A 72089-nucleotide genomic window follows, 5' to 3' on the forward strand; every position below is an offset into this window, starting at 1 on the left:
GCGCCATAGTATATAATTCTAGCAATATATGGCTCTCTAAAACTGTGTTTGAATTCCCTTTTAGAATTGAAATTGAGATGTCGTGCCAAATGAAACCTCAAATGCATGATCCTCGCTTAGTTAGTATTTAAGTCCTTAAAATTCGAGGCGTGCCATTTAGTTTAATTTCCAGGGCCCTCGCAAAGTTGCAACGCGTAGTTGCTTTAAGTGCGACATTTTAATAAAGTTATTTTCCTAAATTCGGGTGCACATTTATGTGACCCAAATCCAAATCTCAACAATGTTAAAATATGTCAAAAATCACGGGTGCATTTATGTGACGTGGTTCGAGACGTGTTTTAATAACGTTGCAATTTTCTTTAAAAAATAAATAAAAGCAGTTAAAAAGTTAAAATTGCACATAGGTTAAAACCTGTATTAAAATCATATAATTAAGCCAATTATAACAGTTGAGCGACCGTGCTAGAACCACGGAACTCGGGAAGGCCTAACACCTTCTCCCGGGTTAACAGAATTCCTTACTCGGATTTCTGGTTCGCGGACTGTTAAACAGAGTCAAACTTTTTCCTCGATTCGGGATTAAACCGGTGACTTGGGACACCATAAATCTCCCAAGTGACGACTCTGAATTTTATTTAAAAAAAATAATAAATTCAGTTTCGATTGTCCTTTAATTGGAAAAACTCCCTTATATTTATACCCTTTACGGGATGTAGATGAAAAAATGAGGTGTGACAAGTACCCAAAAGTCATATAAAAGCATAATAAAAATAACAAGACAGTAAGGTGATCAATGATGAAAGAAAACAACGGTTAGTCATAAAAATCTACTACCAACAGAAAACGAGACTATGTGTCAATACTATTGTTATGAACACTCTAGATTACATACTCCACTACCCTAATCATTGACCTTCATACCTTCATATCAAGGGTCATGTCCTCGGTCAGCTGAAGCTATAGATATAGTTTCTTCTATAGATATAATGTATATTTGTTCCAACTGCATATTTTTTCTTTTTCGAGCCAAATTTATAAAAAGTTTGGTTGGAATTTCATCACTTTATCCAAATAAAAACGTTTAGCTAAAATAATTGAGTACCATTTGCGTATTTCCTATTTTTTTAAAGATATAATGACTACTTATTTTAACTGTGTTTTTTTATTTTCAAGCCAAATCATTAAAAAAACATTGGCTACAGCCCCATTATTTTTTTATCAAAAAAAGTATAGTCAAAATAATGAACTTGCAATTGTATACTCTTTTTCTTTTTTCTTTTGATGCAATGGTTATTTATTTCAACTGTATATTTATACTTTTTGGGGTAAATCTATAAAGAATAAATATTTTCTTAGAGATCCATATTTTATATCTAAATAAAAAATTATAGCCATAACAATGAAGTTCAAACAATGTACTTTTTATATTTTTTTAGGTGCCTTGACTATTTGTTTTAGTTGTATATTTCTTCTTCTTTTTTCTAGGTCAAAATAGAAAAGAATAACTAAAACTTTATTATTTTTAGAAAACAAAAAATAGCCTAAACAATATAGTTCTAGCCAAATTTATTATAAATATTATACCAATAAAATTATCTAAAAAAGACACTTAAAAAGATTTTTAAAAAAATTAATTTTCAAAAAATGGCGGCATGGACAGAAAAATCTACATGGCACGAGAGTGTCCCTTTCTTGGGATGAGGTCGTCCAGGGGATAACAACTATACGAGAGTAATTGAAACCACAAATAGTACAAGAGTATAACAAATAATTCATACCAAATTTAGGGGGTTTCTATCGATTCTCACGAATTCAATAGGTAATTAGCTTATATTTTCGATTCCTCCCTCGATTAAATCTAAATTTTTCAAATAAGCTAACGTGAAGTGCGGTGAAACATGCAAAAATTTATTGGTAGGAATGATCTAAGAGAAACTTCTCGCGAATATTTTTCAATCATGATTTCAATGGTAACTCAAAAGGCTCTCTCTATTACTTAAAATAATCACCAAAATAAACAAAGGAATACGTTGCAATAATATTCAATAAGATATTCTTCTTTTGATTAAACACTATAAAAAATAAAATCACAACTAATATTAAAGCCCCTATAATAAATTCAAGCAATTAAATAATAGTCAAATCCATAAACAACAACCACTTCACTAAATCATGTCAAACCCTAAGACAAACTACTCTATAAACATGAAGAAAGTCACCATAATTAAAGTTAAAGAATAAGAGAAAAATAATCTAACATTACAATCCAAACTCGCGTATTAAATTGGTAGAAGGAAAATAAATTCTTGTGTCTTGAAGCCTCCAACATTCTCCAAAAGCTTCCTAGGTCAAAGGTCCCCTCAAATTCATATATTTGGTGTATTTATACCACGAGGAACACGTACGGACGAAACTACCATTTTCAAGCCGAAGCAGGAAACTACTCTAAGGAAATGCACAGACGCGGCGCGCCGTGCCAGTGGGGATTTTCAAAGAGGTATTTCTGTCATTCTGCAGGAATTTTAGTGCCTCGCACCCCGCGGCGTGGTATTGCATTTTTCTCAGAGTAAAGTTTTCTTCTCACTTTTTGATATCTAGACTTGGGCCTCGACCCCCAAACGCGATTCTGATTTAATTCTCTGCGCTTTTACTCAAACTTCAAAGCTTCATATTGTTCCATTTAGCTCCAAATTATCTTTTTAACTCAGAATCATTTCCTACAAGGCATAAAATATATAATAAGTACAAACCACTATGATTTAAGCTCAATCACAAGTAAAGTGCAATAATTAGAGTGCAAAATACAGCTAAAATACGAGTTTTATAACGATTTGACCGGTCATTTTGAGTTTTAGCACGTCGTTCGGCGGGTTGAGGCTATGAGTAGCTTTATTTTGTGTATCATGACTTGTACACATAGTCGGAATTAAATTTTGAGAAGTTCGGAATTGATTCGAAAGGAAAATTCTTATTTCGGAAGCTTCAAATTGGAAGAGTTTACCAAGTTTTGACTTTTGAGTAAACAACTTCGGAATTGGGATTTGAAGGTTCCAGTAGGTTGTATGATGATTTTGGACTTGGGCGCATGTTCGGGTTGAGTATCGGGTGGTCCAGGAGCATTTCAGCGCTTATTGTGGAAAGTTGGCATTTTGAAGGTTTTTAGAATTTCCTAAGTTTGGTTTGAAGAGGACTTTGGTATTATCAATGTCCGTCGAGGATCCATGGAATAGTCTAGTATCGTGATTTATGACTTGTGCGTAAAGTTTGGCATCATTCCGGGATATTTTGATATGATTCAGATGCATTCGTCGAAGTTTGAATGGTTGAAAATTTTAAAAAGGATCTTGATCGTCGATTCATCATTTGGATGTTGTTGGGTGTGATTTGAGGCCTCGAGCAGGTTCGTATTATAGTTTGGGACTACTTGGTGTGATTGGACGGGGTCCCGGGGGACCTCGATATGATTCGGAGTAGTTTCAGACCATTTTTCTTTGTTTTGCAACTGCTGGTGTCTGGTTTTATTCTTCGCCAACATGAAGGTTCTCACGAACAAGGATTTTTGGGCTGCTGGGATTTGGTCATCGCGAACGCGACAGTCACGACCCAAGTTTGCCCTCCGTGATCTGTCTTGACGGCACCTAGTCTCTACGACTAGGTAAGCCTAACAATTGCAGAAAAAGAAACAAAATACGGAAAACTAATAAAAACTGAAGATAAGTAAATATAGAAATGTTTAAGATGTCGCTCGGCATATACTAGTACAAGATCTCACAAACTGAACAACTTCCCAAAATCCGGAATCACATGAAATCACAAGATGTAGAATAACTACAAGGTGTTCTAACTCCAAAGTGTCTAAACAAAAGAAAAAGTACAAAAGGGCTATAACTAAAAGAGAGAATGGAAGGGGCTCCTCGGTCTGCGGATGCGGTAGATATACCTCGAAGTCTCTAGAGAATCGCCTTGCCTCAAGGGTAGTAGGACTGAGTTGAAGTACCTGGATCTGCACATGAAAATATGCGCAGAAAGGGCATGAGTACACCACATCGGTACTCAATAGGTGTCAAGCCTAACCTCGGTCGAGTAGTGACGAGGAAGGTCAGGGCCCTACTGATTATAGCTGAAAAACGAGGTAAAACAGTATGGAATACGACAATATGATTAAATGCTAACAGTATGAAGTAACACGGGATAATAAGAATAACAACGACTATAATAGAGACAAAATAATCACAGAAGGAATACAGCTCAACACAGAGACAACAACCGAGGATCTCTCAGTATCCCGTAGATCTCTTAGTATCCTCAATATATGTGCTGGGGATCTCTCAGTATCCCGAGGATCTCTTAGTATCCTCAATATGTGTGCTAGGGATCTCTCGATATCCCAAGGATCTCTTAGTATCCTCAATATATGTGCTGGGGATCTCTTGGTATCCCAAAGATCTCTTAGTATCCTCAATATGTATGCTAGGGATCTCTCGTTATCCCGATGATCTCTTAGTATCCTCAATATATGTGCTTGGGATCTCTCGGTATCCCGAGGATCTCTTAGTATCCTCAATATACGTGCTAGGGATCTCTCGGTATCTCGAGGATCTCTTAGTATCCTCAATACACGTGCTGGGGATCTCTCGGTATCCCGAGGATCTCTTATTATCCTCAATACACGTGCTGAGGATCTCTCGGTATCCCGCACTACAGTCCAAATAGATATATGTGCATGAGATCTCCCATAATACAAATCCGTAGTCCCAAAGTAAACAGGCAGGGGGATCTCCCGAGATGCCGTCCCGTAGTCCCAAAGTAAACACACAACAACAACACGGAGAATACTCAAACACGGAGAATACTCAATTCAATTCAAATTTCATACCAAGGTAAAATCGGTATTTCTAACCTAGCATGCTGCACATAATCCAAATAAGGCATTTTGAGCAAGTAAAGCAATTAAGTCAATTAGACATGCTTCCCTAAGCTAACAACAAGTTTAAATTGCAAGTAGTATAAACAGGAAAGGAAACACAATTATAGTTACTTAATGAAAACAAGATTTTCAACAATTAGCACAAGTACGCACTCGTCACCTCACATACAAGGCATTTCAAATATCAACAATACCAAATCCTAAGGGGAGTTCCCCCACACAAGGTTAGGCAAGCCACTTACCTCGAACCGACTCAAAAATCAACCTAAACCACGTTCTTTCCACGAGTACTCGACTCCAAATGGCCTAAATCTATTCAAATCAATTGCATAATGTAAATATAACTTCAAGTAACTAATTCCACTAATTAATTCTAAGCAAATACACGAAATTAGGAAAAATGACCAAAACGCCCCCTGGCCCACATCTCGGAGTCGGATAAAATTTACAAATTCAGAATCCTCATACTCTCATGAGTTCATTTATAACAAAATTATTCCAATCCGACATCAAATTCTAGATCAAAACCCCAAAATTTGACCTAAGAACTTTTCCCAAATTTTCTCCAAACTTTCATCCAAAAATCGAATTCAAAGGATGAATTTAAGCATAGATTCATGGAAAGTAATCAAAACCGAGTAAGAATTACTTACCCAAAATACCCAGGTGAAAATCTCTCTCAAAATCGCCAATCCCGAGCTCCCAAATTAATTTTTCCAAGTTTTGAGACTAAACCCTCGTTTTTGCCCTTTTCTAACCAGTGAAATCGCATCTGCGAAGACCAAGTCGCACCTGCGACTTTTCATTAAACCCAAATTTCTGCTTCTGCGACTGCCTTTCCGCACCTGCGGTCTCGCAGGTGCGTTCCACTTCTCGCACATGTGGCTTCTAGAGCCTGGACCAAATTTCGCTTCTGCGGTCACCTACCCGCTTCTACAGTCCCACACACGCAGGTGCAGTTATGATAGGTTCAACAATCAGATTTTTGCCTAAGTCCAAAATCTATTTCCGTTAAGCACCCGAAATTCACCCGAGGCCCCCGGGACCTCAACCAACCCTACCAACCAATCCTAAAACATCATTCAAACTTGTTTCAACCTTCGGAACGCTCAAAACAACATCAAAACACCAATTAAACATCAAATTTAAGCCTAAGAACTCCAAACTCTCAAATTACGCTTTAGATTAAAAAGTCTACCAAACCTCGTCCGAATGACCTGAACTTTTGCACACACGTCACATTCAACACTACGGAGCTACTCCAACTTCCAAAATTCCATTCTGACCCTTAGATCAAAATCTCACTATCGAACCGGAAACTTCAAAAATTCAACTTTCGGCATTACAAGCCTAAATAAGCTACGGACCTCCAAAACATAATCCGAACATGCCTCTAAGCCCGAAATCACCCAATGGAGCTAACAAAACCAACATAATTCTATTCCGAGACCGTCTTCGCACCGCTCTGACTACGGTCCAAATTCTAAAGCTTAAACTCTTATTTAGGGACTAAGTGTCCCAAAACTCTCGGAGACTCCAAATAAATCCTCCCGACAACTCGCAATAGTAGAAACAAACACAAAAAAAATAGTTAATAGGGGATCAGGGTATTAATTCTTAAAATAAATGGTCGGGTCGTTACAGCGACACAGGAGCCGCAAACTCAGAGAAAGAGGCTAAGGTATCCTACGCGAACACGACTTGGAGGTCGCGAACGCGAAGAAAGAGGGGGAGCTGGGGCCTGGAGTCATTAAGCCTTCGCAAATGCGATGCTTACACCGCGAATGCGAAGCAGTAGTATCTGAAGGCTTCGCGATCATGGCCCAGTGGTTGCGAATGTGTAGAGGAAATTTTGGAGGCAGTGATTTTGGCCTTTGCGATCAAGATGGTTCTTCCACGATCGCGAAAAGGAAAGACCTAGGCAGACTTGATTTTTATATGAGATTTGACCCATTTTCTTTCATATCACTTGGTTGGAGCGATTTTTGGAGCTCTTCAAGAGGATATTTTCATCATCTACGGCAAGGTAAGTAATTCCCACATAATGTTAGTTAATTACATGTATTCTACAAGGAATTTAACATGGAAATTGATAGGAATTATGATATTTTGAAAGAAACCTATAATTTGATTTTTTTTTGGATTTTGACCACGAAATTTGACATGAAATTGAGAATAAATTATATGTTTGAGTTCGTGATGTTATGGATAATGTTTATCTTCAAAAATATTTGGAATTCTGGCATGTGGGCCTGAGGGTTGACTTTCCGAGCAGAGATGGAGATTTTTACAAATTGTTAAATTATAAGCATTGAAATATATTTTGATTGATTTGCATGTTATTTGACTAGTTTCAGGTCGATGGGCATCTGTATGAGGTGTTAGAGAGGTATTGAAGCCGGTCATGGAACTCCGGAGCGAAGTAAGTCTCTTGTCTAACCTTGTAAAGGGAAAAGTACCCGTAGGTGTTACATTTATTACATGGTACATGTTGTGGGAGCTACGCACATACGAGGTGATGAGTGTCCGTGCATATGTTAGAATTCCTGATTATGTCCGGATAGACTAGGATTCACGCCATGCTCTAATTATACTATTCGAGTTATTCTTGCATTTTTAATTACTTCATTTCACATTATGACCTGAGACTAGACTCGCACAGAGTAATGGACTCGCTGTTTTAGATATTCGACGAGCTACTTGATTAGCCGCGGAAAAATTTATGTTTCCCTTATGAATTTCTCCCGTGTTATGCGTATTCATCGAAAAGTTTCCTTAAATTTCATAACTCACACGTATGTTCATAAGTGGGATCGAGGACCCGTTAAAATTTCTTATTCTAATAGGATCGGGTTGTTCGCCTCAACAAGATTATGTATCACACTCTTACGGGATCGAGTCGTTTGCCTCGTTTCTATAATACACTCTTATGAGATCGGGCCGCTCGCCTCGGCAGGATGTTGTAACACACTCTTATGGGATTGGGCCGTTCGCCTCGGCAGGATATTGTAACACACTTTTATGGGATCGGGCCGTTCACACTGGTGAACCTGCAGAAAACTCTTATGGGATCGGGTTGTTCGCCTCGGCAGTATCATGTATCACACTCTTATGGGATCGGGCCGTTCACCTTGACAATATCATGTATCATACTCTTATGTGATCGGGTCATTCGCCACGGCAGGATATTATAACACACTCTTATAGGATCGGGTCATCCGCCTCGACAATATTATATATCATATTCTTACGGGATCAGGCCGTTCGCCTCGATAATTTTATAAAACACTCCTATGGGATCGGGCCGTTCACCTCGGCAGAATCGTGCGAAATACTTGATAAGGAGTTCGCGTACTCATGAATTTCCTGACTCGAGATGTGACCATTGATTTGGTATTGACCGTTACGTAATCCATTTGAGGAAGTATCCGATGATTGATGTCTTTGTGTTTATTGTTTCGATGTAAACCATATTATTTGCCTATATCTGTACTCATTGTTTACTTACCATATTTTATACTTGTCTACTTTATTATATTTGATTTACTGGACCACCAGTAAATGACAATGTCGACCCCACGTCACTACCTCTTCGGGGTTAAGCTTGATACTTACTGAGTACGCGTTGATTTATGTACTCATGCTGCACTAAATTTGTGGGATCTGATAGGTTCATTTGGTGTTTATTTGGGCGCGTAGGCACAACTACTGAGGAGACTTTATGGTGAGCTGCATTTCCATGCTACGATTCACAGCAGACATAATCTCCATTCGTAATTATCTACTTTATCCTGTCTATCTTGTATTCCAGACAGATATTGTATTGTGATTGTACTTTCTGTGGATGCTCATGCACTTGTGACACCGGTTTTGGGGGGTTCCTAGTGGATGTTCACTATTGTAGTTCACGTTATTATTATTATTATTATTATTATTGCACATTATGATTTATTTATATTCGAAATTTGGTAAAGAGAAGCACATGTTTCTATGAGTGCCAGATTTTACTCTATTATTTAACGGGATTCATGATTTCAAAATTTAATGAAATGAATAATTAAATTGGTAATTCACCGATGGCTTGCCTCACGGCGACGTTGGGCGTTATCACGCCCTATAGTAAATTTTGGGTCGTGACAGATTTCTAGCAACCATCACTTAATATGACTTATTTTTATTACATGAAAAATTACGACATGATTTATACACCAACACAATAATTATGTTCAGTCCCAAATAAATCGGGGTGCCACACGAATCCTCAATATCTATATTTATCTATATTGTGAGGTGTTGCACTTGTTGTCAATTTTGTTGTGACCCACTTCTTTTATCTAGTATTATACTAAACTAAACAATTTAATCTTAGAAAAATTACTACATTTTAAAGAAAGAACACATATCACTTATTTATAATTAAATAATAAAAACTATTATTCATTAGCTAGATGTAAATATGTAGTTTCGATGAGCGTTCTGCCGTTTATGTTGTCAATTCATTTTTTTTTTTTGCTAAAAGCATCTATGTAATAGTATTTCAATTTCTTTTTGTACGATAATATTTTTCTTTACCTCAATTCTTTTACCTATAGAAACCAAACAAATGAAAATTTCAAAAAAAAAAGTGAAAACAAATTCAAGTAAAAATGATATTTGAAAATTGTGTTTGGACATAAATATAAAATTTGATTGTCTTTGAAGTTTTGTGAGTGATATGAGTGAAAATTTTGAAAACCTTTTTGTAGTTTTTCAAATTTTCAAAAAAAATTCAAAATGCATCTTCAAGTGAAAATTGAAAATTTTATGACCAAACACTGATTTCGAAAAAAAATGATTTTTTTTTAAAAAAAATGAAAATATTCTTATGTCCAAACAGGCTCTTAGCCTAAATGATGATCTTAAATCGGGTCCCACTTTTTTTTCTTCTTCCAGTTGTTGTAGATAAAGTTTTAAATTTTAATTGTCATGAATAAAATAACATATACTATGGGTTTGATTTTGCGAATCAAATTAGTAATACTAACAATTTATATTTTAAACTTGATGTTTGTTTCTTTAAAGTTATTAATTAATATACAAGTGGTTACTATTTATTTAATCTTTTTACTCCAGAAATAAAACTTGATTAATTAGTTAAATAAGCAAGTTCAGTAATTCTGAAAAGAAAAGTATCATGAAATTAAAAAATTAAAAAGAGGAGATCGATAATTTAGAGGGTGTAAGAGACATTTAAATGCTTAAATGTATGATTAGATAGAAGGAGGAAATGTCTATAATTTAAATTTGAAAAGGTGAAATACATAAACGATCCTTTTAAGTTGTCCCCAACGATCACTCGACCATCTTAACTGAGTTCATTTTCAGTTAGACACTTTAAGTGATTATAAAGTGTGTCTGGTAAACACCGACCTAGTCAATCCATCTCGCGTGTGATTTACTTATTGTTGACATGTCAAATGAAACAATCAAATAATGACACATGTAATTTGAAACAAAAAATTATAACATATAATTAGAAAACCAGGAAAAAACTAAAAATCAATTTCCCTTTTTTATAAAATGTTGATTGTCTTTCATGGAAAAGAATAATTTATCCTCTTCCCCACCCCCATTTTAATTTTTGATTTTTCTCCATTTCTTCTCTCAATATTTTTCTTCTGCATGTTCCCAACAAGAGCTATGCTTTATCTTTAACATAAAGCCTAGAAATTTACAGTAGGCTTCTGTCATAATTCTTACATGTTTTTCTCCAACAAGTAAAATAAATTTTTGACACTGAACATTTAAGATGCTAAAGATATGTTAGACAGTGAACATTTACATGTTTTCATGGTGCAAATCACTTGCAGGTGGCGGCGGTGAAAATTGTTGAGACGACGTGACGGCAACGGCCGGAGGACTGACTGAATGGAAAGAATAGAAAACAAAAAGAGAAACCCAATATATCTTTAATACCTATTTTGTTTCTTTTGAACCCACGTCATCTGAGTTCTTCACCAATTAAGCAATATATTCTCTAATTTCGGTATAAATTGGAGCTTTAATAAATGGGCGGCATGATGAACTCGGACAAAATCACTTGCTTTTTCACTGATTATTGCTAGTCAACCTTGGGCTTTGCTAAGGAAGGTTTGTTGGTTGTATTGAAATTTTTGGGGAGAAGGTGGAAACAATTTCGAAGAAAAAAGGCCGGGCCGACAAAAGAGAAGGTGAGTTTGGTGTCTGCTTTAGAAAAGAGAGTGACACAGTGAGGGTGAAGAAAAATTAAATGTGATGTGGGCCCCACTTAAAAATAATTTAAATTGAAAATTTAAAACAAAACTGTAATAGAAGTCCTCACGCACTCGATTTTAATTGAGACACAACTGAATTGCCATGTCAGCGCGAGATATTTACAAGACACATTTTATAATCACTTAAAGTGTCTAACTGAAAATAAGCTCAGCTAAGGTGGCCGTCTGATTATTGGGGACAACTTAAAGGGGCCGTTTGTGTATTTCGCCACTTGAAAATGCATTCAGATGAAGTTGAAAAAAATAATTTCACCCTATTTGATTGAACTCAAAATTTATAATATTAAGGGTGTGTTTGGTATGAAGTAAAATATTTTTCATGGAAAATATTTTCATGAAAAATGAGTGGTTTTATCACTTATTTTCCCTTGTCTGGTTGCTGAGTGAAAAACTTTTTCTGGAAAATATTTTCTATTGTTTGGTTCTTCCCCAAGTCCCCATGTTTCCTTTCTCCCCTCCCCCCTCCCTTTCCAAATACCCAAAATTTTCAGGATTTTATTTTGTTCAGCAATTTAATTATTCTTCTAAAAATTCACACAACCCAAAAAGAACTAATGTGCTGCTTTACTTTTTTTACCCAAAACAACGTTGAAACTTATGCTCCATAACTATAAAGAAAATGCTCTTTTTTCGGTTGAACAAGAAAGTACTCTTTCTACAACATGAAAATAAAGTAATCATTTTATTGAAATAAAAGAAAATTCTTTTTCTACATCATGAAAAGAAAATACTCATTTTGTTGAAATGAAAGAAAATACTTTTTCTACATCATGAAAAGAAAAAGCTATTTTGTTGAGATGAAAGAAAATATTTTTCTACATCATGAAAAGAAAATACTCATTTGTTGAAATTAAGAAAAAATAATCTATCTATAACATAAAAAGAAAGTGCTATTAATAATATTTTTATTTAGAGTGGGGGCAGGGGCGTGGTAGGTTAGGATGGAATAGGGTGGGGTAGGGGTGTGAAAGTGGGTTGGTGGGATGGGGAATAGGGTGGGAAAAGTTGAAAAAAGTTTTGGAAAATGTTTTTACTTCTCTTAATAGGGAAAATATTTTCTTCCAATTGGAGAAAAATGAGTTGATGAGGAAAATATTTAAGCCAACCAAACATGGAAATTTTTTCCTTCGTACCAAATACACCCTAATTTTACTAATAAATTAGTGGTAGTGAAATAAGAATTTAAAGTAATGGTATAAAATTTAGTTTGGTATAAATAAATCACATAAAAGTTGAAAATTTGGATTCTTGGAATTAATAATTTTTTTTGTAATAACAATATAAAGTGGGATGGTACAAAATATTTCAAGATGTCCCAAAATAGTAAGAGATTAGGGTGTCAATTTTTCGGTTTGGCCGGTTATTTTGTAAAAAAATTACCATACTAATTTTTCGGTTATACTATTATATACAATCAAAATTAGAATTTTCAAAACTGTCCTAATCATATCGGCTTCTCTTCGGTATCGATATGGTTCAGTTATTTTTGATATTTTTATAAAAGTCACTAGTAGAAGTAGAACACAATAATATACGAATATTTATAGGACTTAACAAAACTCTCTAGACATTTTTACATTTTAAAGGGTGATGAATTATGAAAATATGAAAGATGACTAGAGTATAGATCCATCAATTATTCTACAACAACGTAAAAGAAAATAAGCAAATTAATATAAAAAATATATAAATTACACGAGTGGAAAGATATTAACCAAGCTGGGACTGAGACTCAAGAATAAAATTTATAGAAAATTAAATATTCAAAAGGATAAATCTAAATCATATGAAAGAAAACATATTTAATACATTGTAGTTTGCTACCCATAATCGCTACAATACCTTGTGTCTTGCTAGTGAATATGTTGAAAATAATTTAGTTTTAATAGGAGTAACATAATAGGTTTGGGAACTAGGATTTTGAGTTTAATTACTTGTTGGCTTGTAACCGTTTTCATAATTCCAAGACTCAAGGAAAAATTTAATGCTTTATTATTTTTAAACTTAATATATAAATATTTTTTCACATATAAATTTATTCGGTACGGTTCATTATTTTTTCGGTTTATTTTCATAAAATAAAAAATCTATCTTAATTATTGGTACGGTGATAAATTTATATAAAAACCTACGATTTTATTTTAAAAAAGCTAAAAATTGGTTCAGTACGATACAATTCGATCGGTTTAGTCAATTTTTAAATATCCGTTGACACCCCATAAGAGATTCATCTCAATCACACTATTCTAAAAGTATTTGGAGAGTGATTCCTTTTATTTTTATTAAACTATATAACGACATTTTCATTTTCAAAGGATAGAGAATAACCAACTATATTTTCAGATCTTTTGTTTGAATTTTGAATTTGAAAATTCGACGTAATCTTTGCTCTCGTTTATATTTTTACTCACAACTAATCCTTTTTTACCTTTTATTTAGATTTATTTATTGTTGCAAATATTATAAAAGGATGGTTTTAAAATTAATCATAAATAATAATGATATATTTTTGTCTTCCAACATAAATCATAAGGATATATAATTGTTAACAAAATCAATTCTTGATGCAGTAGTGCAACTAACTCAAGAACCAAAATGTAGCAAGATTATTTTTCAGTTACCTTCATAATCTCATTTTTATAGTCTGATTCTCTAATAGTTTCCTACTATGTTGTCTGTAAAGGTGTATTTCTTCTGGAAGGTACAAACTATTGAGAGTTTATGAGTTGGAGATTTTATCCTTTTGAGTTATTGAATTCTAACTTAATAATTTGTATATCTTAAAAAATTTATTAAGATCTTCTCGATTTGTCCATATTATCCTTGGGCCATGCATCTTCTCTATACCGTTCCAATTTAATCAAATGTTTCCAAAGGAACATTTATTAAGAAAAATATAAAGTTTGAACTAAAACTATGAGATTCTGCCGAATCCGTTTCGTACACTCTAGCCTACCACTGCAAATAAACCCATGAATAAGGATTTCGACATGATCAAGTAATGGAATTTTAATATGTTAGGATTTCGCAATGTTGCATCGAATAGTTAGAATTCACGGTATGCTTGAAAAGATTTTATTTTGATAAATTTTCTTAGTTGTACTTGTACATGTACGTAGTTGAGTAAATATACATGGAGAGGTTATAATAAATTTAATTTTGGGGTCACTTTTTATTAGGGATAGTAATTGGGCGGTGTGGGTTTAAGGCTACGCGGGGCGGGGGACGGGTGCGGAGTGGGTTGAAATAATTATTTTAAAAATTGATGCGGGGCGGTGCAGGTTGCGGATTTAAGCCAAACTTTATGCAGTTAAAATTGACAAAAATCAACTGCCTGCTATATTCTGTTCTTTGATGATTATATATCTTAGGATCCTTGTCATGACCCAATCTCTCTCTGTTGGGTGTCGTGATGACACCTAGTCTTAGGGATTAAGTAAGCCTAACATTAACTGAAATAACAATAATATTTAACTAACATCTGACAATTTCGAAATAGAAATCTCTATACAAATTTACAATCCCAAAACTGGCAGTACAAGTCATAAGCTCTACTGGGTTTGCTAAAAAGCCTAGAAATACAATTGTTTTCGAAATAGAGGTAAACAGTGCGAATACAAAATTAGACAGTGACTTTGATGCCTGCGAATGCAGCAACAGGTTTACCTTGAGTCTCTACAACAAAATCCGTACAGCTAGCTAACGATCAACTGACTCTGAAATGCTTGGATCTACACAAAAATTGTGCTTAAGCATAGTATGAGCATACCACAACGGTACCCAGTAAGTATCAAGACTAATCTTGGTAGAGTAGTAACGAGGGACAGTCAAGATACCCACTGGACTAGATAACCTAGACAAGTATAAGTGTAGAACTAACAGAATGCGATATCTCTACATAAATACGCATAATGACAACGACAATATGGTACTTGCAATAAGAAATAGAAAACAACAATTAGCAGCGGAACTCAACGAGTAATAACACAGTAGAGTAAACTGAACACAGTCTAAATCTGATGAGAGCAATTAAAGGAATGACACGTGGCAACTAGATGAGAATAACCACTTTCACACAAGGTTTTATCCAATAATCTCCACGAGGTACCAAACCCCAAAATATTCACAAGTCACGGGTCCCAATTAGTAAACCCTAAATAATTTGCATCTTGTGCCCTCATTACAACAGGTAACTGCACGTCGACTCATGTGCCAATAGATCCATTCTCACATAGAAGGCAAGTAGACAAGGATGTGTATGAATGATCAATAACAGCAAGATTCATTTTCTTAAATCGTTAAGGGTGATTAACTACGTGTAAACTTGTGTCAGTGTTCTATCACAGTTCAGACCAACTAGTAAGAGTAAAAACAATAAAAGGCATATAAGACACGATCATCATGAAATGTACACGGTATAACTCACACCGGATAGGCACGCCACTACACAAATATCAACAACAGTGCCCCGGGCCATCACAAGTCATCACAATTCAATCCCCGACATAGCTGATAGTTTATACGAGTCCACCAAACTATAGAATACCAGGTCCTCTATGAGTTTCCACTGAGAATACTAATAAAACAGTAAGTAAATAAGACAGAGAGTTTTACGTGGAAAAATCCCTGCTCAAGGGGATAAAAAATCACAATCTACGCTGGTAGGATTTTAACTTCACTATGAGCAACTTTTAGATTACAACCTATGCAATCTAGGAATTAAACTCTTAATCCCTCACTAACTCGTAATACACCTATTACAAGCCACTTTGCAATACACCTATTACAAAGACTTCAACTCATGACTAACTCTAGTTACAACACAAACACAAAGGGTTTATGATTTTATAAAGGGGTTCCTAAGCAACGCTTCTAGCTAAGAAATTTAGGAATTACAATGAAGAACAATTACAAAGTTACAACTCAACTAGGACAACAAAATACTGGATTTAGAAATTGGTCCGTAGTAGCGTTTAACTTTGTTCTTGAGGCTCTTGAGAATTAAATTCGCTGTATCTGAAGGCTTGAATGCTTGAAGTGAATTCTCAAGTGTTCAAGTGATGTTTTGTTGTAATACTCTTGTTAATACACCTTTGATGACATCACTTGAATGATGTAAGCACTTGGTTGGTCAAATGACAAGTAACTGTAGAACCGTGCTGCACTGTTTCTAAGGCAGTCACTTTCCAGCTGTACACAGTTGACCTTCGTACTGCTGTCAGGGACACACAATGGATCAGGTCCCTGAGTTGGTTCTCTGTATTCTGCATTTACAGTAGTTCACATTAGCTGGAGTCTTAGCTGGAGTCCGTTGATTTGCAATGTATACCAAGTGTGTCAGGTTCCCTATCTGGTTCTTCATAATAAGTTTGTTAGATCATCAAAACATAAGTCTAAGTCATTGAAAATCCATCAATTTTTCCCTTTTTGATGATGACAAACTTAGACATTGATAACATAATTTTAGAGCAGAAATAACCATATGAAGCAATAGGAACTTCACAAGTTCCCTTGACTTTATGCTTCCCCTTTAATCAAATCCCTATTTCAATTATTTCAATTATACTTCCCCCTTTTGGCATTATTAAAAATACACAAGCAGGCAATCAGCATAAAGAAGTCTAGCCTACCTAACTCATGCCACATATGTGCACACAAATGATAGAAAAGAGAAATAGAGAACACAAGCATTTAGATAGCAAAAGAGGATAGTTTTTATATAAAAAACATATGCCTTTGCTTATAAAGCAAAGGAAAAGATTGGACTGTTGACATCGGGAGCAGTACAAATACATCCCATCCATATCAAAACAAAAAGAAACAAACATAAATACCAAGTCATTAAAATAAAAATAGAAAATCCAGAAACTGGTCACTGAAAGGGTTGCTTAAGGGGCATTAGGAGTAGAGGGATTGGAAGCTGCAACAAGGGTTTGGAGAACTAGGAGGCCGTTGAGCAGTTATGCTTTCAGGGTCTCCATTTGTGCCCTAAGATTATCATTTTCTTTTGTCAAACGAACTACCTCCTCATTTGACTCTGGGGTCCCTTGGGCCTACTGATCTACAGGATACCGTTCCTTGCCTTCAACCTTCGAATCTCCTCAGTTGCACTATTTTGAGCATTGATGAGATGAGAGATTGTCGATATACTGCCTAACCCCCCATTCTTCTCGATGCACCCCCATTCTTCCAAAGTTGTTTGAGAGAAGGGCTGCTTCTTGGTCCCTACTTTACCTTGTCCTAGTGGCACTTTGAAGAACTTAAACACATGCATAAGAAGAAACCTATAAGGAAGGCCATGATTGCCATCCTTGAAAGCTGCTACCTTCTGCATATGTTCAATCATGATGGCATGCAAGCTGACAAGTGTATATCCATCCAGTTGCTCCATTAGATACAAGTCAAACCTAGAAGTCATGGACCCCCTCTCAGCACGGGGTAAAAGAACCTTGTTCACCAGCTCGAAGATCAACTGATAAACGGGGAGCAAGGCCTTCTTGTGAACCTGGTCCCCCTTCTGGTTTGCATTATCCTTCATAACAACATTTCAGAAGTTTGACCCACACGCATCTTTCACTGTAGACACACTAACCATAGGGACTTTCATAATATCCCCAAGCATACTCACATCAAACACGATATCCACCCCATTAACCAAGGTACAAATTTGGTCGGTATCAATAGGAAAGAGGCCGACATAGAAGCTTTGAACCTCATTCTCATACACCTTGGGTGCATCAATTTGGAATAGATGCCCCCACCGTTGAAACTCAACCATTACAATGACTTGTCTCATACCAGCCATATCAGAAATTGCCGGGTCAAAAGTGCGACCAAACAAGACTTTTTGGTGCCTCAATCGTTCTAAAGCAGAACTAGTTTCACTTTTCACCCTTTTCGCAAAAACAGGTTCCTTTGCAGGTTCCAACTTTCTCTTGCCAGAAATTTTAACACTTTATTTTTCCTTTCCACTAGACTTGATCGAAACATCCTCATGAGAACCTGATGATTCACTCACAAGATCCTTTAGTTTTCCACTCTTCACAACAACTTTCAATTTTGAACTGGGGGTTGTAACATTCTCAACTAAAGTAGATTGCTTCTTCTTATGGTACCTCTTCACTAAGGAACTAGGTTCCTCTATTGTTTTCTCCTCAACTTCCACCACGGGGACATCCTTATCACACACTACTTCTTTGTTTTTCACCAGTCTCTTCCTTTTCTTCTTACTGCTATTTTTGCTCTTTTAAAGGGCAGAGTCATAAGCTACCCTTACTTTCAACCTAGTAGTAGGTCATTTAATAGAAGACTCAGTGGTTTCAGCGGTTAGGACAGGGATGGTGACAGAGGATTCATCAGGGACGGAGGACTCAAGGGTTTTCTCTGGGTTAGTGTCGACTGAAGAAGGGATTTTGGAGAGATTGTCAGTGATTGAAGAGATAGAGTTGAGAATATTTGGAGAGGGTCTAATGAGGGAGTATGATTAGTGAGGAGAAGAGAGGGTTTTAAAAAAGAGAAGATAATTATGAGGAGAGAGATATGAACCGGTTCTGAAATGGCGGTAGTGCTTGGGAAGACGCAACGTTTCAGAGGGAGATGGAAAGGATTTGAAACGAAAAGACGTGACATCAGAGTCTGAAAGGGTGGATGACATGACAGTTGATATTTGTACCTTTTCAAAATGTGTATTAAAGAATGCACAAGACTACTAAGCTTTGGTACAAGAACCAGGTTCTTGACCTGTCTTTGAAAATTTCAATCCTCTTTCATTACCCATGTAATGCATCTACAACTTCTATAATCATCATGCGTGTTTACCTGCAATGGTATTGAAATGAGTTAGACTTGGCCAGAAAACACTTTACTTAATTTTACTTGAAGGTGATTTTCATAGCCAACTGATGGGAATCAGGTTCTCAATTAGGCTTCAATAGCCCCAGCTTCACCCTATTTCTTTCAAAATGTTCCCTACTCAATGCTTTGGTGAAGATATCTGCAATTTGGTCTTCTGTACTACAGAACTTCATACAGATAAGCCCTTTCTCCACATTGTCCCTCAGAAAATGATGCCTCACATCAATATGCTTGGTTTTTTTGTGTTGAACTGGATTCTAGGCCATGTTGAGTGCACTTGCGTTATCATATAGAAGAGGCACACAATTAGTAAATACCCCAAAATCCTCCAATTGTTGTTTGATCCATAGAAGCTGAGCACAACAAGAGGCTGCAGCTATATATTCTGCTTTAGCTGTTGAAAGAGTCACTGAGTTTTGCTTCCTTGTGCCCTAAGAGATGAGACATGATCCTAGAAAGTGATCCATTCCAGAAGTACTTTTTCCGTCCACAAGATAACCTACATAGTCAGTATCAGCATAACCTATAAGTTTAAAACTGTCACTGAGAGGTAATACAGGACTAGGTCCTGTGTTCCCTTAAGATATCTCAAAATTCTTTTGGCAGCCTTCATATGAGATTCCTTGGGATTTGACTGAAACCTTGCATATAGCCCCACACTGAAGACAATATTAGGTCTGCTGGCAGTGAGATAGAGAAGATACCCAATAATACCTCTATGCATAGTTTGATTCACAAGAGATCCAGTCTCATCCATGTCCAATCGAGTAGCCGTTGCAATGGGAGTGTCTATCACTTTTGATGCTTCCATATCAAACCTCTTCAAGAGCTCCTTGATGTATTTCTGCTGACAAATAAATGTACCCTTTGTGGACTACTTCACTTGAAGACTCAAGAAGAAATTCATCTCCCCCATCATGCTCATTTCAAACTCACTTCCCATGAGTTTTGCAAATTCTTCACACAATGAAACATTTGTTGCCCTAATAATGATATCATCAACGTATACCTGAACAATGAGCAGGTTCCTTCCCCGTTTCTTCAGGAACAAGGTGTTGTCAATTTTCCCTCTTGTAAAATCGTTTTCTAAGAGGAACTTTGACAGCCTTTCCTACTAAGCTCGAGGAGCCTGCTTCAACTCATACAATGCTTTATCCAGTTTAAACACATATTCAGGGTGTTCATGACATTCAAACCCTGGAGGTTGCGTTACATAGACTTCTTCCTTAAGAAGTCCATTTAGAAATGCACTTTTGACATCCATTTGGAATAGAATGAATTCCATATGAGATGCAAAAGCGATTAGGATTCTAATAGCTTCCATGCGAGCAACCGTAGCAAACGTATCATCATAATCAATTCCTTCCTCCTGATTGTAACCTTGAACCACTAGCCTAGCCTTGTTCCTTGTAGTGTTTCTATGTTCATTAAGCTTATTCCTAAATACCCACCTGGTTCCTATAATGGTTCGATCTGAGGGTCTTGGTACCAGGTGCCATACATTGTTCCTTTCGAACTGATGTAACTCAGCATGGTTGTAATCTAGTCTGCATCCTTTAAGGCTTCCTTGATATTTTTGGGTTCTATTTGGGAAAGAAAGGCTAAGAAGGCAAGTGAATTCTGGCTTTTGATCTGGTTTGCACTCCAGAATCTATAGGGGTAATTGTGTTGTCAAGAGGATAAGAGCTTTTATGTTTCCAGTTGGGTATATGAGGCTCATTTGTGGAGGAGCTGGGTATATCTAACTGGTTCCCTTGTGTTCTTCTCTCAGGTACTTGTGGAGTACCTTGCATTGCATCAACCACTCTTTCTTCAGCTTCAGTGGTTGTAATTGAGGTACATGGTTCCCTTGAGAAAGAGGCAACATTGTCTCTAATTGGCTACTTCACTTGGCCCATCATGTCTGCCTTTCTATTTGTCATGTCGATGACTTCACTGGAACTAGTAAGAGCTCCCCATCTTGATCATCCTAGTTTCTTTTCTCACAGGAGGGATAGGACTCGTCAAAGATTACATGAACACTTTTCTCAACACATTGAGTCCACTTGTTATATATCTTGTAAGCTTTGCTTTGAGAAGAATATCCCAAAAAGATTCCTTTATCACTCTTGGCATCAAATTTACCAAGCTGATCTTTTCCATTGTTGAGAACATAGCATTTGCACCCAAATGTTCTTAGGTGAATCAACTTGGGTTTCCTTTTGTTCAACAACTCATAGGGGCTTTTGTTTAGGAGAGATCTGATCATGCACCTGTTCACCAAGTAGCAAGCAGTGTTGACTGCTTCAGCCCAGAAGTTCTTTGTAATCCCATTGTCGATCAGCATTGTTCTTGCCATTTTCTCAAGAGTTCTATTCTTCCTTTCCACAACTTCATTTTGCTGGGGAGTTCTTGGGGCTGAGAAGTTGTGGGTAATGCCATTTTCATTACAGAACTCATCAAATTTGGCATTGTTAAATTCTGTTCCATGATCTGATCTAATACATGTAACTCTAGACTCCATTTTCACCTGGATTTTCTTCACAAAGGCCACAAATACCTCAATGTTTTCATCTTTTATTCTAAAAAATAGAGTCCATGTGAATCTGGAGTAGTCATCCACTATCACAAAGATGTATCTTTTTCCTCCCCTGCTTTGCACTCTCATAGGGCCACACAAATCCATGTGAAGAAGATCGGGTGGCTTAGAGGTGTTGACATCCTTTTTAGACTTAAATAAGGACTTCACATGCTTCCCTTTAGCACATGCATCACAGACTTTCTATACTTTGAACTTTGACATGAGCAGACCACGGACCAGGTCCTTCTAAATTAGTTTATTCAGAAGAGAGAAGCTTGTGTGCACAAGTCTTCTGTGCAGAGTTCAGCATCATCATCAACAACTTTCAGACAACTCAGATCACCACTTTGTATAGACTCAAAATCAGCAATATAGATGTTCTTGTATCTCTTGGCCACAAGTACCACTTTACCAGTTACCAGATTAGTAACTGTACATATCTTGTACAAGAACTCCACCTTGTTTCCTTTATCACAGATCTGAGAAACACTCAAGAGACTGTACTTAAGACCATTGACATAGTACACATTCTCAATAGAGTGACTGGGTGATTTTCCGACTTTTTCAACTCCGAGAATGTACCCCTTTTTCCCATTGCCAAAGGATACACTCCCTCATTGCAGGACTTTTAGTGAAAGAAAGTCCATGGTGTTCCCAGTCATGTGCTTTGAACATCCACTATCCATGAACCATTATTGACTGCTTCCTTTCACTATTCCATGCACAAGGAAATCACGAGTTAGTTTTAGGAACCCAAACAAGTTTGGGTCCCTTGTAGTAAGCAAGAGGATGAATAAGAGCTCTCTTAGTCCATGCAGGTAACATGCATTTTTTATGGGTGGCACCTGGTCCCTTTTTAGTAATTACATTTTCAGCAAACACTTTGTTTTTCTTAATAGACTGGACCCTGGCTTGGCAATTTTCCTTAAAATGCCCATTGTTCCCATAGTGGGTGCACAACTAGTTATCTGGTACAGTAACATACTTGTTATGGGGGTTATAAGAGGTTTTCTCCCTTTGAAACCCTATTCCCTGCCTGTTTCCACCATTGTTAACATATATGGCAGTGATAGCTTCTGAGGACCAGGTCCACTTGAGGGACTTTTCAAGATCATTTTTTACTCTTTCCAGTTCAGTTTGGAGATGCTTGTTTTTCTCAGTCTCAACACACAAGCTAGTTTTCACAGTCTTGAACTCATTTTCAAACCTAATGTGTGCCTTACTGGCTACCTCTTTTCCTTTTCCAGAATTTCCAGGTCTAGACTCAGTTTCTAGTCCCTCTATAGTTTCCCTCAGGCCTGCATCACTATCAAGAGATCATCTCTCTCCTCCTCAATTTTAGTCACTTTCTTCACTAAAGCCTCTTTTTCTTTGCTGAAATTCTCAATGGTTTCCTTATAGTCAACAACTACAACCACTAAGTCATCTCTTTTATGTTCTATGCTAGCAATTTTTTCAGTTAAAACAATTTTTTCTTTCTCGAGATCACTTATGGTTTCCTTCAGATCAACTACACAAACTACCAGATCATCTCTAGTTTGTTCAGCTTCTCCTAGCTCTAAGGTCAAAACATCTTTATCCTCCACAAGACTATGATAGGCATCAACAATACACTAGTTAAAGACATGAGTTTCTTAGGAGAGTAGGATTTCAGATTTCTCTGCACATCCCTGAAGTTTACCTCACTGTTGTCATCATTTGATTGGACCATCAAAGCAAATATTGAATCATATTTTTTTCTTCACTTTCAACTGCCATCATGGAACTGTCACCTGCATCAGTTTCTTCTTCAGACTCACTAGAGGAGTCTCCCCATGATACAAGAGCCTGTTTCACCACATTGTCAGCCGATCTCTTCCTTTTGAAGTGCTTATCAGGAATCGGGTTCCTCTTTGCTGCTTTATCAGGATTGTATTTGGAGTGTTCTTGCTTCATGAGAGGATAATCTTTGATGAAGTGCCCTGGCTTTCCATACTTGTGGCAGAGGTCATAGTTCTTTGGTTTGCTGGAGTTGCCCCCTTTCAGTATTCCTCCATTTCTTCTAACCATCTTCTGAAACCTTTTGGTTAAGTAGGCCATGTCACTATCCTCCTCACTTGAGTCATTGCTTTCAGCTTTGAGTACCACGTTCTTTTCCTTCTTTGGTTCTCTTCTTTCACTGTCGATCTTCCTCTTCATCTTATAAGTTTTCAGATTTCTAACCAGCTCATCTACGGTCAGCTCCTACAGGTCCTTTGCTTCAGTAATGGCATTCACCTTACTCTACTATGAACTCGGCAAAATACTAAGGATCTTCCTTACGAGCTTGTTCCTGGGAATGATTTCACCAAATGAGTATAGCTCATTTATGATGGAAGTGAATCTTGTGTGCATATCTTGAATATATTCATCGTCTTTCATCCTAAAGAGTTCATACTCGATGGTGAGCATATCAATCTTATATTTCTTTACTTGAGTGGTTCCCTCATGTGCTGTCTGCAAAGCTTCCCATATCTCCTTGGCAGTTTCACAAACTGAGATCCTAGTGTATTCATCATGTCCTATTTCACACACCAAAGTTTTCTTGGCACAAAAATGTTTCTCCACATCTTTCCTATCTGCGTCAGTGTATTCTTTTCTGGTCTTTAGCACCGTCAATGGAAGATCTCCAACGTTTTTCGTTGGGATATAAGGACCATCACATATGACATCACACAACTCAGAATCTTCAGTCATGATAAAATCATGCATTCTTGTCTTCCACCACCCATAGTATTGCCCATTGAACCTGGGTGGTCTATACGTAGATTGACTTTCTTCAAAATTTGGTGGAGCAGCCATAAGGATCCTTCCTAGGTGTTAGCCTGATAGGAGGAACCCACTCTAATACCAATTGATAGTTTATATGAGTCCACGAAACTATAAAGTACCAATTAATCAATGAGATTCCACTGAGAATACTAATAAAACAGTAAGACAGGGAGTTTTACGTGGAAAAATCCCTGCTCAAGGGGATAAAAAACCACGACCTACACTGGTAGGACTTCAACTTCACTATGAGCAACTTTTAGATTACAAACTATGCAATCAAGGAATTAAACTCTTAGTTTCTCACTAACTCGTAATACACCTATTACAAGCCACTTTGCAATACACCTATTACAAAGACTTCAACTCATGACTAACTCTAGTCACGACACAAACACAAAGGGTTTATGGTTTTACAAAGGGGTTCCTAAGCAACGCTTCTAGCTGAGCATTTTAGGAATTACAATGAAGAACACTTACAAAGCTACAACTAAACTAGGACAACAAAATACTGGATTTAGGAACTGTCCGTAGTAGCGTTTAACTTTGTTCTTGAGGCTCTTAAGAATTAAATTCGGTGTATCTGAAGGCTTGAATGCTTGAAGTGAATTCTCAAGTGTTCAAGTGATGTTTTTTGTAATACTCTTGTTAATACACCTTTGATGACATCACTTGAATGATGTAAACACTTGGTAGGTCAAAGGACAAGTGACTGCAGAACTGTGCTGCACTGTTTCTGAGGCAGTCACTTTCCAGCTGTACACAGTTGACCTTCGTACTGCTGTCAGGGACACACAATGGATCAGGTCCCTGAGTTGGTTCACTGCCTTCTACATTTGTAGCAGTTCATATTAGTTAGAGTCCTAGCTGGAGTCCATTGATTAGCAATGTATACTAAGTGTGTCAGGTTCCCTATCTGGTTCTTGACAGTAAGTTTGTTAGATCATCAAAACATAAGGCTAAGACATTGAAAACCCATCAATAGCCCACCTTGTCTCACCACGTGCTCAATAATAAAGTAATTGCCCGCCTTATCTCGCCACACGTGCATAATAATATTCCCAGCTTGTCTCGCCATACGCGCAACCCACATATATAGACCGCCTTGTCACGCCGCATACGCACATATCAATAGTAACAATAGCATGGTAGAAATGTCATGCAACACAATAACACCCGCAAGGCAAAGACTTAGTGCTTTACAATAACAACCGCACAACAGAAACCTTGTGCAATACAATAAAACCCGCACGATAGAGACCTCGTGCATCACAATAATAATCGCACGGTAGAAACCTCGCGCAACACAATAACACCCGCACGGCAAAGACCTTGTGCATCACAATAACAACCACACGACAGAGACCTCGTACAATACAATACTAAGTATAACAACAATAATGACAATAACACAAGAGTATGGCAAGTAAATCAACTCAAGAGCTCTCGATCAGAAAAAAATGGTAGAACGGGTTCACAGAGAGTAAACACAATAAAGAATACTAGTCACAGTAAGAATAGCTCAACAAGGGGGAATAATATATAACAATGATCCCACAAAGTACGATTCAACAACAAGGGAGATAACACGAGTCAATAATTCCAAATAAGGATAGGTCAACCATGATAAAGGATAACTAACTTCATTTAGGATTTAGCAATCACGAAAGAGGTACAACAATTACAATTAAGGATAAGCAACAGAAAGGATAATCATAACCTCAATTAAGGATAGCCAATTACAGAAGAGATAATAAAAGTTTCAAATAAAGATAAACAGTTAGGAAAGGATAGCATGGTAATCGATAAGGCAACAACTTCAGTTAAGGCACACAAGAGTCAAATAGGCAATAAGAGTGGCACGCGAAGCAATTAATTCCAAATAAAACACGTAGAGGTGAGACTAGTAAATGGGGAACTTAACATAACAAAACAAATTCATATCTAATGAACATAAGAACCTACGAGCCCTAGAAGGTCTATTTTCCACAAATAAGCCCGAGCACATTCTCGTCACCTTGCATACACAGACTTTACATGATACAATTATCATAAAAGACTCAAATTCTACGGGTTGTTCCCCTACACGAAGTTAGGCTAGATACTTGCCTCAAAGAAGATAGAACGTTACGCTAAAATGGAAATCTCAAGTGAAATAACCTCCGGACGGTTCAACTAGCCAAAATAACTCCAAAGCACAAATAAAACTCATAAGAAACTATTTTGGATAATAAAGCTTCAATCTTTATCAAAAACTAAAAATCAACCCAAAAGTCGATCCCGAGCCCGCACCTCGGAACCCAAAAAATTTCACAAAATCCGAACACTCATCCCGATACGAGTTCAACCATACCAAAATTATCAAATTCCGATACCAGTTCGTCCCTAAAATCATCATTTTACATTTTGATAGTTTTATTCAAAATCCCCATTTTTTCTCAACTCAAAACACTAATTAAATGATAAAATAAAGAAATAATCATGGAATATAATAAATTCTAGGTGAAGAATACTTACCCAATTGATTTTATTGAATATCCCACAAAGAATCACTCAAAACCGAGCTCTAGAACTCCAAAAATGTTAAAAATGGCTAACCCTCGGAATAGAGTACTTTTATATTTTGCCCAGGTATCTGTACATCGCAATCGCGGAAGAAATAATGCGATCGCGAAGAAGAAAAATGACTACTGCCCAAAATGTACTACGCGATCGTGTACAGACCAGTGCGATCGCGAAGAGGGAAAAATGCTGAGGCCAAGTACTGCACTATGCAACCGCGTCAGATTGCATGCGATTGCAAAAAGGGAAGGGGAAATCACCAGCTGTACAACTGAGTTATGCGAACGCGGAGAAAGCAGAAGCACACGTACGCGATCGCGTACAGGCCTATGCGAATGCAAAGAAGGAAAATGGTCAGCCCACCAAACAAGCCTTCGTGATCGTGGCTTCACCTACGCGATCGCATAGAAGGGGACACTAGATATCAGCACAACTATACCAAACAATGAGAAAATAGCCCGTAGCCCATCCGAAACACACCCGAGACCCCCGGGAAATAAACCAAATATACCAACACATCTTAAAACACGATACAAGCTTAGTCGAGGCCTCAAATCGCATCAAGAAACGTCGAACTATGAATCGAACTTATGAACTTTCAAATCTTCCAACTTCTAAAACTCGTGCCGAAACATATTAAATCAATCCGGAATGACGTCAAATTTTGCAAGCAAGTCCGATATGACATAATGGAGCTGTTCCAACTCTCGAAATCATATTCTGACCCCGATATTACCAAAGTCAACTCTTGGTCAAACCTCTCAACCTTCCAAATTTTAACTTTTCCAACTTTTACCGAAATGCTTCAAATTACCCTACTAACCTCGAAATCCAAATACGGACGCCCACATAAGTCTTAAATAACCATACAAAGCTGTTGAAATCATCAAAACCGCATTCCGGAGACGTTTATACAAAAGTCAAATTCCGGTCAACTCTTATCGCTTAAGCTTCTAAAACAGAAATACTTCTTCCAAATTGACTCTGTATCATCCGATAACTGAACTCAGCCACTCACGCAAGTCATAACACGATATATGAAGTTGTTCGAGACCTATACGGCCTAATAGGACTTAAATTCTCAAAATGACCGGCCGGGTCGTTACATCCTCCCTCTCTTAAACAAACGTCTATCGTCGAACGTGCCAAGAATCGTCCAGAATTCATCAAATCACTTAATACATTCATCCCACGTACACTTGCAGGTGACCCCACGTCATCCCAATCCACATAAGCCCGATGACACCGTATCAATTGTAATCTATCCCTTCCACCAATACCAATAAGCCTTAGAGCCGAAATTTTCACCATCCGCTCATTTCCAAAAGACCCGATTCCTACATTCACACCCAGTATCATACTCAACCAGATGCAACAACTTATGCCTACACCTAAAAGGTACAACCACACGTCGTGACACATCACACATATGCCTATAATAATATCTCTAATCATAATAACTACCCATAATCAAAACCAACATCGACAACTAGCCTTATATCCATTAGAACCCTGTTTCAACCCTCCACAACACTGACAATGATGCAAGAAACATGAAGACCTCATAACTATTCACCTAAATAAACAAGTCACCTCTAATGCCACCGGGCACATACCACGCAACTAAATCACAAATAAGCATAGCACGAAAATGACTGAATACGTAAGGAGAAATACATAAGAGAAATATCAAACAAGACCGACAGGCACAACTACCTATCAGTACCATCCTACGAATCAATAAGGAAAAATAAAAGTATATGAACAAATCACAAGGATCTCAACTTGATATAACTTCTACTCAGCACGCAGCCCAGTTCAAACACATCAAATCACATGAAATCGCGAGGGTCTTGCCCTCAACTCTGAATCACATGTAGAATACACATCAAACCAACCAAAACCTTCCACTAGTTTAATTTCACCAACAAAATTACAACACGTACTGGCTCCCACACTAGTAGAGCATCTAAATCACAAATCATAACCAAATTACTCAGGAATCATATCAAAACCTACTGTAATTTTCAACAGGAATTCACTTCTGGCCTCGTAACTCTCAATAATGAATAAAAACAAAGCGATAGACATGGGCTACCACTTATAGAATCTCCCAACATGGGCAAACACATAAGCAGAGTGCTAAATCATGAACTCACCCATAGGTGGAGCAACAAATAGGGGAACTCACCCCGATGAGCAGAACCGAAACAAAAATATGAATGATGCTCCTCTATATCAAATCAAAAGCATACCTATATGACATCATTTGGCATAGCGGCCTCAGGCCTACTATATGAAACACATCAACAGGCTGGGCCTCCCCCTCTTGGGCACCCTTTAATCTCTTGAATACCATGCTGTGACAATCTCTCACCTTGTGGCTAGCATCCCCACACTCGAAGAAACCTCTTTGCTAACGTGGCTGTGGAAATTATATGGTACGAGTACTTTGAGACCCATGAGCACCAGAAAACTGAACTGGCGACCCACAAAACCTCTACCATGCAGTACCCTGCCTCCAAAATAAGGACCAGTAGATCTCTCCGGCCTACGAGGCCTGCTAGTCTCCCTGTCCTCTCTCTCCTGACCTCGCCTGCCATCTCTCTCCTGGTCCTGCCTGTCCTCTCTCTCTCATGGTCCCACATGCCCTCTCATCGGCGAGCGATCTCTGCCACCTGCTGAAATGAAATATTTGACTCTAACTCCCGAGCCATGCTGAACCAAATATCATGCCTAGCCCCTCAATGAACCTATGGACTCACTCCCTAACTGTAGTGACCAAAGCAGGTGCATTTCTGGCCAAATCAATGAATCTAATGGCATACTCTGACACTGACATAGTGCCCTAGCGTAGCTGCTTAAGCTTCACTCGCCATGCATCCCGAAGGGACTGAGGAACAAACCCCCTCAGGAACATCTCTTAAAACTGAGCCCATGAAAGTGAAGTTGTATCGGCTGGACTACCCAACTCATACACTCGCCACCACTGATAAGCCGCTTCCTTAAGCTGGAACATAGTAAAAGAAACCCCACTCATCTCCACAATACCCATAGTGCGGAGAACGCGGTGGCACTCCTCTAGAAAGCCCTGAGCATCCTTTGCAGCAAAACCACTGAAAGTAGGAGGTTCATACTTCTTGAACCTTGCAAGGCTAAGTTGTTCTTCCTCATATGCTATGTTATAGCCCTAACCATGGGTTGAATTGGGACCACAGGCTATGTCGCCATAACACCTGGAACCTGACCAACGTGAACTTGCTGCTTTGGAGTACGGGTGGTGAGATTCTAAAATCCTCCTCCAGTCTGTAAAGTAGCTGGTGCAACTAGAATCAACCCCGTCTGAGCCAATGTACCAAACATGCTCAGGAACTAAGCTAAAGTCTCCTAAAGTCCGGGGGTAACAGTAGGCACCTCCGGTACCTATCCCCTAACTGGAGCTGCTGGAGTTTCCTCAACTGCTGCTCTGGTAGGTTCTCTAGCTATGGCACATGCTCCTCGTCGGCCTTTGCCTCTACCTCTAGCGGCACCTGCTCCGAAAGTAGCGTCATCAATAACTGCAGCTCGTGTCCTCACCATATATAAGAGAATAGAATGACAAAAACTCAAACTCTGAGATCAATAAACTCACACGATAGGAATGAAAGAAGGGAAACTATCCTAATAGTTCAGTAGCCTTTCGAAGAAAAGTACAGATATCTTCGCACCGAGATCTGCAAGACTCTACTAAACTCACTTATGACTCATAGCACCTATGAACCTAGAGCTCTGTTACCAACTCGTCACGACCCAATTTCCCCTCTGTTGGGTGTCGTGATGGCACCTAGTCTTAGGGACTAGGTAAGCCTAACATTTACTGAATAACAACTATAATAAATAACATCTAACAACTTGAAATGGAATTCTTTATAAAAGTTTATAATTCCCAAAACTGGTAGTACTAGTCATAAGCTCTACAGAGATTTGCTACAAATTTCTAAACACAACTGTTTGGAAATAGGTAAAGCAGTGTGAATACAAAATGGGAAGGTGACTCTGAAGGCTGCGAACGCAGCAACAGGTTTAACTTGAGTCTCCATAGCAACAGTCCGCACAACTAGCTAACGATCGACTGCCTCTAAAATTCCTGGATCTGCACAAAAATTATGCAGAAGCGTAGTATGAGTATACCACAGCGGTACTCAGTAAGTATCAAGACTAACCTCGGTGGAGTAGTGTGATAGTCAAGACACCCACTAGGCTAGATAACTTGGACAAGTATAAGTGTCGAACTAACAAAATGAGATATCTCTACAAAACCACACATAATGACAATGATAATATGGTACTGGCAATAAGAAATAGAAAACAACAATTAACAGTGGAACTCAACGAGTAATAACACAGTCGAGTAAGTTGAACACAGTCTAAATCCGGTGAGAGCAATTAAAGGAATGACAGGTAGCAACTAGATGAGAATAACCACTTTCATACCAGGATTTATCCAATAATCTCCACGAGGTACCAAACCCCAAAATATTCACAAGTCTTGGGGTCCCAATTAGTCAACCCTAAATAATTGGCATCTTGTGCCTTCATTACAACAGGTAACTACACGACAACTCACGTTCCAATAGAGCCATTCTCACATAGAAGGCAAGTAGACAAGGATGTGTATGAATGATTAATAACAACAAGATCCATCTTCCTAAACTATTAAGGGTGATTAACTACATGTAGGCTTGTGCCAGTGTTCTATCATAGTTCAGACCAGCTAGTAAGAGTAGAAACAATGAAAGGCACATAAGAATCGATCACCACGAAATGTACACGGTATAACTCACACCGTATAGGCACACCACTACACAAATATCAACAACAATAGTGCCCCCAAGCCATCACAAGTCATCACAATTCAATCCCCAACATAGCCCACCTTGTCTCGCCACATGCGCAATAATAAAGTAATTGCCTGCCTTATCTCGCCACACGTGCATAATAATATTCCCACCTTATCTCGCCACATGCACAACCCACATATATAGCCGCCTTGTCGTGCCACATGTGCACATGTCAATAGTAATAATTGAACGGCAGAAATGTCTTGCAACATAATAACACCCGCACGATAGAGACCTCGTGCATCACAATAACATCAGCATGGCAAAAACCTCATGCAACACAATAACACCCGCACGACAAAGACCTCTTGCATCATAATAACAACTGCACGGCATAAACCTCATGTAACACAATAACACCTTCACGACAGAGACCTCATGCATCACAATAACAACCACAACGGCAGAGACCTCGTACAATACAATACAAAGTATAACAATAACAATGACAATAACACAAGAGTATGGCAAGTAAATCAACTCAAGAGCTCCCGATCATAAAAAATGGTAGAACGAGTTCACAGGGAGTAAACACAATAGAGAATACTAGTCACAATAAGAATAGCTCAACAAGGGAGAATAATATATAACAACGATCCACAAAGTACAATTCAGCAACAAGGGAGATAACATGATTCAATAATTCCAAATAAGTATAAGTCAACCATGATAAAGGACAACAAACTTCATTTAGGATTCAGCAATCACGAAAGAGATACAAACAATTACAATTGAGGATAAACCACGGAAAGGATAATCATGACCTCAATTAAGGATAGACAATTATAGAAGAGATAATAAAAATTTCAAATAAAGATAAGCAATTAGGAGAAGATAGCCTGGTAATCGATGAGGCAACAACCTAAGTTAAGGCACACAAGAGTCAAATAGGCAATAAGAATGGAACATGAATCAATTAATTCCAAATAAAACACGTAGAGGTGAGACTAGTAAATGGGGAACTTAACATAACAAAACAAATTCATATCTAATGAACATAAGAATCTACGAGCCCTCGAAGTTCAATTTTCCACAAATAAGTCGAGCACGTACTCATCACCTCGCGTACACAGACTTTACATGATACAATTAGCATAAAAGACTCAAATCCTAAGGGGTAATTCCCCCACATGAAGTTAGGCAAGATACTTACCTCAAAGAAGATACACCATTACTCTAAAATGGACATCTCGAGTGAAATAACCTCTGGACGGTTAAACTAGCCAGAATAACTTCAAAGCACAATTAAAACTCATAAGAAACTATTTCTGATAATAAAGCTTCAATCTTTACCAAAAACTAAAAATCAACTCAAAAGTCAACCCCGTGCCCGCACCTCGGAACCCGACCAATTTTACAAAATTCAAACATCCATCTCGATACGAGTTTAACCATACCAAAATAATCATATTCTGATACCAATTCGTCCCTCAAATAATCATTTTACATTTTGAAAGTTTTCTTCAAAATCCCCATTTTTCCTCAACTCAAAACACTAATTTAATGATAAAAATAAAGATAGAATCATGGAATATAATAAATTCTAGGTGAAGAATACTTACCCAATTGATTTGCTTGAAAAACCCACAAAGAATCTCTCAAAACCGAGCTTTAGAACTCCAAAAGTGTTAAAAATGGCTAACCCTCAGAATAGAGTACTTTTATATTCTGCCCAGGTATTTGTATATCGTGATCGCAAGAGAAATAATGTGATCGTGAAGAAGAAAAATGGCTACCACCCAAAATGTACTACGCGATCGTGCACAGACCAGTGCAATCGCTAAGAGGGAAAAATGCTGAAGCCAAGTACTGCACTACACGACCGAGTGATATTGCATGCGATCGCAAAAAGGTAAGGGAAAATCACCAGCTTTACAACTGAGCTATGCGAATGCGGGCAATGAGGTGCGAACGCAGAGAAAGCAGAAGCACATGTACTCGATCACGTACAGTCCTATGTGAACACAAAGAAGGAAAATAGTCAGCCCACCAAACAAACCTTCGCGATCGAGGCTTCACCTACGCGATCGCATAGAAGGGGACACCAGATATCAGCACAACTATCCCAACAATGAGGAAATGGCCCATTGTCGCGCCCCCCTTTTCCCTCTTCGCATTGGAAGATCCGGTTTATGACATTTTGGGTATAAGACAACTCATTCCTTTTGGGAACTGGGTTTTGCATTTGAAGAGTCACCACCTAATGATTTAAGGTGCATTAGGACACTATAGGGTTCATTTCTAAGTTTGTTTGATAACCAGAGATAAGGTAAGGACTTGAAATTATCCCAAGGGGAAGGTGTTAGGCACCCCTCAGGATCCACTAGTGTGGTTCCCGGCCAAACAAATTTTTGTGAATTTTGTACAATTAGCAGATAGGCAAATATAGGCTCAAATAGTGGGGATTTAAGTTTGAACACACAAAAGTTTGAAAACAATTAAAAGGCGAATTTTGAAAATGAGTTATAGTTCTACAAATATTTGAGAATCTAAAAGGAGGGGGTCCTAGGATTATTCATAATATGGATCACATCAATGCAATACCCGAAATGACACTCCTCAGAAGAGGGGATACACGTGGTATTAGCGCACCAGTCATCATATCCATATCTACCCTTCCCACCCCATTAAGGTATTAAAGCGCGGATTGGTCTCGACCTCTATTGCATGCTATTACCCGTCCCATTCCTATCAGTCCCGGAGGAATTTAGGACCACCGTTCCTATAAGAGGGAGGAATTTAGGCTGACTCTTGGTTTTTTAAAGGTAAAAAGACTAAGGCGACATGCAAAATACGTAGGACTGCATATTAGGGGAAAACATATAAACAAATAAGAGGCTCATGTATACCTCCGCAGACAATGCACATAAATAGCATGACTTAAACATAGTTAGGGTCAGAATTTAAAGTACTAAGGTAGGGGTGCTTTAATTGTTGAAGCAGACCAATTTATTACATAACTCAGATAAGAAGTTCGATTCAGGCCTTCCTGCTTGTTGTAGCAGTGCTAATTAAACAAAGGCAAGTTCAGTTTTATCAAGCAATTACCTAAGGCTTGCCTAAGTGTGTATTGATGATGTACTATAAGCATGATATCTGTTACTGATTAAGAATGCAACAGAGCAGTGGTTAATTTCAAAACAGGCGATTTGGATCCTATAGGCATGCTTTCTAAACCGTATTAATAAAAGGAGTAGATTGCTTAAACTAATTCGGAACAATACGAGTCAACATGATTTTTTAACTAGACTAGTTTTAGATCCTATAGACATGATTTCTATTATTGCTGATTTTAATTCCAATAGACATGGTATCTAAGTATTAAAGGTTGATTTTGATCCTATAAGCATGATATCTAATTGAATAGGCAGTGAAGTAGACAGGATTTATTTGATTAAAACAAAATTCCTATAGGCATGATTTCTATTAAAATAAATTTTAATCCTATAGGCATGATGTCTATTTGTGTGAAAGTAAAACATGCAGAACTTGAATTAAAATAGAGCAAATCCTATAGGCATGTTCTCTACCCTTCTAATATCTAAAACATGCATAATTACCCCATCCATTTTCACTAGCCAACCCCAATATTTGTTACAAACAGACCAAATACAAAATTACATCAGAAAAGAGTAAAAATAAGAAGTTACAACCATAGGAAGCCTAATTCTGACTTCCTCTCTGAGTTATGGAATAAAACTCAAATGCCAATTATTTCAAAGCCTTTCTCAGACCTGGGTGTGTCAAAGTTCCCTAAGGGTCTCAAGGGACCCCGGGCAGTGCTTACACCCAGGTTTGCATAACCAAACAGAGATGAGTGCAGTGTGGAAGGGCCAGCCCTTATGTGTCCAAGTTCAGAGGGAGCTCAAGAGTCCCAAGGCAAATCTCACACAAGAGGGGCAGAACCTAGGTTCTAAGAATATAGTGGAAGTGCAGAATACAGAGATTTATTTAAAACTGGGTTGAAAATAGTAAGTGGTAGGGGTGATTTGAAAATAGTAGTAATAAAACTCAAAAACACACAGAATCAGTAGTTACACAAGGGGTCAATGGGTTTTGGGAATACATTGTATGAAGCATATGACCCTAGAAAGGGTCAGGTCTGGGTTATGCACAGCAATATCTGATGCTGACATGCCCACAAACCAGCCAGAAAATACAAGCACATAGAGGGGATATGGGGTTTGGGATTCATAAGTCAGCAAATACATAACAAGTGACTGACAAGGTACATACACAAGAAAAACATTAATTTTAAAGGGAATGGAGTACATTACAACGTGCCAGTAATATAACTTGCTTGCATAAACATAAGCAGAAGTAAGAAAGAATGAAAGGAACTAGAATAGCTAAAGAAACATGTTGTTGTTGATGCTTGAAAATTAACTAGGACATACCAAGAAGCAAGTGCAGAAAGGAAAAGTAAGCAAATTTCCACAGCCTAGCCTTGACTTTCAGCCGGCTAGACAAAGCAGTAGCACAAGTAGTAATAGAGAAAAGAGAAAGTTTTAAGTGAAGTGTGTGTTCTGAACTCATATGGTTCGTGTCTTTGAAAGAAAAGAGGGTGGGTATTTATAGTTTTGAAAATAGGTGAAGAATAAGGTAATAAGTAAAGTCTTAACACAAACATGGAAACAATCACAAGTCAGAATCAATTACCACAAGTGATTCCCTTTAATTAAGGAATCACTGTTTAACGGGTAGCAGCAGGTCTAATTAAGAAAAGAAAATCAGTTTGGAGACAGATTGATTATTGCCATAAAAGGGGCAGTAAAAGCATGAAGTAAATAATCAAGTCTAAGTAAAAAGATATGCTTATTTTGGAAAAGATTCAGCAAGGTAAACATTACTATAAAAGGAAAAGAGTCAATTAATTTTAAACAGGCGAGTAAAATTAGGGGTCATAACAGAAAAGCTTTTACAATCAGTCACTAGATCAAGATCAATCAAGGAAGAAACACGATTCTGCACTTCAGTATATAAATAGAGTGAACAGAAGCATCAGACATGCGAGGCCAAACATATTGGCAAAAGAGATAACACAATCATACAGTAGTGACAGAAACAAGCTAGGATTCAGTAGTAAGGAAAATATTCGAAACACAGTAGTCAAGTATGTCAAGTAGTCACATAGAATCAACAGTGAAGAAAACATAGCAACAGGTAAAGAGAATCAAAAACAAGTAAAGGTCTCACAGTATCAAGTGAGGAAAACCTTTTAAGAAATTAGGGCTTCGACAATAGTCGAGTTGTAGAGATGATAAGAACTCAAAATCAAACAAGTTAAACAAAGAAAAGAGAGTCAGAAACAAAGAAAAAGTATACATTTAGGCAAACAATTTCAGAACTCGGATAGGACCGAAAGGGGACTAGGGTTTTAATATGCTGAAATAGATAGAAGAACGACATGAGCAAAACATAGCAAAATCACAAACACATTAAAATCAGAGAGAATATCTTTTGAAATAACTTAAAGGAAAACCCTAATCGTCGAAAAAATGAAGAGTCATTTTAAAAGAAAAGTTAAAGAACCTTCGAGAAAACACTTAAGAAATTCATAGTAAGCACATATCTAGGGCAGATCTAAAAGAAAACCAAAAGATCTTAAATATTAGGGTTTCAAAAGACCCAGAAAAGGTGAGAAAGGCCTTGAAAGTTACCGATCTAACCAGGAGAGTCAAGGATTTGACTCGAACGACCATGGATGACCGGAGAAAGGTCATGGATGACCGGAGAAAGGCCATGAACAGAAGTCGAGCAAGGAATGAACCGGATTCCCTCGAGGTCTGGCCATGAAACCACAGAAACAAACACTCAGGAGCCATTGGAGGCCACTACACATCTCCAATGGCCATGGGAGGCCATGGATTAGGCAGGGTTTAGGGTGGATTAAGGTGGGATTAGATGGCGGCTAGGGTTCATGAGTGTTTCAGAGAGAATTGAGAGGGAAATGGAATTCAAGGGCGGTGTTTGATGAAGAATGAGGTAGGGTAAGGGGTCGTTTAAGGTTAAAAAAGGTAGGGGAAACGGTGCCCGTTGATCTAAATGATCAACGACCTAGATTTAAAAGGGTAGGTGGGGAATCCGGGTTTGGGTCGGTTTAATTTGGTTTGGGTCGGGTTTAATTGAAATTGGGCCGGGAAATTGGGTTTAAATTCGGGTCAGATTTAGGCTATAATTGAAATACAATTGGGCTATTATTTAAATGGCCAATTTTCCCCTTTTAAAATTATAAAAATAGTAAATTAATTTTTGGAAACAAATTAAAAGCACTAAAATAATTTATAACATATAATTATCAATTTAAAAATACAGGACTTAATTTTATGAATATAAACGCAATTAAATCTTAAAAGAGGCTAATATTGCAATTATATGCAATTTAGCCTTAAAACACTAAATAAATTTATACAAATGTGCAAAAATTATATTAGCTATATTTTAGCTTAAATATAAAACTCCAACAAATGAATTACCAAAATAATAATTTTGGAAATAATTATTGGGGTTTTTATGGATAAAAGGGGAAAATAAATTGATTTAAAAACCTTTAAAAATTATAAAAAAATAATAAAACATTTGAACATGCTTATATTTGTATATATATGATTGAAGGTATTTTGCATATTGAAAAATATATAGGGAAAAATTGGGTATTAATAGCTGCCCCTCTTTACCCGGGAAGGATGAAAGAGTTGTCGGGTAAAGATATGATGGCCAATTTTGACCGAGCAAAATGGTTTAAAGAAGATAGGCCGCACCCTGGCTTCTGAGATGCCTACATATCCCTAGTTTTACAGGAATCAGGCCATATGTAGTTCAAGATCCGTCGGCGGAGTAGGCCGACAGAGACTTTTCAAGAACGAACGCAATATCTTGGGTCGGGTGAGTGAAAGGTTACGGGAATGATCAGGTATGATGTGGCTGCGGGAACTAGAGTGGGATTGCTCCTGCCGGGATGGCCGTTGCTCGCCGGTGTACCTATAATTAGAAATAATACAAGCGTATATCGAGCGTAAATTTAAACATGATGCAAATTCCAGTCGGACCATGAATGTTGCCTTCAGACGGCTAGGATGACGTCCTTTAGACCATGATGTCCTGGTCCATGAAGCGTACAATAAAGGATTCGCAGGCCATGAAATGATATCCTCGGGCTATGAGGATGGTGCCTCCGAACCATGATGCCTTTGAATAATGATATGCAAAAGGTTAAAAAGGGATCCTCAGGCCATGACATGGTGTTCTCGGGCTATAAAGATGATGCCTCCGAACGATGACGCCTTTGGATAATTTGGCGATCTTTCAGCCCATGAGACGCAGTATGAAGCGATCTTTCAACCAATGCAGATGCAGTGTGAGGCGATCTTTCAGCCCATGTAGATGTAGTATGTGGCAATCTTTCAACCATGAGATGCAGTATGAGGCGATCTTTCAGCCATGCAGTATGTGGCGATCTTTCAGCCATGAGATACAGTATGAGGCGATCTTTCAACCATGAGATGCAGTATGGGGCGATCTTTCAGCCATATGAGATGCAGTATGAGGCGATCTTTCAGCCATGCAGATGTAGTATGGGGCGATTTTCATCCCATGAGATGCAGTAGCATGAAGCGGACAAGACAGAGTTTAGTCTTGTGAATTGAAGGGCAGAGCTTAGCCCATAAGAGAAACGAAATAAACGATGCTTGAGATAGTGCTTAGTTTCGAAGGAAATTTGAGGCAGAGCTTAGCCTCAGAAGGCAGAATGATAGCCTTATGCAAAGAAGCAGATGGAGGAAGAGCTTAACCTCGGCAGGCAGAATGGTAGCCTTATGCAAATGGAAGGCAGAAAGGTAGCCTTATGCAAGAATGCAGATGGAGGTAGAGCTTAACCTCGGAAGGCAGAATGGTAGCCTTATACAAGAAATAAAATGGCAAATGGTAGTAGAGTTTCTTAGCTGATAGCGGATTGTGGTGTTGTGATTACTAGGATCATTATGACATACAGTGCATTACCGGTGTATGCTGATAGCAAATGTTTGTAAATGTAACGGTCTGGAGGTCATAATCCTGAATAATGTTTGTCCCATGGGTGTATAGTGTGTTTGGTGATTTCACAATCCAAGTGTCTGCATCCAAAGAAAAATTGTGAGTTTTGTAAAGGGGAGTGGTTAGTTTGTATCCCCGTTGGCTTTGCTTGACCTGCTCGGCTTTGATATGGTGATACTGTCTGTATCATTGGGGTAGCGTTGCTAAACAAAGCAGTTTCGATAATAAACATGCATGATTTTGTAAAAGTGTAAAATAGCTTTTGGATGAATCAATGACTGCAACATAGTTCGGGACATTGCAACCTCTCTTGCAACCTCTCTTGATACGGAATTTTGAGGGTCCTCCTCAAAATTCTACCCCAGTTTAATGGGTTGACACTTCTTCCTATTGCTTGCGATGATCGATTGAAGTTTCTTCGGAATTTTGAGGGTCCTCCTCAAAATTCTGCCCCAATTTCCAACTGCGGGGGGAAACGAAAATTTTATTGCATTGTGATCGAATCCACAGGGCTGCCTACGTATCCCCTCTTGAACGGGAATCAGGTCAATCGTAGTTCAAATTACATCATACAAAGAAAGCATAAAGATTACACATAGTAATGCTTGACTGCATCTAAATTGATCGGCTTCGGCCAGACTTCTCCATCCATTTCTGCAAGTATGAGGACTCCTCTTATCAGTACCTGGTGAACCATGTATGGACCCATGCCAGTTGGGAGAGAACTTCCCCTTGGCTTCATCTTGACGCGGGAAAATTTTCTTTAACACCAGTTGCCGGTGTGAATTGTCTGGGCTTGACTCTTTTGTTGAAGGCTTTGGACATTCTGTTCTGATAGAGTTGACCATGGACAACTGCATTCATTCTCTTTCCGTCTATACGGGCTAGTTGTTCGTAATGACTTTTTACCCACTCCTCGTCATCGAGCTCAGCTTCTTGTATGATCCTTAAGGAAGGAATTTCTACCTCGGCGGGAATGACTGCCTTTGTACTGTAAACCAGCATATAGGGGGTTTCCCCGATTGATGTACAGACTGTGGTGCGATACCCCAATAGAGCAAATGATAACTTCTCGTGCCACTATTTGTGCTTCTCTATCATTTTCCTCAATATCTTCTTGATATTTTTATTGGCGGCCTCTACAACTCCATTTATCTGAGACCTATAGGCTGTGGAATTCTTGTGTTTGATCTTGAAGGTTTCACACATAGCTTTCATCAAGTCACTATTGAGGTTGGAGCCATTATTAGTAATGATTGACTCTGGTATCCCGAATCGACAAATAATGCGGTCGCGAACAAAGTCTGCCACGACTTTCTTAGTCACTGCTTTGTAAGATGCTGCTTCGACCCATTTGGTGAAATAGTCGATGGCTACCAGGATAAAGCGGTGTCCATTGGAAGCGGCAGGCTCGATTGGTCCAATAACATCCATTCCCCAGGCGGCGAACGACCACGGTGAACTTGTTGCATTAAGCTCATTTGGAGGTTCCTTTATCATGTCTGCATGTACCTGACAACGGTGGCATTTTCGGACATACTGGATGCAGTCCGTTTCCATGGTCATCCAAAAGTAACCTGCCCGGAGGATCTTCTTTGCTAAGACAAAACCATTCATATGTGGCCCGCAGGTCCTAGCATAAATTTCCTGTAGTAGCCTGGATGCTTCTTTTGCGTCGACACACCTTAGTAGTCCCAAATCAGGAGTCCTCCTATACAGGATTCCTCTGATGTGAAAGAAGTTGTTGGCCAATCTCCGAAGTGTGCATTTCTGATTAGGATTTGCAAGCTCTGGGTATTCTCCTTTTGCCAAATTTTCCTTGATATCATGAAACCAAGGCTTTTTGTCTGCTTCTTCTTCAATACGGGCACAATAGGCTAGCTGATCATGGATCTTTACTGGAATGGGATCAATAAAATTCTTGTCTGGATGTTGTTTCATAGATGACAGGGTAGCCAATGCATCAACGAACTCATTCTGGACTCTGGGAACATGTTGGAACTCCATCTTCGTGAACCTCTTTCTCAGTTCCTGTACATGATGCAGATACGGGAGTATCTTGGAGTTCTTGGTTCCCATTCTTCTCGCACCTGATGTATAAGTAGGTCAGAATCTCCAATCACTAGCAACTCTTGAATGTTCATGTCAATGGCCATTTTGAGCCCTAAGATGCAAGCTTCATACTCGTCCATGTTGTTGGTGCACGGGAATCTGAGTTTAGCAGACACCGGATAATGCTGACCAATTTCTGATACTAGGATTGCTCCTATGCCAACTCCTTTGAAGTTTGCTGCTCCATCGAAAAACATTCTCCAACCGTCATAGGATTCTGCAATGTCTTCTCCTATGAATGATACCTCTTCATCAGGAAAGTACGTTTTTAGGGGTTCGTATTCTCCATCCACGGGATTCTCAACAAGGTGGTCTGCCGGTGCTTGTTCCTTGACTGCTTTCTGAGTTACGTAAACAATGTCGAATTCACTCAACAGGATTTTCCACTTGGCTAGCTTGCCAGTGGGCATGGGCTTCTGAAAGATGTACTTCAAAAGATCCATACTTGATATGAGATATGTAGTATAGGCACAGAAGTAGTGCCTCAGCTTCTGAGCTACCCAAGTCAAATCACAACAAGTGCATTCCAACAGAGAATACCGGGCCTCGTATGGGGTGAACTTCTTATTGAGATAATAGATGGCCTGCTCCTTCCTCTCTGTTTCCTCATGCTGCCCCAGAACATAACCGAAAGCTCCATCCAATATTGCAAGGTAGAGTAATAAGGGTCTACCTGGCTCAGGCGGGACCAAGACTGGTGGTGTTGACAAGTACTCCTTGATTCTGTCGAAGGCCTTTTGGAAGTCATCAGTTCATTTGGTGGCGGCGTCCTTCTTCAACATCTTAAAGATTGGCTCACAGATAACTGTAGACTGTGCTATGAACCGGATGATGTAGTTAAGTCTTTCCAAGAAACTCATCACATCCTTCTTGTTCCTTGGCGGTGGCAATTCTTGAATAGCTTTGACTTTTGATGGATCCAGTTCTATTCCTCGGTGACTCATAATAAACCCAAGCAATTTTCCAGCAGGAATCCCAAATGTGCACTTCACGGGATTCAGTTTCAGGTTGTACCTTCGCAATCTATTGAATAACTTCCTCAAATCTTCCATGTGATCAGTGGCCTTCTTGGACTTGATGATGACATCATCTACATATACCTCAATCTCCTTGTGTATCATATCATGAAAAATGGTAGTCATGGACCTCATGTAGGTGGCCCCTACATTCTTCAAACCGAACGGCATCATCTTATAACAGTACATCCCCTATGGCGTAATGAAAGTTGTTTTCTCAGCATCTTCTTCATCCATCCAGATCCGATGATAACCCGCGAAATAATCTACAAATGACTGCAGCTCATGCTTAGCGCAATTGTCAATCAGGATTTGTATATTCGACAAAGGGAAGTCATCTTTCGGACTGGCCCGGTTGAGATCCCGGTAGTCGACATAGACTATGACCTTTCCGTCCTTCTTTGGTACTGGCACGATGTTGGCTAACCATGTCAGGTATTCTACTACCCCGAGAACCTTAGCTTTGACTTGCTTAGTGACTTCTTCCTTGATTTTCAAACTCATATCAGGCTTGAACTTTCTGAGCTTTTGCTTTACCGGCGGACATGTTGGATCGGTTGGGAGTTTGTGAGCCATAATAGACGTACTCAAACCAGTAATGTCATCATACGACCAGTCGAATATGTCCTCATATTCCTTTAGAAATTTCGTGTATTACTTCTTCTCTGATGGCGATAAGTGAACGCTGATTCGTGTTTCCTTGACATTTTCTGCTTCTCCCAAGTTAACAATTTCTGTCTCGTCCAGGTTGGACTTAGGTCTGTTCTAAAAGTTCTCAACTTCTTTGACAATCTCATCTGGTATGTCATCTTCCTCTGAATCAATGTCCGTTTGTTGCGTTGTCTCATTGCATGTCACAGTTATCGGTTCATCAAGATAAGTAATAGTAATGCTGTATAAGTAAAGTAATGAGAGAAAAATAATAATGAGTGTTGATTCATGAGAAAAGTCAAAATGCTTTGATAAATTGCATATCTATTTTGAACATTGGAGATCTTATTGCGGGAGTTGAAAAATACGAAAAGAAAATCATTAAGTAAATAAAACAGTGCATGATGCATGTTTTAGCCTTGCTACCCCGAGGCTCGTCGGGATCTGGTTGTCCTGATGATCCAGTTATTGAGGCGTGCCCCTCTACTCACAGCCTATATGGAAGGGCATTCCCCCTCCTCCTCGAGAACAACACAACAGTCCATATCATTGTCTTCTAGGAACAAGTTCTTCACCGCTATAAGTGCTTCTTCTTCATCTGACCCATAAATAATGTCAGCCTATTGGAAAGTCTGCTCCAGATGCGGTATTGGCTGCTCTAGTGGATAGTAAGGACCGCACCATGGTGGCGACCGATTGTTGAATTCTTCCCAGGTGTAATCATATCCCAGACCGAAAGTAGTGCCATGCTTCTTGAGTTTTATGGGCTTAGAGATTCCCTAGAGGTTCTTGTTGAGCCCCTTGGCAGGTTCGTACTCACTCCAATTTAGTATACTCTCGATTTTGTTATCCCACCATTTATCTTTGTCAACAGCATTTACCCATTCCATGTGGTGGTAAGTCTCTCCACCTAGCTTTCTTCTTCCTTTGATCGCCGGAATGGTCTGGCGACTATATATAGGGTTGCTACCGTTGCTGTGAATGATCACCTCTTGGTGATTCCGTTCGAATTTTACTGCCTAATGCAATGTTGATGCTACGGCCCCAGTAGCATGAATCCATGGCCGTCCCAGCAGTAAGTTGTAAGATGCCGACATGTCTATCACCTCGAAATCAACATCAAACTATGTTGGTCCCATTTGCAAGCATATGACAATCTTACCAATGGTGGTCCTTTGAGAACCATCGAAAGCTTTCACGTTGATTGCTCCATCCTTTATCTCGTACAGTCCTTTACCCAGCTTCTTGAGCGTTACCAGTGGAGAAATATTGAGACTGAAGCCTCCATTGATCAAGATTCTAGTGATGAAATAATCCTCGCATTGCACGGTGATGTGCAGTGCTTTGTTATGTCCCAACCCTTCAGGTGGCAGCTCGTCCTCATGAAAAGTGATCCTATGGCTCTCCAACACTTTTCCTACCATGTTAGCCATTTCCCCACCAGTGATGTTGCTTGGTACGTATGCTTCACTCGGAACCTTTAGTAGAGCATTCTTGTGTGTCTCAGAATTTTGTAGCAAAGCAAAAATGGAGATTTGCGCTGGTGTTTTGTTCAACTGGTCGATGACCGAGTATTTCTTGGCCTGTATCTTTCTCCAAAGGTTGTCTGGACATGTCTCAATGATGGGTGGCCGGTTGGAGGCCTGCTTGCTTGACTTAGATAGATGTTCAGGGGTATAGACTCTACCAGTTCTTGTCATACCCTATACTGCAACAGTCTCTTCGAATCTGACCTTGTCCTTCCTCCTTGCCTCGGCTATATAGTCCCAGGGTACAACCTTTGTATAGAATGGTGTCATGGTTGACATTGCCACTGGGACTGGCATGGCTAACCTCACTCCGAATGGAGCGTGTGCCTTGGGTGGCAAAACTGCAACCTCGAATGGTGTGGGTGCATTTGCTGGAGACATGAATTCGACCTCAATTGGTGCTGGTGTCTTTGCAGATGACGTTGCTTCAAACTCAAGTGGCACAGACATATTTACCTCAGTGTCCTTAGATGGTTGAATCTGGACTATGATTGGATTGAGAGTAACTATTGGCTTCTTTGGGTCATCTCCTTCTGCGATCAACCCGATTGATCCCTCGGGATCCCAGTCATCTTCTATTTCAATCATGTGGATACCTCCACCCTTATGGTCTGGCAGAGGGTTATTCCGGACATTTGATGCGGGTTCCTTTGCCACAATGATTTTGTTATCAATTAAGGACTAGATTTTGTCTTTCAAAGAACGACATTCATCAATGGTGTGCCCTTTCATGCCGGAGTGGTATGCACAGGATTTGTTTGGGTTAACCCACTAAGAAGGGTTCTCAGGGGTCGCAGCAGGAATGGGGGTGACATAACCAGCAGCTTTGAGTCTCTCGTACAACTGGTCAATGGGTTCAACAATGACTGTATATTGTTTTGGAGGTCTGCGGTCAAGATTAGGGCGGGGCCTAGGAAAGTTTTGGCGTGCAAGAGGTGATTGATAGTGGGATGGTTGAGCATTGTAGGTTTGGTAGACATGAGCGGGTTGGGAGTATTTGGGTGAGGTAGGTTGATGTGTGGGAGGTGGAGACGATTGATAACTAGGTGGCGGAGCTTGGTATGAGGGTGAAGGTGCTTGGTAATTTGGGGTTGAATGATATATAAGTGGAGGTGTTAGGTAAGTTTGGTATTTGAGGGGATTTGGTCCTTTGTGCAACCATCACGGCCCCTATGTCCCTTTTATTAGACATACCACCGGACTATAAGGCCTTATTTGTAGCTTGCAAGGCCTCGAAGTTTGTAACCATTCCGCTTTTGATACCCTCTTCAATTCTTTCACCCAGTTTGATAATGTCGGAGAATTTGTGGCTCTCGATCATCATAAGTCATTTATAATACTGCGGGTCCTAAGCCCGGACAAAGAATTTGTTCATCTGTTCCTCCTCTAAGGCAGGTCTGACCTTATCAGCTTCGGACCTCCAGCGAGTAGCATACTCACGAAACGTTTCTGTAGGCTTCTTCTTTAGATTCTGAATATAGAAAACATCTGATGCATTCTCTGTGTTAAGCCTAAACCTGTCTATAAAGTCGGACGCCATGCCTACCCAGCTTGACCACTTCTTTGGATCTTGGCTAATGTACCAGGACAACACATCTCCTTTCAAACTCCTCATGAATAGCTTTATGCGGATTCTCTCATCTTTCCCTACTCCAACCAGCTTGTCACAGTACGTCCTCAAATGGACTCTTGGATCCCCTGTACCATCAAACATTTCGAACTTCGGAGGTTGGTACCCCTCGTGCAGTTCGACATCGGGCTATATGCAAAGATCTTCATAGTTCAGCCCCTCGATTCCTTTACTTCCTTCAACGCCCTGAATTCGGCTAGTCAATTTCTTAAGTTCCTCAGCCAGGTTTATGATGAGCAGGTCTTTTTCATCAGACTCAGGTGTACTTGAGATAGGTTGGGTGGAGTCTGGCATGGTCTCCATGTAGATAGGGGTGTTATGGTGGGTGTGAGAGTGGTCCTTTGTGAAGTTTTGGAGTTCTGGGATGAGTAGTGGCGTGTTGTTTGGGTATGGCAGGTGTTGTATTGGGTTTTTGGTGGAACAATGTGATGGTGAGGAGCGGGATAATTCTGTTGCTTTGGGATGTTTTGAGGAGGTGTGGGGTTTTGAGTATTGGGAAAGCTGATATCTGGGGTGTTGAGGGAAAATGACAGGCTTGCCAGATTGCGAACCTGATCGAGCTCTTCTTGAAATTTAAACAACTTTTGTTCAAGTTGGGATACATTCTCCTTAGGAACCTGAGTACCATGGCCATTAGTGGCCTCTACCCGTTCAGTTGGATTCTCCTTTCTGACGTTGTTCAAATCTTCCATCTTGCCTTTGTTCTTGTTTTTGACAGGACTAAGAGGAGGAGTGGGTGGAGGGCCCCTGGATCTCGTGGAATAGGATGATGTTGCTAGAGTGCATGAACTAACCTTCGGGGAAGGGAATAATAAAGACAAAAACAAATAATGAAACAAAAAGGTAACCAAGTTAGTGAGGAATATAAAAAGTATTGCAGTATTTAAACATATAGTGCGGGAATGTAAAACGCGTCCTAATTGGGGGACCTCTTTATGCCTGAGGTAGGCCTAGAGACAAATTGATTTGGAGAACTTAGGATGCTAAATGCCTCATTTTATTGATGAAAAGTAGACGAATCCCAAATTGACACTTAATTAACAGGAAATAAAAAGTCACTAATAGCCTTTGGCCTTATTACATTTTATAAAGCGAAAAGATAAACTCCTATCTATTTGGTCCCAGAAGGACCTTCCCCAGATTCGGCATCCCTGGCTCCATCGAACAGATTTCCCAACTCGCGAAGTCCCAGCAACAGGTAGGTTCTAGCTAGATGTCCGCCTTCGGTCCCTTCAGCATTTTGACAATCTTCGACCCTTTTGAGAAACTTTCTCTCCAATTCCACTATGCCTCGCTCCAAGTATCCTAGTCGCTTGTTGGCACTGACAGCCATGTCCTTCCATTCCTCGATCAACTTTTAGTTGGACTCTTGTTTCTCGCGGTGTTCGCTTTCATACTCCCGGATTCTTTTGCATAGTTTGTTGTATTTGACCTGTGCCTCGGCCCTTTCATCTATAATCCTATGACCTCGAGCAAACCCTGGTTGGCCCAGATCATCATGATTGTCTTCCATCCAACCAGAGTAGAAAGGAGCGCAACCAGCATGATACCTGTCTGGTTCGATGGTATCTCTCCCTATTATGATTTTGTAGTGCCACATATGCTGAGCTTGACACTTGTAAGGACTATCATCATTCTGGAAGTCAGCCCGAAAATGGCTCATCTTGTCAACCCTGGGTATAACCTGCTTCCTACCAGCTTGTCTCATAACTCGGAGATGGATGTAAGGATAGGTTCCTCTCAGACCAATCAATATCAGGAAAGGTGCATCTCTGGATCGGGCGATGAACTCCTCGGTCGGAAACCACTCGAACATCCATTGAACTTGTTCTTCAGTCAGGTTATCAAATAGCTCCAACCATCCTTTGGCATCCTCAGGCTGAGCGAACATATCAAGGACGTAATTCATTCGCTTTGGATGATAGAAAGCGATGTGATCATCCCAGTCCCTTCGCTGAATCTCTTGTCGGTATTCACCCTTTTGGAGGTGTTCCATGAGCCAGAGTTGAAGTAATAAATTGCAGCCTTCGAAGTGCTTTGCTCCTCATTGACACTTCTCCAAGGCTCGGTATATGTCTGCAATGATCATGGGCACGATGTTGAATGGATGCCCACCAATCCCTTCCATTAGGGTTTTAGTTACCATAGCCAGCCTGGTGTGGATTCTTGCTTTCTTCATCAGGAACACGATCAACCACAGGAAACAAAACATGAAGACGAAGACTCTTCGATGGATGTGCCCCAAGGATGTGATGGCAAACTCGTTAGGGTAGGTACGGTAGGATTTGCTGTGACCGTACCTTTCATACAAATAGTCAAAAGGAATGTACGATTCCTTCAGACATGTCAATTCTGGATTCTTCTTTAAACCCATCATTTTGAGGAAACCCCTGCCTTTACGGTTCTCAGGCATCATCAGACCCGGAGTTTCCCATACTAGACCGGCCAATCCTCTTATCTCCTATAGCAAGGGTGTCATTTTAATGTCCCCAAAGTAGAATACAGCCCTTTCAAATCCCAAAAGAGTGTGGCAGCTTCTATAATCTTGTTATTAGGTTGGATCTCCAAAAGGGAAGGTAGGTTTCCTAGATACTTTCTGACGAGAGGTTGATCACTAGAGTGAAGATCTTTCCACTAGCTTAGCAGTCTTGAGTGGATGTTGGTGACCATGCCGAATATAGGGACTTCGTGCCTCATATTTCTGCAAGACAAATAAGGTTAGGCCCTTACCCCCACCAGACTCGTTTATTTAATACCAACAATTAGCATGAAGCATTTAGTTCTCCAAATAAATGCATAAAATGTGATGATGTCCGTTTGGGTTTAGGGAAACCCAGTGGACTTTGGACAATGAGGATCATTATGTGGACAACATAACTGACCCAGCTAGGTTTGACCATGATGCATACACAATTTGAACAGAGTAAGGTTTCTATGAGGGTTTAGACTGGTACCCTTGAGCACACAACTCAAAGGGGAAGGCACGGAACCGTCGACTGCACCGCTGATCGGCTGGTTTTACCGCAAATATGCCTTTCCTGATTTAGGGGGTGATGATATAGGAAGAGCACAACTACTCATTATAAGCGTTGCTATGGTATTTGTTTGGCACGAGTGGAGTATGATGTTGAGCATGATTATGTAACAATTAAAAGCACGTTGAAATGTATATGCACATTAAGGAAGCGATAAAATACAACAGTTTCGTAATTTAAAGCGACAATAAAGGAAAAAAAACAAGAAGACATGTCAGTTTTGCTTTTTGAAAAGAAATTAAATGCTTAAAGGAATTAAATAAGTAATTGCACATAAGGTAGGGTACAAATTCACAAGAACAATCTGAAGTGGTAAAAGCCTAAGAATCCCTAGCAGAGTCGCCATGCTGTCGCGCCCCTTTTTCCCTCTTCGCATCGGAAAATCGGGTTTATGACATTTTGGGTGTGAGACAACTCATTCCTTTTGGGAAATGGGTTTTGCATTTGAAAAATCGCCACCTAATGATTTAAGGTGCATTAGGACACTATAGGGTTCATTTCTAAGTTTGTTTGATAACCAGAGATAAGGTAAGGACTTGAAATTATCCCAAGGGGAAGGTGTTAGGCACCCCTCAGGATCCACTAGTGTGGTTCCCGGCCAAACAAATTTTTGTGAATTTTGTACAATTAGCAGATAGGCAAATATAGGCTCAAATAGTGGGGATTTAAGTTTGAACACACAAAAGTTTGAAAACAATTAAAAGGCGAATTTTGAAAATGAGTTATAGTTCTACAAATATTTGAGAATCTAAAAGGAGGGGGTCCTAGGATTATTCATAATATGGATCACATCAATGTGATACCAGAAATGACACTCCTCAGAAGAGGGGATACACGTGGTATTAGTGCACCAGTCATCATATCCATATCTACCCTTCCCATCCCATTAAGGTATTAAAGCGCGGATTGGTCTCGACCTCTATTGCATGCTATTACCCGTCCTATTCCTATCAGTTTCGGAGGAATTTAGGACCACTGTTCCTATAAGAGGGAGGATTTTAGGCTGACTCTTGGTTTTTTAAAGGTAAAAAGACTAACGCGACATGAAAAATACGTAGGACTGCATATTAGGGGAAAACATATAAACAAATAAGAGGCTCATGTATACCTCCGCAGATAATGCACATAAATAGCATGACTTAAACATAGTTAGGGTCAGAATTTAAAGTACTAAGGTAGGGGTGCGTTAATTGTTGAAGCAAACCAATTTATTATATAACTCAGATAAGAAGTCCGAATCAGGCCTGCCTGCTGGTTGTAGCAGTGCTAATTAAACAAATGCGAGTTCAGTTTTATCAAGAAATTACCTACGGCTTGCCTAGGTGTGTATTGGTGATGTCCTATAAGCATGATATCTATTACTGATTAAGAATGCAACAGAGTAGTGGTTAATTTCAAAACAGGCGATTTGGATCCTATAGACATGCTTTCTAAGTCGTATTAATAAAATGAGTAGATTGCTCAAACTAATTCGGAACAGTACGAGTCAACCTGATTTTTTCACTAAACTAGTGTTAGATCCTATAAACATGATTTCTATTATTGCTGATTTTAATTCCTATAGACATGGTATCTAAGTATTAAAGGTTGATTTTGATCCTATAAGCATGGTATCTAATTGAACAGGCAGTGAAGTAGGAAGGATTTATTTGATTAAAGCGAAATTCTTATAGGCATGATTTCTATTAAAATGAATTTTAATCCTACAGGCATGATGTCTATTTGTGTGAAAGTAAAACATGCAGAACTTAAATTAAAACAGAGCAAATCCTATAGGCATGTTCTCTACCCTTCTAATATCTAAAACATGCACAATTACCCCACCCCTTTTCACTAGCCAGCCCCAATATTTGTTACAAAATTACAGACCAAAAATAAGAAGTTACAACCGTAGGAAGCCTGATTCTGATTTCCTCTCAGAGTTATGGAATAAACCACCTCAAATGCCAATTGTTTCTAAGCCTTTCTCAGATCTGTGTGTGTCAGTTTCCTAAGGGTCTCAAGGGACCCCGGGCAGTGCTTACACCCAGGTTTGCATAACCAAACAGAGATGAGTGTAGTGTGGAAGGGCCAACCCTTATGTGTCCAAGTTCAGAGGGAGCTCAAGGATCCCAAGGCAAGGCTCATACAAGAGGGGCAGAACCTAAGTTCTAAGAATATAGTGGAAGTAGAGAATATAGAGATTTATTTAAAACTGGGTTGAAAATAGTAAGTGGTAAGGGTGATTTGAAAACAGTAGTAATAAAACTCAAAAACACACAGAATCAGTAGTTACACAAGGGGTCAAGGGGTTTTGGGAATACATTGTATGAAGCATATGACCCCAGAAAGGGTCAGGTCTGGGTCATGCACAACAATATCTGATGCTGACATGCCCACAAACCAGCTAGAGAACACAAACACAGAGAGGGGATATGAGGTTTGGTATGAATATGTCAACAAACACATAACAAGTGACTGACAAGGTACATACATAATGGAAACATTAATTTTAAAGGGAAGGGAGTACATTACAACATGCTAGTAATGTAACTTGCTTACATAAACATAAGCAGAAGTAAGCAAGAATGAAAGGAACTAGAACAACTAAAGAAACATGTTGTTGTTGATGCTTGAAAATTAACTAGGACATGCCGGTAAAGAAGCAAGTGCAGAAAAGAAAAGTAAGTAAATTTCCACAGCCTAGCCTTGGCTTTCAGCCGGCTAGACAAAGCAGTATCACAAGTAGTAATAGAGAAAAGATAGAGTTTTGAGTGAAGTGTGTGTTCTGAACTCAGATGGTTCGTGTTTTCGAAAGAAAAGAGGGTGGGTATTTATAGTTTTGAAAATAGGTGAATAATAAGGTAATAAGTAAATTCTTAACACAAACATGGAAATAATCACAAGTCAGAATTAATTACCACAAGTGATTCCCTTTAATTAAGGAATCACTATTTAACGGGTAGCAGCAGGTCTAATTAAGGAAAGAAAATCAGTTTGGAGACAGATTGATTATTGCCATAAAAGTGGCACTAAAAGCATGAAGTAAACAATCAAGTCTAAGTACAAAGATATGCTTATTTTGGAAAAGATTCTGCAAGGTAAAATATCACAGTAAAGGAAAAGGAATCAATTAATTTTAAACAGGCGAGTGAAATTAGGGGTCATAAAAGAAAAGCTTTTACAATCAGTCACTAGATCAAGATCAATCAAGGAAGAAACACGATTCTGCACTTCAGTATATAAATAGAGTGAACAGAAGCATCAGACATGCGAGGCCAAACATATTGGCAAAAGAGATAACACAATCATATAGTAATGGTAGAAACAAGCTAGGATTCAGTAGTAAGGAAAATATTCGAAACACAGTAGTCAAGTATGTCAAGTAGTCAGATAGAATCAACAGTGAAGAAAACATAGCAATAGGTAAAGAGAATCAAAAACAAGTAAAGGTCTCACAGTATCAAGTAAGGAAAACCTTTTAAGAAATTAGGGCTTCGACATTAGTTGAGTTTTAGAGATGATAAGAACTCAAAATCAAACAAGTCAAACAAAGAAAAGAGAGTTAGAAAAAAAGAACAAGTATACATTTAGGCAAACAATTTCAGAACTCGGATAGGACCAAAAGGGGACTAGTGTTTTAACATGCTGAAATAGATAGAAGAACGACATGAGCAAAACATAGCAAAATCACAAATACATTAAAATCAGAGAAGAGATCTTTTGAAATAACTTAAAGGAAAAGCCTAATCGTCGAAAAAATGAAGAGTTGCTTTAAAAGAAAAGTTGAAGAACCTTCGAGAAAACACTTAAGAAATTCATAGTAAGCACAGATCTAGGGCAGATCTGAAAGAAAACCAAAAGATCTTAAAGTTACCGATCTAACCAGGAGAGTTAAAGATCTGACTCGATCGACCATGGCTGGCCGGAGAAAGGTCATGGATGATCGGAGAAAGGCCATGAACAGAAGTCGAGCAAGGATTGGACCAGATTCCCTCGAGGTCTGGCTATGAAACCACAGAAACAAACACCCAGGAGCCATATGAGGCCACGACACATCTCCAATGGCAATGAGAGGCCATGGATTAGGCAGGGTTTAAGGTGGATTAGGGTGGTATTAGATGGCGGCGACTAGGGTTCATGAGGGTTTCAGAGAGAATTGAGAGGGAAAGGGAATTCAATGGCAGCGTTTGGTGAAGAATGAGGTAGGGTAAGGGGTTGTTTAAGGTTAAAAAAGGTAAGCATTTAGATTTAAAAGGGTAGGTGGGAAATTCGGGTTTGGGTCGGTTTAATTGGGTTGGGGTTGGGTTTAATTGAAATTGGGCCGGGAAATTGGGTTTAAATTGGGGTCAGATTTAGGGTACAATTGAAATGCAATTGGGCTATTATTTAAATAGCCAATTTCCCCTTTTAAAATTATAAAAATAGTAAATTAATTTCTGGAAACAAATTGAAAGAACTAAAACGATTTATAACATATAATTATCAATTTAAAAATACAGGACTTAATTTTTATGAATATAAATGCAATTAAATCTTAAAAGTGGCTAGTATTACAATTATATGTAATTTAGCCTTAAAAACACTAAATAAATTTGTAGAAATGTACAAAAATGATCTTAGCTATATTTTAGCATAAATATAAAAGTCCAACAAATGAATTACCAAAATAATAATTTTGGAAATAATTATTGGGATTTTTATGGATAAAAAAGGGGAAATAAATTGATTTAATTTTTTTTAAAAATTATGAAAAAATAATAAAACATTTGGACATGCTTATATATGCTATTTTGAAGGTATTGTGTATATTGAAAAATATATAAGGAAAAATTGGGTATTAACACCCGTACCCCATCTGAAACACACCCGAGGCCCCCGGTACCTCAACCAAATATACCAACACATCCTAAAACACGATGCGAACTTAGTCGAGTCCTCAAATCGCATCACGCAACGTTGAAACTATGAATCGCACCATGAATAGAACTTATGAACTTTCAACTCTTCCCAACTTCTAAAACTCGTGCCGAAACCTATAAAACAATCCAGAATGACGACAAATTTTACAGGCATGTCCCAAATGACATAATGGAGTTATTCTAACTCTCAGAATCGCACTCCAACCCTGATATCACCAAAGTCAACTCTTGGTCAAACCTCTCAACCTTCCAAAACTTTAACTTTTCCATCTTTCACCGAAATGCTTCAAATTACCCTACGTACCTCCAAATACAAATCCAGACGCACAACTAAGTCCAAAATCACCATACGAAGCTATTGAAATCATCAAAACCCCATTCCAGAGTCGTTTACACAAAAGTCAAGTTTCGGTTAACTCTTACTGCTTAAGCTTCTAAAACAGAAATTCTTCTTCCAAATTGACTTCGTATCATCGGATAACTGAACTCGGCCACACACACAAGTCATAACACGATATACAAAGGTGCTCGAGACTTTATGTGGCTGAACGAGACTTAAATTCTCAAAATGACCGATCGGGTCGTTACATCCTCCCTCTCTTGAACAAACGTTCATTGTCGAACGTGCCAAGAATTGTCCAAAAGTCATCAAATCACTAAATGCATTCTTGCCATATACACCTGCGAGTGACCCCACATCACCCCAATCCACATAAGTCTGACGACACCATCACAACTGTAATCTATCCCTTCCACCAATACCAATAAGCCTTAGAGCCAGAATTTTCACCATCCGCTCATCTCCAAAAAACTTGATTTCTACATTCACACCCAGTATCAGCCTCAACCAACTGTAACAACTTATGCCTACACCCACAAGGTAACACCATACGTTGTGACACATCACACATATGCCCATAATAACATCTCTGATCATAATAGCTGCTTATAATCAAAACCAGCACCGACAATTAGTCTCATATCCGTTAGAACCCTATTTCAGCCCTCCACAACACTGACAATGATAAGAGAAACATGAAGACCTCATAACTATTCACCAGAATCAACAAGTCACCTCTAACGCCATTGGGTACATACCACGCAAGCTAAAACTCAAATAACCACATCACGAAAATGACTGAATACATAAGGAGAAACACATAAGAGAAATATCAAACAAGCCCGATAGGCACAACTACCTATCAGTACCATCCTACGAATCAATAAGGAAAAATCAAAGTATATGAACAAATCACAAAGATCTCACCCTGATATAACTTCTACCGCAACATGCAGCCCGGTTCAAACACATCAAATCACATGAAATCGCAAGGGTCTCACATTTAACTCTGAATCACAAGTAGAATACACATTAAACCAACCGAAACCTTCCACTAGTTCAATCCACCAACAAAATTACAACACGTACTGGCTCCCACACTGGTAGAACATCTAAATCACAAATTATAACCAAATTACTCAGGAATCACATCAAAACCTACCGTAATGGACAACATGAATTCACTTCTGGTCTCGTAACTCTCAATAATGAATAAAAACAAAGCGATAGACACGGGAAACCACTTATAGAATCTCCCTACAGGGGCAAACACATAAGCAAAATGCTAAATCATGAACTCAGCCATAGGTAGAGCAATAAATAGGGGAACTCACCCTGATGAGCAGAACCGAAATAAAATACGAATGGTGCTCCTTTATAACAAATCAAAAGCATACCTGCTATCGTGCCCCCTTTTTCTCCCTCCCCTTTTACGGTAAAGAAAAGGTCCGGGTTTTCGACATTTATGGGGGTTAATAACTCATTTCCTTTTGAGAATTGGGTATTTTGAAGAGTCGCCACCTAATGAATTATGGTGCATTAGGCACCTAGAACGATTAACTCTTGGATTGGTTTGCATTACCAAAGATTTAGGGTAAGGGCTCAAAATAACCTTGAGGAGAAGGTGTTAGGCACCCCTCTTGGTCCACAACTGTGGGTCCCGGTCGAACTTATATTTATGAATTAGTCCTTTAACAGATAAGTAGTTGAAACAAATAAATAAAGCATATTGGGCATTGTATTACTCAAATAATAAGATACAGAATTTAAACAAGTTGTGTGCATAAAAAGTAAAGTTCTTAAGCAAAGGGGATTTGGGAAGAGGGGTCCTAGGTTGGTTAGCCTACAGGATCACCCCACTCTATGCCCGGTAAACACTCCTCAATGAGGGGCTACACATCACATTAGCGCGTAGTCATCATATCCCGTTCTACCCAAGTCCCTCCCCTTGGTCATAGCCTAAAGGGTTCTAATAACCTTGACAATGTCCTACGCGTACACTACTCGTCCCTTCCTTGTGGTCCTAGAGGTTTATAGGACCGCTAGACAACCCTTAAGGTGCTTAAAAGGAGAAAATTATAGGCGATAGGCAAGAACAGTTTAGGACTGCATATAAAGCAAGTTAGAGGCTCACCGTTACCTCCTTAAGCATATCACATAAGTGCACGTCTTCTGTTACGACCCCAGTTCGCCCTCCATGAACTGTCATGACGACACCTAGTCTCTACAACTAGGTAAGCCTAACAAGTGCGGAAAACAAACTAAACTTGCGGAATAAACAATCAAAAGCAAAAAACAACTGAAGGAAACAATATTTAAATGCCGCTCGGCATATACACATAACTTCTCAAAATCTGATATACTATCCCAAAACCTGGAAACTCACGGATCCACAAGCTGAGAAAAACACTATATAGCTCTAACTCCGGAATGTCTAATAAGAACAGGAAAGTACAGAAGGGCTAAATACTAATAGCAGGAATAGAAAGGGACTTCTCGGTCTGCGGACGCAACAAATGTACCTCGAAGTATCTAGAGCAGTCACCTACTCAAGGATGATAGGCCTGAGTAGCGGTACCTAGATCTGCACATGAAAAACATGCGCAGAAGGGGCATGAGTACACCACAACGGTACTCAGTAAGTGCCAAGCCTAACCTCGATTGGGTAGTGACGAGGAAGGTCAGGGCCCTACTGAGGTTAAATAAAATATAAATATCAACAGCAGAGAACAGAACAGTATAAATAAGTACGACAGTAAAATAACACAGGATGTACAAGACAACAATAACTATACAGAAACAAGGTAAACATGGATAGGAAATACATCTCAGCACCAATAATAACAATCGGGGATCTCCTAGGATACCGTCTTGTAGTCCCATCTATACATATCCAGTGGATCTCCCGGGATCCTGTCCCGTAGTCCAACACATAGTGTACGGGGATCTACCGGAATCCCATTCCGTAGTCCCAAATGTAAATACCCAATACTGGGGGATTCTACCGGGTGCATTCCCGTAGTTCCATATAACTATGCAGGGGGATCTATCCGGAATCTAACCCGTAGTCCCAAAGTAAATGTGCAGGGGGATCTACCGGGAATCTAACCCGTAATCCCAAAGTAAACAGACAAGGGGAGGTACCGGAATCCCACATCCGTAGTCCCAAAATAAATAAACAACAATAGCAGGAAGATATACAGAAATAGCAAAATTTCATATTAAGACAATAAGTGATTCTAGCCTAGCATGCTGCACAGAATTCAAGTAAGGTAGGTTGAGCAAATAAGGCAATTAAGTCACTTAGACATGCTTTCCTAAACTAACAACATGCTTAATAGTGCAAGTAATAGAAACATGAAAGGAAACATACTAGTAATTACTTAAAGAAAACCGTATTTCCAACAATTAGTACAAGTACGCACTCATCACCTCACGTATAAGGCATTTTAATTACCAAATATACCAATCCTAAGGGGAAGGTCCCCCACACAAGGTTAGACAAGCCACTTACCTCGAACCGACTCAAAAATCAACCTGAAACCACGTTCTTTCCACGAGTACTCGACTCCAAATGGCCCAAATCTATTTAATTCAATTGCATAATATAAATAACACTTCAAGTAGCTGATTCTATAAATAAATTCTAAGCTAATACGCGAAATTAGGTGAAATGACCAAAATGCCCCTCGGGCCCACGTCTCGAAATCTGGCAAAATTTACATTTTCAGAAACCTCGTACTCTCACTAGTCTATACATAATAAGAACACCGAAATCAAAGTCAAAATGACCCCTCAAATCCTCATTTAAAGGTCTCTTAAACTCAAGCATAATTACCTATTTTCCCCCAAATTTTTCACCACTAATTAGGTCCTTAATCACATAAAAACGAGTTATGAAGTCAAAATGTTACCTCCAAGTGATTCCCCTTGAATCCCTCTTCAACCCTCTTCAAAAAGCTTCAAAATCGCCTAACAATGGAGGAACCTAGGCTAAAATTCGTGAAATAAACCTTTTAAAACATTCTGCCCAGGCATTAAATTCCTTCTTCGCGAACGCGGTCAAACCCTCGCGTTCGCAAAGCACAAAAATAACATTGACCAAAAGTTATCTTATGAGAACGTGACAATACCCTCGCGATCGCGATGCTTTACCCAGCTAACCTCCGCGAACGCGATGAGTAAATTCTACTGGGTCAAATTTGCTCCTTCGCGAATGCGAAACATAGCTGCGAACGCGGTTCCAAGTATCCAGTCCTTCGCGAACGCGGAGCTCCCATCGCGAATACAAAGGCCTAACATTTGCCTTCCTCAACTGACTCTTCGCGAATGCGAGGGTCCACTCGCGAACGCGAAGGGTAAAATTCCTCTGCAACAGCTGAACAAAATCTACAACTTTTTAACAACTAAAAATGATTCGTTGAGCATCTGAAACACACCCGAGGCCCCCGGGACCTCAACCAAAGGCACCAATATATCCTAAAACCTTATTTAAACTTGTACAAATCTTCAAAACGCCTCAAACAACATCAATTCAACCAAAACATATCTGATTCAAGCCTAAGCTTTCCAAAATCTTCTGAATTACGTTTTTGATCAAAAACCCAACCAAACCACCTCCGAATGACCTTAAATTTTGCACACACATCCAAAATGACATAACGGAACTACTGCAACTCTTGGAATTCCATTACGACTCTCAGATCTAAATCTTACTATCGAACCAGAAACTTCCAAAATTCAACTTTCGGCATTTCAAGCCTAAATTAGCTACATACCTCCAAAACACAATCTGAACATGCTCCTAATCCCGAAATCACCCAACAGAGCTAACGGAACCATCGGATTTCAATTCCGAAGCCGTCTTCACACTGTTCCGACTATGGTCAACTTTCCAACTCTTAAGCTTCTCATTTAGGGACTAAGTGTCCCAAAACTCTCTGAAACTTAAAACTGAACATACCGGCAAATCAAAATAGCAGAAATAAACTCAGGGGAAGCAGTTAATAGGGGATCAGGGCGTTAATTCTTAAGATGACCGGCCAGGTCGTCACATCCTCCTACACTTAAACATTCGTTCGTCCTCGAACGAGCATAAAGACATACTTGAAGTAGTGAAATGATGAGGGTAACGGCTGCGCATATCCTGCTCGGTCTCCCAGGTCGCCTCCTCGACCGGCTGGCCCCGCCACTGAACCTTTACCGAAGTAATGTTCTTTGACCTCGGCTTTCTAACCTGCCTGTCCAATATTGCCACTATCTTCTCAACATATGATGGATCCTTGTCCAACTGGACTGAACTGAAATCCAATACGTGGACGGATCGCCGTGATACCTCCGGAGCATCGAAACATGAAATACTGGATGAACTCCGGCCAAGCTGGGAGGTAAGGCAAGCTCATAAGCAACCTCCCCAACACGCCTCAACATCTCAAAAGGGCCAATAAATCTCAGACTCAACTTTCCTTTCTTACCGAATCTCATAACGCCCTTCATAGGCGAAACCTGAAGCAGAACCTACTCTCCAACCATATAGGAAACATCACGAACCTTCCGGTCTATGTAAATCTTCTGTCTGGATTGGGATAACGGAGTCTATCCTGAATCACCTTAACCTTCTCCAAAGCATCCTGAACTAAGTCTGTGCCCAATAGTCTAGCCTCACCCGGCTCAAACCAACCCACCGGAGATCTACACCGCCTACCATATAAAGCCTCATATGGTGCCATCTGAATGTTGGACTGATAACTGATGTTGTAAGCAAACTCCACCAATGGCAAGAACTGATCCCAAGATCCTCCAAACTCAATCACACACGTACGGAGCATATCCTCAAGAATCTGAATAGTGCGCTCGGACTGTCCGTTTGTCTGAGGGTGAAATGCTGTACTCAACTCCACCCGAGTACCCAACTCATGCTGAACGGCCCTCCAGAATCGTGATATGAACTGAGTACCTCTATCTAAAATGATGGACACTAGAATACCATGCAGGCGAACAATCTCCCAGATATAAATCTCCGCCAACCGCTCCGAAAAATAAGTAGTACACATAGGAATGAAATGAGCGGACTTGGTCAACCGATCCACAATCACCCAAATAACATCAAACTTTCTCAAAATCCATGGGAGCCCAACTACAAAGTCCATGGTGATCTGCTCCCACTTCCATTCCGGAATCTCTATCTACTGAAGTAACCCACCCGGGCTCTGGTGCTCATACTTCACCTGCTAACAGTTGAGGCACCGAGCTACAAATCCAACTATATCCTTCTTCATCCGCCTCCACTAGTAGTGCTGCCTCAAATCCTGATACATCTTCGCGACACCCGGATGAATAGAATACCGCGAGGTATGGGCCTCCTCTAGAATCAACTCTCGAAGCCCATCAACATTGGGTACACAAATCTGACCCTACATACTCAATACCCCATCATCACCAATAGTCACATCCCTAGCATCATCGTGCTGAACCTTGTCCTTGAGGATAAGCAAATGAGAGTCATCATACTGCCGCTCCCTGATACGATCATATAAGGAAGATTGAGAAACCACGCAAGCTAGAACCCAACTAGGCTCCGAAAGATCCAATCTCACAAACTAGTTGGCTAAGGCCTGAATATCCATCGCCATAGGCCTCTCTAATGCTGGTAAATAAGCCAAACTCCCAAACTCTCTGCCCGATGACTCAAGGCATCGGCCACCACATTGGCCTTTCTCGAGTGATACAAAATAGTGATATCATAGTCCTTCAGCAACTCTAACCACCTCCTCTGGTGAAAATTTAGATCCTTTTGCTTGAACAAGTGCTGCAAGCTCCGATGGTCAGTATAAATCTCACAAGGCACACCGTATAAGTAATGGCGCCAAATCTTTAGGGCATGAACAATGGCCGCTAACTCAAGGTCATGAACATGGTAGTTCTTCTCATGTATCTTCAATTGTCTGGACGCGTAGGCAATCACCCTACCGTCCTGCATCAACACCACTCTGAGGCCAACCCTCGAGGCATCACAATAGACCGTATAAGACCCCGAAACTATAGGCAATATCAAAATTGGGGCTGTAGTCAGAGCTGTCTTGAGCTTCTGAAAGCTTGCCTCACACTCCTCTGTCCACTAGAACGGAGCACCCTTCTGGGTCAACCTGGTCATGGGGGCTGCAATCGATGAAAACCCCTCCACAAAATGACGGTAGTAACCCGCCAAACCAAGGAAACTACAGATCTTTGTAGCTGAGGATGGTCTGGGCCAACTCTGCACGACCTCTATCTTCTTTAGATCCACCTGAATACCCTCACTCGATACCACGTGGCCTAAGAATGCCACCGAATCCAACCAAAACTCACATTTTGAGAACTTAGCATATAAATTCTTCTCTCTCAAGGTCTAAACCACAGTCCTCAAGTGCTGCTCATGATCTTCCCGACTCCGGGAATACACCAAAATATCATCAATAAAGACAATGATGAACGAGTCAAGATATGGCTGGAACATACTGTGAATCAAATGCATAAAAGCTGCTGGGGCATTGGTCAGCCCAAATGATATAACAAGGAACTCGTAATGACCATACCGAGTCCTGAAAGCAGTCTTCGGGATATCTGGCTCCCGAATCTTCAATTGATGGTAACCTGAGCGCAAGTCAATCTTAGAAAACACCCGTGCGCCCTGAAGCTGGTCAACAGATTGTCATCAATACGAGGTAAAGGATAACAGTTCTTCACTGTAACTTTGTTCAACTGGCGATAATCAATACACATACGCATAGAACCATCCTTTTTCTTCACAAACAAGATAGGAGCACCCCAAGGTGATACACTGGGCCGAATAAAACCCTTATCAAGCAATTCCTATAACTGATCCTTCAACTCCTTCAACTCAGGAGGAGCCATACGATACAGAGGAATAGAAATGGGCTGAGTTCCCAGCAATAGATCAATGCCAAAATCAATATCTCTATCATGCGGCATGCCTGAAAGATCACCTGGAAACACATCGGGAAAATCCTGTACTACTGGAATTGAATCAACTGAAGGGGTATCAATACTGACGTCTCTCACAAAAACTAAATATGCGTCACACCCCTTCTCAACCATACACTGAGATTTAAGAAAAGAAATAACAATACTGGGAGCGTAATCTAAAGTATCCCTCCACTCAACACGCGGTACACCTGGTATAGCCAGCGTCACGGTTTTGGCGTGACAATCAAAAATAACATAATGGGCCGACAACCAGTCCATGCCTAAGATAATATCGAAATATACCATGCTGAGCAACAATAAATTGGCTCTGGTCTCAAAACCACTAAGAGCAACCAAACATGACCGATAAATACGGTCCATAACAAGAGAATCTCCCACAGGTGTAGAAACATAAATAGGGGAACTCAAAGAATCCCGAGATACACCTAAATGCAGAGCGAAGTAAGAAGACACATAAGAGTAAGTAGAGCCTGGATCGAATAGAACCGATGCATCTCTGTGGCAAACTAATATAATACTTGTGATGATAGAATCGGAGGCAACAACCTCAGTACGGGAAGGAATGGCATAGTATTTGGCCTGGCCTCCCCTTCTAAGGCGACCTCTACCTCCCCAACCCCCACCTCTAGCTGGCTAAGCAAGTGGGGTAGCAACTGGGGATGTAACCATATCATGAGAACTCTGCGGGGCACGCTGTGGCTGAGAAATCTGTAGAGGTGCACCCATCCCAAGTCTGGGACAATCCCTTACCATATGACATGTGTCACCAAACTCAAAACAAGATCTGGGAGGACGTGGTGGCTGTGACTGGCTAGGGCCAAGCCTGCTGGACTGACCTCTAAAAGCACCCCGCGCAGGAGGCGCGCTAGAAACCGGAAGTGCATAATAAGGCTCCTAAGGCCTAGGAGGAGCTGGAGCACTACTGGCTACTGGAAGAGTTGAATGAATAGGACGACTCATATAACTCCTACCATGACAACCTGCAGTTGGGGTATGAGCACCAGTAATGGCTCGACTTTCGAGACCTCTTGGCCTCCCTCTCCTCTCTCTCCCTAGCATGGATACCCTCAATCCTCCTAGAAATTCTCACCACCTGCTGATAAGAAATATCCATCTCCAACTCACGAGCCATGCTAGATCTGATGCTGGGAATAAGGCCCTCAATGAACCGGCGAACCCTCTCGCAAACAGTAGAAACTAAGGCTGGTGCATGCCTAGCCAAACTGGTGTAACAGACTTCATACTCTGAGACAATCATAGAACCTTGGCGCAATTGCTCAAACTCTGCGCGCCACACGTCCTTGAGGCTTTGAGGAACATACTCTCTCAGGAACAAACCTAAAAACTGAGTCCAAGTCAGTGAAGCAACCTCATCTGGACTGTCTAACTCATAGGTGCGCCACCGCTGATAAGCGGCTCCTTGAAGCTAGAAGTTAGTGAAAGAAACCCCACTCGATCCTAAGATACCCATGGTACAGAGAATGCAGTAACACTCATCAAGAAATCCTATAGCATCGTCCGATGCTAGACCACTGAATACAGGAGGCTTGTACTTCTTGAACCTCTCAAGCCTCAGCTGCTCATCCTCGGAAGCCGCTGCCCTGTCGTCGGGCTGAGTTGGCACTGCAGGTGGTACATGAATAATCTCAGGGACCTGCTCAACATGCACTTGCTGCTCAGGAGTGCGGGCGGCTAGAGTCTGTGCTCCTCCCCCAGCCTAAGATGTAGCTGCGCAAGGGGAAGCAACCCTGCCTGAGCCAGAGTAGTGTACATGCTCATGGACTGTGCTAGAGTCTCCTAAAGAGCTGGAGTAGTAGTAGCGGTAGGCATATTAGGTGCCTGAACTCCGGCTGGATCTGCTGGTGGTACTTCGGTGGCAGCTCGCACAGGTGCTCTCGCTGCACCACGTGCACATCCTCGGCCTCTACCCCGGCCCTGGCCTTTGATGGCTGTAGTAGGGGGCGCGGTGCCTGATCATCTCGGGTAGCACGTGTCCTCACCATCTGTGAGAGAATAGAAGACAGAAGTTTAGAATTGTAATGTCAAAATATCGCACGACAAGGAAATTAAATGAAGTGGAATTTTCGTAACAGTTACATAGCCTCTCGTAGATAAGTACAGACGTCTCCGTATCGATCGACGAGACTCTAATAAATTGGCTTGTGATCCATGACTCCTGTGAACCTAGAGCTCTGAAACCAACTTGTCACGACCCCAGTTTTCCCTCCGTGAACTGTCGTGACGGCACCTAGTATCTACGACTAGGTAAGCCTAACAAGTGCGGAAAACAAACTAAACTTGCAGAATAAACAATCAAAACTTGAAAACAACTGAAGGAAACAATATTTAAATACTGCTCAACATATACACATAACTTCTCAAAATCTGATATACTATCCCAAAACCCGGAAACTCACGGATCCACAAGCTGAGAAAAACACTATATAGCTCTAACTCCGGAATGTCTAATAAGAACAAGAATGCACAGAAGGGCTAAATACTAATAGCAGGAATAGAAAGGGACTTCTCGGTCTGCGAACGCGGCAAATGTACCTCAAAGTATCTAGAGCAGTCACCTACTCAAGGATGATAGGCCTGAGTAGCGGTACCTAGATCTGCACATGAAAAACATACGCAGAAGGGGCATGAGTATACCACAACGGTACTCATTAAGTGCCAAGCCTAACCTCGATTGGGTAGTGACGAGGAAGGTCAAGGCCCTATTGAAGTTAAATAAAATATAAAGATCAACAACAGAGAACAGAACAATATAAATAAGTACGATAGTAAAATAACACAGGATGTACAAGACAACAATAACTATACAGAAACAAGGTGAACATGGATAGGAAATACATCTCAGCACCAATAATAACAATCGGGGATCTCCCAGGATACCGTCCTGTAGTCCCATCTATACATATCCAGTGGATCTCCCGGGATCCCGTCCCATAGTCCAACTCATAGTGTACGGGGATCTACCGGAATCCCGTTTCGTAGTCCCAAATGTAAATACCCAATACTGGGGAATCTACTGGGTACATTCCCGTAGTTCCATATAACTATGCAGGGGGATCTACCGGGAATCTAACCCGTAGTCCCAAAGTAAATGTGCAGGGGGATCTACCGGGAATCTAACCCGTAATCCCAAAGTAAACAGACAAGGGGAGGTACCGGAATCCCACATCCGTAGTCCCAAAATAAATAAACAACAACAGCAGGAAGATATAAAGAAATAGCAAAATTTCATATTAAGGCAATAAGTGATTCTAGCCTAGCATGCTGCACAGAATTCAAGTAAGGCAGGTTGAGCAAATAAGGTAATTAAGTCACTTAGACATGCTTTCCTAAACTAACAACATGCTTAATAGTGCAAGTAATAGAAACATGAAAGGAAACATACTAGTAATTACTTAAAGAAAACCGCATTTCCAACAATTAGTATAAGTATGCACTCATCACCTCACGTACAAGGCATTTTAATTACCAAATATATCAATCCTAAGGGGAAGGTCCCCCACACAAGGTTAGACAAGCCACTTACCTCGAACCGACTCAAAAATCAACCTGAAACCACGTTCTTGCCACGAGTACTCAACTCCAAATGGCCTAAATCTATTCAATTCAATTGCATAATATAAATAACACTTCAAGTAGCTGATTCTATAAATAAATTCTAAGCTAATACGCGAAATTAGGTGAAATGACCAAAATGCCCCTCGGGCCCACGTCTCGAAATCTGGCAAAATTTACATTTTCAGAAACCTCGTACTCTCACTAGTCTATACATAATAAGAACACTGAAATCGAAGTCCAAATGACCCCTCAAATCCTTATTTAAAGGTCTCTTAAACTCAAGCCCTAATTACCCATTTTTTTCCAAAATTTTCACCACTAATTAGGTCCTTAATCACATAAAAACAAGTTGTGAAGTCAAAAATGTTACCTCCAAGTGATTTCCCTTGAATCCCTCTTCAACCCTCTTCAAAAATCTTCAAAATTGCCTAACAATGGAGGAACCTAGGCTAACATTCGCGAAATAAACCTTTTAAAACATTCTTTCCAGGCATTAAATTCCTTCTTCGTGAACGCGGTCAAACTCTCGCGTTCGCGAAGCACAAAAATGATATTGACCAAAAGTTCTCTTATGCAAATGCAACAATGCCCTCGCGATCGCGATGCTTTACCCGGCTAACCTCCGTGAATGCTTGCGATGAGTAAATTCTACTGGGCCAAATTTCCTCCTTCGCGAACGCGAAGCCCAGTCGCGAACGCGGTTCACAAGTATCCAGCACTTCGCGAACACGGAGCTTCCATCGCGAACGCAAAGGCTTAACATTTTCCTTCCTCAACTGACTCTTCGCGAACGCGAGGGTCCACTCACGAACGTGAAGGGTAAAATTCCTCTGCAACAACTGAACAAAAGCTACAACTTTTTAACAACTAAAAATGATCCGTTGAGCATCCGAAACACACCCGAGGCCCCCGAGACCTCAACCAAAGGCACCAACATATCCTAAGACCTTATTTAAACTTGTACAAATCTTCAAAACACCTCAAACAACATCAATTCAACCAAAACACATCGGAATCAAGCCTAAGCTTTCCAAAATCTTCCGAATTACATTTTTGATCAAAAACCCAACCAAACCAGCTCCGAATGACCTGAAATTTTTCACACACATCCAAAATGACATAATGGAACTAATGCAACTCTCGAAATTCCATTTTGACCCTCGAATCAAAATCTCACTATCGAATCGGGAACTTCCAAAATTCAACTTTCGGCATTTCAAGCCTAAATTAGCTACGGACCTCCAAAACACAATCTGAACACGCTCCTAACCCTGAAATCACCCAACGGAGCTAACGGAACCATCAGATTTCCATTATGAGGCTGTCTTCACACTGTTCTAACTATGATCAACTTTCCAACTCTTAAGCTTCTCATTTAGGGACTAAGTGTCCCAAAACGCTTCGAAACTTAAAACCGAACATCTCGGCAAATCAAAATAGCAGAAATAAACTCGGGGGAAGCAATTAATAGTGGATCAGGGTGTTAATTCTTAAGACGATCGGCCGGGTCATCACATCTTCAAACAACATTCAAACACTTAAGAAAACAAATCCTAGAACATGATATCTAAGTGAGCAGAGGTTATAAAGTACTGAGTTAGGCCAATATGTGAAGGATCCTATTTAACTTGCCTATTGATTGGACCTGTTAAATCTGAACAACTTTAAGTAGTAGAAATACAGTTTCGGAGTTACAGAATTTAAACTCACCCTATTAGCTTGCCTAAACGCTGAATAGTGGTGTTCCAAGAGCATGATAACTACGTTTAACATAGTAAAACAGTGGGAAAATTTTAAAACGAACTCTTGAATTCCTATAGGCATGCTTTATAATAGTAAATTAGGGCAGTACTCAAAAGAATTCATTTGAGGAAAACAAACCACTAATTAGGCCAGTTTCAAAGTGAACTAGCAGAAATTGAACTGATTTATTTGAACTAAAATGATTTTAGATTTATAGGCAGAATTTTTGATATTGTTCCCTATAAGCATGATATCTAGTTGTTAAGAGCTGATGTTGGAAACTTGTAGGCATGATATTTAATGAAAACAAATGTAATTACCCGTTATAACAGAAGTTGAACTGGACCACATTCTATAAACATGGTATCTACTTGTGAAGTTGATTTTAAAACCTATAGACATGATTTCTATTATCGAAACCACTTGAAACCTATAGGCATGATTTCTAACATAGTAAGACAAACATAGCAAATATAAAATCCTATAGGCATGGTTTCTACCCATATTACCCCACAAATATGTAACTACCCACCTTTTTTTACTAATCACCCCAATATTCGTTTACAAATTATTACAAACCAGATGAATGAATTACATAAATAGATAAAAGAAAAAAAGAAGTTACACTATAGGGAGCCTAAAGCAGGCCCAAGTGATTTCCCAAACCTTTATTAGCCTCAAATGCCAATTTTATAGACAATATCATTGTCTAGGTGCGTCAGAGTTCCCTAAGGATCTCAAGGATCCCGGGCAGTGCTCACACCTAGACTTTGTAACCAAATTGAGTAAGTTCAGTGTGGAAGGGCCAGCCTCAGTGTGCCAGAGTTCAGAGGGATCTCAAAAGGATCCCAAGGTAGTACACACACTGAAGGGGGCATAACCTAGGGACTTAGGAGTAGAGTGAGAGTGCTTGACATAGTTCGAAAGGGTTTCAGTAGGAAAATAGTGTTAAAGGAGATTTGCTTGAAATAGTTTTGTAAAAACAACATAGGGAGTTATTAAATAAGATAATTTTGAAAAGGGTAAGGTGATCAACAATCAACAAACCAAATAAAGAACTAGAAGAGGTTCATCAACACTTCAATACATGGAATCAGACAGGTACACACATTCACTCGGGGGTAATAGGGGATTTGGGGTAAGTGTGGGCACATAGTAAGCACAGATGCACATGGGTACAGAATTAGAGAAGACTTGAAAGGGGTTCAAGTGAGAGAGAGAGAGAGTTTTTGAACCAATGTGTTCGTGTGTTGTGTTAATAAAAATTAGGGTACTTATAGTTTAAAAACACGTAGGAAATAAGGCTAGAATCAAAGTTCAGCAATAGTTATGGAACCATGTACTAATTAGAATCAAATCAAAACAAGTACTCCCTTAATTAAGGGGTAATCAATCAACAGTAAAGAGCTGGACATGTTTTAAGGAAAGAAAATCAAGTAAGGCATTAGGTACAAAATAGACAATTAGGGGTAAATACACAAGGGTTCAATTAAGGAAATAGTTAGTGAAGAATCAACCAATAACACAGTTAACCAAATAAGGTTACAGAATATGAAAATATTCGAGAATTAGCATATAGCAAATTAGTGAATCAAGGACTCGAAATAATACTGATTTAAGGAGAATAACATAGGTTCCCATGAATAAGCAAATAAGCCAAGTTTAAACAGGAAGAATCAAAGGTCTAAAGGAAAGTTTTCCGAATCAAGCCAAGAAACAGGGACTTAGAATCAATCAAAGAGAGAGTCGTGAGTCAGTGTTTAGCATATAAACAAAGTAGAGGTCGACACATAACTCTAGCAAGCAAGAAAGTTAAACAATACTAATTAGATAAGAGAGATGCCAGTCTTGAACAGTCAAGATGAACAAGCACATAGAATCGATGTAAGTCAGGCGAAGAAACTCAGTAGAAACATATTCAAAGCGAGATGGTAAAAAAAACTCAAAAACGAGAACCGGTTAGCCATGCTGATACACAGAACCAAACGAGGAAACCTAGAAAATTAGGGGTTTCAACATAGGTGAGTTAAAGATGTAGTAAAATCATAGAATCAGTTAATATGTGCAAGAAATAGAAGTTTAAACACAAAGAATTAGTTAAACAAGTTTTTAAATGAAGTTCCGAAATGCTAGTTTTTTAGAAGAAGGTGAAAAACACTTGAAATCAACGATTGGTGTAAAAAACTTCACAGATAGTGTAAAACATTAAAGAAACAAACTCAAATCATCCTAGATCTGTACAGATCTAGGAGGTGCAGAAAAGAAATTAGGGTTTCAAAAGAAACCCGTATAGAGATGAAGAAACATGTCTAGAAACCCAAGGATCGTAGCAAATACAACATAATTTTGCTTGAAATCACATTGGAATAGCCAAGAACAGGCGGGTGACAAACCCTAGTTGCAAGTCAGCATGGCTCTGGGCCCTTGAAGACCTTAGAGAAGGCAAGCATGGATGAGAGAAGCCATTGGAGGCTTAAGGGACGATGAGAGGTCATCAGAGATGGCCGGAGATGGGAGGGCGGCCTTTGAAGATTAGGGTTAGGTTGAGTGTGTTTTGAGAGAGGAGAGGATCTTAGGGCAGCGGATATGGAAAAGTGATTAGGGTTATGGGGTTGTTTGGAATTAAAAAGGAATGAACAAATATGGGCCGTTGATCTTTCAAATCAGCAACAATGATCTAATGGGTTCTGGGTCGGGTAAGGGCATTTAGGGCCTGGGTCGGTGGTTTAATCTAAAATTGGGCTGGGGTATTTGTAAAGCCCCAGAAAATTTTGCTTAGTAATTTAAGATTTCGTGGTGCCAAGGTAGGATAAATATTTTATCTTGCGTGCAAATGAGCATTAAGGAGATTATGGATATCAATTGGATATGTTAATAATTGTATAAGTCATAGTAGAAGTGAATTGGGGTCTAAGGAGAGGCCTAAGTCTAAGCCAAGTTGGAAAATTTCATAAGAGACGAAAGTTGCAAATGAGTGCACATAAGACCTCACTTTGGACAATCATATCTCCAGTTATATAAGAATTTGTGTGATGCACAACCTGTCAAACAAATTGTCTTTGAGTCTAGTTTCCAACGCTTCAAACCTTTCATCAGTCGGACACTCCTACCAAAGGTTATGACCAAATTACCAAAAGCAGCACAGAATTTTACACTACCGCGCCGCCCCATGCGGCATGGCTGTGTAAATTATTAGAGCACCTCCAGTTTCGTTTCTAAACACATTTTTCATTACCACGCCGCCCCATGCGGCGCCCCATGTGGCGCGGCTGTGCAAAAATTAGGGTTTTTGTTATAAAACACCCTCATTTCGTCAAATAGATTCAAGGGACCATTTCTTGAGCAAAAAAATCAGATATTTTTAGAGTGAGAGAGTGACCTAGAGTGAGAAAGTATCCCTCATCAATTCTTCTACAACTCTTTCTCAAATCTTAAAGGATTAACAAGGAAAACCACACCAGGCCTTCATCCTTGAGGTAAGATTCTATACCCTAACCTTTAATTTCGAATCTAGCTAAAGATGGGTAATTATAAAGAATGTTTGTGGGTATTAGAGTTGTTATCTTACTTGCATGTGTTGTCAAAGGTTGTAGAAATATTGTTGAGCTAAAGATGGTAAAGTATGAGTTGTTGGTTGATGAAATCCTCTATAAAAGGACCATAAAGATTTAACGCA

General features: G+C 39.6%; 1 protein-coding gene and 1 pseudogene across 1 annotated transcript; both read right to left on the bottom strand.

The window, feature by feature from the left end:
* Nucleotides 1-14005: 14005 nt before the first annotated feature.
* LOC142166610 (U6 spliceosomal RNA) lies at nt 14006-14100 on the bottom strand (annotated as a pseudogene).
* Nucleotides 14101-23899: 9799 nt separating this feature from the next.
* LOC107759436 (uncharacterized) lies at nt 23900-24364 on the bottom strand. Its single transcript, XM_016577379.2, has one exon. It carries the CDS (start codon nt 24362-24364, stop codon nt 23900-23902), a length of 465 nt encoding a protein of 154 aa, XP_016432865.2.
* Between the last annotated feature and the right edge of the window lie 47725 nt (nt 24365-72089).

This window comes from Nicotiana tabacum, chromosome 11 (genome assembly GCF_000715075.1).
Source record: "Nicotiana tabacum cultivar K326 chromosome 11, ASM71507v2, whole genome shotgun sequence".
NCBI classification, from domain to species: Eukaryota; Viridiplantae; Streptophyta; class Magnoliopsida; order Solanales; family Solanaceae; genus Nicotiana; species Nicotiana tabacum.

Bases quoted from the DNA above. Each gene is read 5' to 3' on its own strand.
- LOC107759436 (XM_016577379.2), bottom strand. From the start codon at position 24,364: ATGCATGATTTTATCATGACTGAAGATTCTGAGTTGTGTGATGTCATA.